Consider the following 60,330-nt stretch of genomic DNA (forward strand, 5'->3'; position numbering starts at 1 on the left):
AGCGACGGCGGGAGAAATGCTTGCTAACATTTTATTATTTTATCCCAATATTGGAATGATGACGTCACACAAAGTATATTTGTGAGACATGTTCACCGATTAGTGGCAATTGATAATTTGGAATTTTGATTTCGTCACAAGGTTATTTCGTACTGGTAGCGGTCCCAGTTTTGGCTTTTAGATGTCTTGAGATTGTTATTATAGTAAAAATCGCCCCGTCATTGGCTTAATAAAATGAATGTAAAGGCAAGAATAACCGTTTCATCTCATTGAATGAGCTTTTATTGCCATCCCATTCTGCAAAGCGGATTATGCCGCGAATAATGATAAATACACATGGAATTGGTTATATGAAGCGGTATAAGTTGCCAATGAGAGGGTTACCATATTTTGAAAATCTGAAAGGAGGACACATTTTCAAAATTTTCAGAATTACAATACCGGAGGAAAATCCTAAAAAATTGTATTTTTTTTTGCGCTTCGTGGACGGTTGACTAAAACTTTCTGGCTCAGCTCCCAAAACACAGTTTTTCTTTCACGCTATCAGTTGGTTGACTAAAAAAAGGTCAACTTTCTGGCTCAGCCCCGAACAGACGTGGTCAGTAACGAAGTACTTCTACTCTTCCGAAGTACTCAAGTAGTTTTCCTCTACTTCTGGTACTTACGCAAGTATATCTTTTCTCGCTACTTTTACTTCGTATTATTTTGTGAAATACTTACTTACTTGTCGCTATTTTCAGTTTATCAAGTAGAAGTAGTTTAATCCTCCAATAAGAAAGATAGCCTAAGTAATTTCGGGACTGTCATCGTAGTACCAACATTTAAATTTCATAAATGTCATGAAATACCCAGAATTTTCGTCACGCTTCGCGCACAGTAGATATAGAGTGCCAACTGCGTTTTAACAAAACTATCGCTGAATATAATTTAGATACCGGGCTGCGTGGCTCCGTTCACACCGCATTGTCGCCTATATCAAATATTTCATCACAGTAAGTATGGCGCCCATAACGTCTGAAACTACCGTTTCACAATCTAGCAATTACCTATTATACCTAGCAGCCCATGACGTGTCCTAATTTGGAAAAGTGGACATAACTTTTTTTTAACGTTAGACCTGTTTTAGCAGACCACCGTTGAAACTTTCTGGAAAAAAGACATGAAATGTATTTTCCGCTTTTTAGTAGTAGTATTTGTATTTTTCTTTCAATTACGAGTATTATACGTTGAGTTGTAATTATAGTTTTAGTTTTTTTGTCTGGAGAACATACATGTTGAAGTATAAAAGCAAGTGTAGTAATGCCTAATACTTTCCGAACATAAAGCTATACACTATATGGCATTTTTACGATCTGCCATATTTTTAATTAACGTATACTAATCTCGCAACGTGTTAAAACCGTATCCGACACAACTTCTTCGTATTGCTCTTCGACTGAACTAGGGGCCTTATAATATGGGGGAGGGCGCCATGCCATGATATTCTCTAAATCGGTGTGTTCGAGTAAACATAGGATTAGTATCGCATTTCTATATCAATACTATCATTTACACCCCATGATGTGGACGACTGGTTATTCTATCAAAAAATATGACACCTCCTGGGATGCATCAATATGAATCAAACTCTGCACCTTCCGCATAGCTCCATTTGCAGCTTTTGATAGTCCATGCGAACGAATTATGATCGTTTTCACAACTACTTACTTACTTGAGTAGATTTGAAGTCAGGCAATCCTACTTCTACTTCAAGTAGTTTTAGGTTGCTTATGTAAGAAGTACTTCTACTCGTACTTGAGTAGATTTTTTTCGTCGCTACTTCTACTTCTACTTGAGTAGCTTTCTTGACTACTTTGACCACCTCTGAGCCCCCGAAATAACCGCCGGAGCGTTACTGTATATCAGTCGAATTGCGCCATATATTTAACCAAAATTCTCAAAAAAGAGGACAAAATCTAAAAAAAGAGGACATTTGGGCGTCCTCCGAGGACACTTTCAAAAAAGTCAAAAAAGAGGACAAATCCTCTTAAAAGAGGACGTATGGTAACCCTAGCCAATGATAGCATCGCTTACGAAGAAACAATGTACTCACACTACAGCTGTAACGCAGTAACAACATGGATTTTGCTGCGAGTTTTATTTAAGTCGAAGTGAAACATTGCAATACAGCACACCGAAAATAGCTTTTAAAAATAGGACTCATTGAGACTGTTTATGCCAATATATTTGATCCAATATATTCGTATGACAATGATACAAGATTCTTTAACTCATATGGCTCAAATTCTATTCCCACTTCGAACTTTGCAAAGTACTATGCATACATATATCAATCAATGTTCACTTGTCAAAATAGATACTTAGAAAGTTACTACCTGAACAACAATTAGGCATGATCATTAAATCATGCTTTAGGAAACATTCATTTTCTACATCCGAAAGAACTAAAATATACTAATATCGGTACTTCCCCTAAGTAGCGTGAACGGACTTAAATGCGATACCAAGAATATGTCATGTATTGAAGGCCCTTGGCAATAATATACTAAATACATCCTTTACTTTTCCATTGTCACGTTCGTTGGTATTGTTTGCTCACAAGTAGGCATTCAACAATACAGGAACCGCTCAGTCGCGGCATATAAGGATTATCATCATCAAAAGAATAACTCTGTCTTTGGGACGCAGGCCACGTCACTATGAATAATGCCTTTCTCTCGCCTAGGCGTCAAGAAATAAACGTTGCCATAGTGACTGAGAGACGATCACTTGAGATCTCCTGATGAAATGAAAATACCCTTTCATCACAACCAACAGATGACTGATAGCTTAGATTGATAGCACGGGAGTATTTTGAACGGTGAAGATATTTTGGAACAAATTAAGTGCTGTGATCTTTGTGAAAGTAGGCCGCTTAATATACATATCTGTAACAATATGACGTTAGTGATGGTGCATCATATGTGAGGGTTGGGCAGAGACAGTTTGACACAATCGTTATTTTCGTCGATACCCTATCCGTCTTCTCTGTAACAGATGTTCTCAACCAACCGGTGCCGGTCCCTCTTGCTTGCCAGCCCGCCAAATATATTGCGGTTTTATAACTCAATTACAGCATAAAAATGTTGGACGCTTGGCTATTAATTTGAGAGGTGAAACATCAAATTTATATACCTAAGCAGTATGAAATGAAGTTTCCAATAATTTGCATTTTAGTTGCATACATTTGTCGTGATTACATGTTCGGTTAATTTTTATGTTTGAAGGTCCACCGATCCGCAAGGAATTGTTTTGAAATATTACCTGTTCGCAAGCTGTAAATAATCTGAAAATCAGTTTGATATATCTCAGGGGTATACGCCGTTCCCTGGTCGGTCGCTCCTAGCGGAGAGCCATTACTTACTTAATATGAAAGTTTGCCAATCAGCACTTTGGAGACACATATATATGTACTCAACGGGCGATGGGCTGGGCTATATGATTTCCAAACTTTCGCGGAATATTTTGTTAACGGATCTATTAAGATTTTAAAACATCATTTGTCGTCCTTTTCCGCTATTCCAGAGAAGGAATCTGTCATCCGGTGTCATTGTGAAAGTTTATTGAAACCTCTGACCTTCACAAACCGTCTTCAAAGTATATGGCCAGTGCCCTGACAGCAACGCAAACACGGATAATTGAAGGCATTCCGTACTGTTATAATACTGTTATCGTGATATATAAAATATGTATTCTAATCCCATTGTGTTTTGATAAAGTCAGCAATGTGTTCAACACATTCTATTTTGAGGAGATGGACTGATGTACATTGTGTATAGACCGGAAACTAAACAAACTGATCCAAGCTGGTGCCAAACTCTAGAAATCACAGAGGTGGGGACTCTTTGATGGATTATGTATTAATATCAAAATACATACACAGTTTTGCCCCATCATTCTTCAAGTAGCAAATAAATGGCGCATGAAACAGGACAATTAGTTGTTTGGACAATGGACAATAGTATTGTATAGATTTCGCGATACGTATCAAATGTGATCAAGGAAATTACCTCTCTATCGCTATCTGATGGCAGAACATAATCGAGACAAACTATGCATCTTCCTTCACGAAATTCCATAAAGGGGTCGCCAGACAGGACGCCTACACGTCAATAAATCAAAAAGTTTGTTGAAGTAGCCGATACCTTCAACTGCATTGACTTGCACAGAGACATTTAAAGTCCGAAATTATTGACAGTTCACTAGGGATGGTGTGAACGCGAGGTTCACGTTCGCGTTCTGTATGTGAACCTCAGAAATTTAGAGGTTCACGTTCACAAACGAACCGTGGTAGGTTTTGCACTGTGAACCTTTCCTATATTACAATTTTCATGTCATTATAACATCTTAGGTTGAAATTTACTGCATTTCAACTGCGGGTCACTCTATACATATTGGTGACAGCATAAAAAATCAACACTTAACGAGAATGTAGGGTTGCATTTAAAACAAATAATTGTTTAAAATACTTGGTTTAAAACAAAAACATGTTTTGAACAGTGTTTTAAACACAGGCCTATTCATATGTTTATTATATCATAAAAACCAAATCCGCGCGGCGTGCGATCGGGGTGTTGGCTATTGTATAACTTGTTTATTGGTTAATATCGGTAACAAGTACAGAAACCCGTTTACGCTCTGCTCAGTGTCAACCCAGCAACACTCAGGCGCCGAATACATTGTCTGGTCTGGCCTAGACCGTTAAGGCGTAAGCTTATATTCCCTTGCAAGTCCTCGTCGAAATCGTTGGAAAAGCGAGGAAATATATTGAGTTTGTGGGATTATTATATCAGCCGATTGACCCAGTTAATACATTTGACGACGTTGAAAAAGTCAGTATGTACTGTAGCCTACTTCAGCATTGTGGCATTATGTGGCCCGAGTAGTCGCTAGGTATCGTAATATATCACTTCACTGAAATGTAGGGTTGGAATTGGCAATATGACGTCACGTGACGTCACAAGGTTCGCGTTCACACAGAACCTTTCGTAAAGGTTCGAGTTCACACGAACCTGAACCTTTCAGAGGTTCACACCATCCCTACAGTTCACTCTTCGTATTTAGTCGCGATCATTCATTGGCGTCATGGAGAGGTGGTAACTGGTAAGTAACCACGAAGTATAGCCTACGTCTACTTTTTCGAACTACTCGAGTAGAGAGAGAGAGAGATATGGTATTCTTTTTCGCCTGCACCATCGAGGTGCTTTGACGACGGAGATGCGATACGGCCTTTATAATAATATAAGGCAATCTAGTAGGTTTGGTGAACTCCCCCTCTTTGAGAACACGTTGCTTCCCCTACTGATACGAGAGTCAAGAGGTTTCTCTCTAGTCTACTATAACTTCCACTACAAGTTGTTGATGACAAGCTAACCTACATATTTCCTCGGTTGTAGATTCATTAGATGTCAAATAGCAAGCGCAATATGGATATGGGCGCGCCTTACATTATGGTTAAAATTGTCATAGCAGCTGGGCGATGCGGACGTTGTTTGACGGTAACAAGATGACTTGACTAGAATCAACTTTTTGGCATGACTTTACTTGACTCGAGTCATCTACAAAAATCGAGTGACTTTGACTCGCCGAGTCACCTCTAAAAATCGATTGACTTGACTTTAGTCGAGTCAAAATGTGTAGCCTAATTACTCGAGATGACTTTTTGTGACTCGAAAGTATAGTGACTTGTTCCCAACATTGGTTATGGTTACAGTCTAGGGTTACCATTGGAAATCAGAAGAGGACAGTTTTCAAAATTTTTCGACTGCTACTGGAGTAAAATCCGGCAAAAATGATATATTTTTCCCGACTTTGTGGTTAGTTGACTTAAAAAAAAGTCACCTCTTCGTCTTGACTTCCCAAAAACACGCTTTTCTAACATGCTGCTCTTCCGTTGGTTGACTAAAAAAGGTCAACTTTCCGGCTCAGCTCCCGAAATAGCCGCCGGAGCGTTACTTTAGTGCTGATTTACTGTAGCTCACTCGAATTTTACCCTGTATTTTAGCAAAATTCTCAAAAAAGAGGATAAAATCTCAATAAAGAGGACATTTGGGCATCCTCCGAGGACACTTTCAAAAAGTCAAAAAAGAGGACAAATCCTCGAGAGGACGTATGGTATGGTATTATAGTCAATTATTACACTGGTCAACACACATTTTAGTGCCAAGAAAGTTTCAACGGTCTTATGGTATTTTAGGTCTCTGAATCCAAAAATTACATTGTTTTTTTTTTTAATTGGCTCGATTTTTTTAAATATTCCATAGTTTTGATTCGAAAAGTACTAAAAATACGCATATTGTGACGTAGGTAAAAATGCTCTTTTGTATACTACGGATCTTTGTATACTACGATTTTAGAGCATTCTAATGTCGCTGAATCCAAAAATGACAATAATTTTTCCGAATAGACCCTATTCTTTGAGATATTCCACATTTTTGTTTGGAAAAGTGCTCAAAATACGCATATTTCGGCATAGGTAAATTTCACTTTATATACTACAACTTCGATGAGTTCACATCTGTATCTTCAAGTGTGTGCATACAGTATTATTCTATTTCTGAAGCGATATCGTTGAAGACGCAATCGTTAACGCAGAGAGACTTCTTTACTCGAGTCCTGTTTCATGTGAAAATCAAGCAAAAATTATAAAAATTAGGCGATGTTAGCGATAAACAACATATTTTGGTAAATCAAAAACAGGTGCCGACAAAGCCCAAATAGTACGTTCAGTAACGCTCAAAGTTCAGTTTGTAAGCTGTCAAAGCACGTTAATCAATCATATACCTCCATTTTCAGTAAAAGCCCTTCGATGTCTTTGCAGTAAAAAAGTTCATCTTGTTGGCTAAAATACGGAAGTAATTCTTTCTCTCTTGTACGGTAAAATGCTATTCAAGCTCCAGTTTGAAAGCAGTTTTTGTCTTTGAGTCGGGTACTTCCTCAGAATGAGGCACAGATCGCCGAGAAGATTCTTAATCTGCGTAATTCCAAGTATTCTACTTACGACAATTAAATAAAATAAATAAATAAAATCGATATTCCGAAAAGTAGAGCCAATTCAGAGAAGCGGATGTCATTTTCGGACTCAGCAGCCCAAACATACCTAGAAACCATTAAAATATCTTTAGCACTCAAAAAAAAAAATTTGTGTTGGCCAGTGTTATCATTTGCAGCGAAGATCATTCTTGCAATTATGAAACCCGTCACGTTCTATTAATTATTATCTAACAATGTATGTCTGTGACTCATTTTCCTAATCTTTTTTGAAAGTTCTTTACGGGCTCTTCGGGGCGTCATTGAAATTGAATAATATAACTTAACAGGTCGAGGGTACCGAGGGGTTGAACGAAGCAACTAGTAATTATATGTCGAGTTGCTGACATGCTTTGAACGTCGCTGATTCTACTCGAGTGATAGCAATGAATACTTTCATTCCCTCCCCTTTGCCAAATAAGAGTCCTGCTATTTACCCAATATCATTCCTCAGCTCGGCTTATTTCAAAACAATTCCAACCGTCCAAGTCCGCGAACCTGCAAGACAAAATTTATTCCCTACTCTGCGATAATAATAAGAACCCAATCCCCACGAAGCTCTATACCGGCCGGCAACCAATGTGTCCGCTAGGGTTGTTCAGAATTGATCGACTTTCAAAATGTCGTGGTTTTCAGTCCGATTCCCATGCCTTATACCATAAAAACATATTCTAGGTACTTTTTTTCGTAATTCATCCCTTGCATCCGTGTGCACATTGAGCTGGAAGAATATCGGCTAAAAATAGGGGATTCCCCTAAAATTTGAGTGTCGCTATTCAGACTAGGCTAGTAAAACGTCATATATAAGCTGGTTTTATGTAGCTATTGCGGTTGGAGTGCTACATAACCTCACTATAGAAAGTATTGTCAGTTCAGGACACCATTTTCATGCCCCACACTGCCGTAGAACTCCTCAAAACTGCCTAAGACTGATAGTCATTTTGTTGGATCACCTATCCTACACTCCTCAACCCTACCCGAGATTGTTCATCAATTGCCGGGAACACCACGTGCAAGAATACAACTGTAAATGTATCATTCACTCACAGCCACAATATAAACATCACATTGTTCAAAGGAAACGAAACAAAAAGGCAAAGAAACAGATCAACTTGGCACATTGCATTGCACTGGGATGCAACGCTCACTTGAAGTCGTTTCGGAGGGAAATTTGAGGCCTTGGCAGTGCTGGCATAGTCTGCGTATTCCAACACATTTGAGAAAGGCAAACTTCTTGGCAATCGAACTCTGGAGAGTGCTACAGAAAAAGCACAGGCTGATCTGTCATTTGAACTGCTGGAACTTTATAATTTAACAAATAATGTCAGAGCTCTTGTGTTTGACACAACACCCTCAAACAATGGAAAAATTAAAGGTGCGGTTCTGTTACTTAAAGAATTGATAAACAGGAAAGTTTTCTACTTTCTACTTCTGCTTGTCGCCATCATATTTATGAACTAGTCATCCGGGGAGGTCTGGAAGTGAAGTGTGTTTGGATCTGCGACCACAGGCCCTGAAAACACAGATTTTAATACCTTCCAAGAAGTGGAAAGATATTGATCAATTAGGAAGCTCTAAAACACTTCAGTTTGATGAATGCAGCTGGTTGGCGATCAAAGCTGATGAAGCTAAGCAAGAAATAATTCCACTGATGAAGCCATATAATGGAAAGCAGAAAGAAGTCTTGATAATAAATGACTACAGAGAATGTGCAACAGGCACCTTGGCGATTGTAGCTGCCCAATAAATTGATAATCGTTTTCGCAAGCCTGGTGCTACTAATAGCACTGGATGGATGAGTCAAGTGCTGTACTGTCAAAAATGTCCATGTGGAGAGAGCAAATGAGCTATTCTGAAGAGTTCATTAGAAAGTTGCCCTGTTTTATTGCCCAGCTTGGTTGAAAACTGGTAATGCATGTGACGCACAGTATATTGATCTCAAATTCCTTCATGGCATGACAGACTTTTCATTGTGCGATTTCACAGTTGCTGATGTGTCATATAAAAAGATGCGAGAACATCATTGGCATCTCACCGAGGAAACGGTGGTATCAACAATGTTCTCGGCTAAACCAAAGATTCCTGACAAAGTGAAGGAAGCGATGGCTGCTAAATTGCTGCAAATGCCAATCCTTGAACAATTTCGCAGAGGTAGGCTATACCTCTGAGTCTAATCTCTGACTCTGTCACTGAGTCAATGAGTATGGTTGCTTTAATTGAACCGGAATCATGGTTTCTATCCAATGCTATACATGTCGAACATGATTGGTTTAGTCTTCCAGTTTCGGAATGGCATACTGATTCGCATTTCGTGACTGCTCAAGAATTTGTGAGTAGCGTTGAAATAGTTAACGGCGCAGCAGAGCGTTTGGTGAAATTGAATACCGACTTTGATGCTTTCAAAACAGATGACAAAGAACAGCGAGCGAGCCTCTTACAAGCCGTGGAAGATAACGGGAACAGATATGCCGATTTCTCTAAAGCAACCATTTCATCCGGACCTGATTTAAGTAGTATTTGCCAAGTGGATCTGTTTCTTTGCCTTTTTGTTTCGTTTCCTTTGAACAATGTGATGTTTATAATGTGGCTGTGAGTGAATGATACATTTACAGTTGTATTCTTGCACGTGGTGATCCCGGCAATTGATGAACAATCTCGGGTAGGGTTGAGGAGTGTAGGATAGGTGATCCAACAAAATGACTATCAGTCTTAGGCAGTTTTGAGGAGTTCTAAGGCAGTGTGGGACATGAATATGGTGTCCTGAACTGACAATACTTCCTATAGTGAGGTTATGTAGCACTCCAACCGCAATAGCTACATAAAACCAGCTTATATATGACGTTTTACTAGCCTAGTCCGAATAGCGTCACTCAAATTTTAGGGGAATCCCCTATTTTTAGCCGATATTCTTCCAGCTCAATGTGCACACGGATGCAAGGGATGAATTACGAAAAAAAGTACCTAGAATATGTTTTTATGGTATAAGGCATGGGAATCGGACTGAAAACCACGACATTTTGAAAGTCGATCAATTCTGAACAACCCTAGTGTCCGCAGATACCAACGTTTCGGTTCCTAAAAGTCACGCTTAGGCGGCCCTGTCTATCGGTACAGCCTCCAGTCTCAACTCAACACAGAACACGCTCCAGAAGTGATTTTCATCATCATTGATTGCAGATGGCATTACGGACAAGATAAAATAAGCAAACGGCATTATTATCAAACAAAATCACATCGAGCGCGCGGCTCGTGAAACACGTACATAACATAATACTGCAACAATTCGAAAAATCATTTTTCAGACGAAATAGCATTGCGACATCAGAAACAGAGATGGTCGAAGTAGTCATCGTTGGTACTCAAGCAGAAGCAGAAAAGCAACGTTGCACATCTCTACTCAAGTATAAGTAACTATTTCCAAGTAAGTAAAAAAGTAAGAATGCCACGTCCAATATTTCCTAAAAATCTGAAAATGTTAAGTGGAAGTGTGGTCTAAAATCACCATTTGAGTAAGTAAACAGTAGACAGAACGCGAGTAGACGAATCCGACTTTATAACTCGAGTGCTCTGAAAGAGTAGAAGTACAACCCATTTGGGGTACAGAACTTCGGAATAACGCGAAACAATAGCCGACCACCTCCGCCTAATACTCATACCGCTTCAAGACGTCTTGCGCTTCGGCGAACAATTCCTTAAAAGCGACATCGTGAAACAACTCCTGAATAAACCTCCTGGCCGTCAACCGAAAGCTATAATTCGACAGTATCTCGGACACGTCGTAGTACAGCGCCAGCGACTTGAACGACGCCGGGAACTTCTCTTTCAATATCAGCAGGCCCGTTTCGTCCGACCTGTTACCAAACGAATTCCCCAAGCTCGTGATCAACCTCAGTATCTCTCTGCTCAAAGCGTCATCGCGTACCGACCCAGACTCGGGTATATCTTCAAGAAAATCTGCGGCTGTCGCATGAGCCGCGTTGGGCGAACGCGCCTCCTCGGACTCGGCAAAACATTTTCCGGACTTGGAATAAAATCGCTTGTGCGGCCTTTCCGAGAGATGAAGCAACGGCGCGTCGGACGGTTGATTACCCGGCTTGGGCTGTAGTATTCTCTTAATGTCGGAGGGCACTGCGATGCCGACGAAAGCCATACTGTTCTCGATGATTCTTTGTACCGACTCTGAAACCTCGGAAGGTCTATTATCGCGGTTTGAGTTCATCGGCAGGTTGTCGCTTACAGACTTGCGACCAGGACGTACTCCAGTAATGTTCTTAAACGCGGCAATGTCTTCAAGTCGATTAAAACGCCACGATTCCTTTATATCTTGCATGGCAATATCCGTGCATTTATTTTGATATACTGAGTAGCTAGTCAGACCAGCAACAGGGGCTGATTCGTTCTCAATCAAAATCAAAGCCGGGCAGGATAATGATAGTTTTTTACACAAAATATCGGATTCGTCACGTGTAGATCCACACTGCCTGCAAAACAGAATGTCCCAACTTCGACTTATTTTCACATCGGTTGATTCACATTCTGAGCAATCGTCCTGGAGAGATTTCTGTGGGTTGGTATCCACACTGTTTGCTTCAGGACCCCCCACAGCGAACCTGGCTCCACTCTTGGACTGCGTCCTCGATATCGAGTCAGATGGGGTATGCTGAGAAAAACTGCTCATGGCGGACAAGCTAGATTCTTCGGACGACTGCCGACTCTCGTTCGGAGTCTCCGCGGGTTCCGATGAAACCGCCGTGTCGGCGGTGCCCGCACCGTCGTCCCATACTTTACGAAGAGTGCTTTGCCAGCCGAGAGTTTTCAAGCGTTCAGCCCCGGGCACAGTCTGCGATATAATGGAAAGGCAGTAGAAGCAAGTGCCTCTCACAGAATACACAGGGGATCGCTCGGCCAGGTCGATGACAGTCTGCAGGGCGTCGGAATCGATTAGTCTCAACCCGATCACACTAGACCCAACGTGACACAATGCCCACAGGCAGCCCTTAATTTTCAGCAGCTGCGCGCAAATCCGCTCGTAAGACAGCACGCTGAAACTACTCCCGTCGATACCTTTCGCGATTCCTTCGTCTGCAGCCAAAGCACTCTGTAAGTTTCTTAGCAATCTCGGCACCACATCGTTTTCACGTAATAAATCGCATCCTTTTTGATGCTGGCACAGCTCCCCGTACAAGTGAGAAGGTAAATGCACCGGCTGGACTATCTTCTTAATGCCGGAACGGCGGACAAAGCCACCTTGCTGGTTTGGCTTCTCGAAACATGTCAGAGAACGATTCAGCATTTCTTCAACAAGTGTCACGTACCTGTCATTGGCCGACTCCCACCAACGCGCCATCTCTTTATGAAGATAACCGGCCCCGTTTAACAAATACTCGAAACCTACTGGGTGAGACGCGAGGCGGCATACGAGCAATGCGCCTTTTTCGCCGAGATGCAATACACTAGGTCTGGCCTCCACGATTTTATCCAGGTAGTCCCTACGCGAGCAAGCTTCTGCTAGAATCTCCAACGCCTCACCCGCGACACTGTGGTACGGGTCGTAGAGCTGGGTCACCAGCAGGTTTACGCCCCACGAGATAAACCCACGCATGTCAGCTCGGAGTAGGACTCGCATGTAGCTAGTCGCGTAAAGCCTTGCGGCGTCGTTACCATGGATTAGCGTGTTTTCTAAAAATCGACATGACGGGCTGTCGCTTGCATACGACAGACTCGATATGATGAGTTTTAGAAGGCTCTCGTGCACTTTATCGTTTGCCTGCGCGTTAAAGAACTCATAAACTTTGCACCGTTCCAAAATCTTGTTTCCCCGATCCCACATCGAAATCGAACCGAGAAGTAGATAATATTCTCTCGCGCAACTCGACATATAATTACTAGTGGCTTTGTTCAACCCGTCGGTGTCCTTGACCAGTTTTGTTAAATACTCTATGACGGTTTCCAACAGTCCGTAGAGAACTTTCAGCCCTTCGCCCGCGGTGTGGGACAAGAACCGCACGAGGTGACACCCGCATTGCACGTGCGGGTCTTTGTCGTTGTCACCGTTTTTCGCTCTGTCCAGTTCGGAGAACTCTCCTCCAGGCGTGAAAAATTGGACCAGCCTCCTTACGAACTGGAATTCGGTGTCGTCTGATCCGATAAATCTCGCTTCTTTCAGTACTGTTGCCTTTTTCGTCCAGCCTTCGACTAGATACGACGCGATTGCCTCCCAGTTCCAGATTTTGAAGTCTTTTTCCGATAAGACCTTAGTTTCTTTTATACGAGACACAGTCTGCTCGGAAGAAAAGCTGCGTACAATCGGCAATGAACGATTACGACGCAGCAACAAGGGTGGTCCATCTTCCCAATCGGAGCTGCTACCGTTCCGGCTAATTGATGAGTGCAGAAAAGACTGATCCAAATTGTTAGACACCGCTTTAGAAGCCTTGATGCGTAGCATCAATTCGTCGAAATACACGCTGTGCGAAGTAGGTGGGTTCTTCAAAAATTCATGCACCTTCTGCAAACGGTTGATAGCGATTCCAGCCTGTAATTTTTCTGCACGAGTCGTGCTTTGACTGATTGCTTTGTGCATCAGGTCAGGCAATGATTCCTTAGAAAATCCCACGTGCCCGGGAAGATTGTTTGTGTTATGCGAAACGGTTTGTAGTTTACAACACAAGTTCAGTAACCCGCCGAGGAATATCGATGCTGAAATCGCCATTTCTTCATCCGAAGACATCATTATATCGACCATACGTTCGGTGATTTGCGACTCGACGAAAATAGCCAGAAGCACGGCCATGTAGCAATTCGTCAGATTCAAACGCTCGTTACACAAGCTGTGCAAAAACCACTTGCCCTCGCCAACAACAAAGTCATTGTTAAGTTGCCACCCTTCGTGGTAAACTTTAGGCCCAATACTGGCCAGTGACTCGGAAAAATCATTGCTGCTGGCGGGTTCATTCATGCAGAATAATTCAAACAGAACAGACATTGTAGCTTTTTTAATACCCACGTCGGGAGTTAGTAATGTGTCTACAAATGATTTCAGCGCTGAAGTTTGGCACAAATGTAGCAGACCAGACCATGAACGCAATACTGATATGATTGCCATTTTTGACGCCGAAAATCTCATGTCTTTCTCTTCTTTTATCTGAGATTCTTCAATATCCGCGTGGAGTCGATACATGATATCTGTATAGGGGGCGAAAATCCCGCTGAAATTGAATTCCAAAGATAGCAAACCCCTGGATGCAGGGTGGTTCAACAGGAGGCCCAAACTTATACACAGCGCTTCATTTATTCTCCTGTACATGTGACATTCTAAAATTCCTCTCAATAGAATGAGAATTCCGCCATTTTCAATCACCAATAGAGGCTCCAAGACTACGAGTTCACACAGAATTGCAAGACATGTACGATAAACCCTATCCCTTTCAGTAGCACCATCCGCCGATATTGACATTACGCACAAGGCAAAAGATTTTGGAATAATGAGCTCGTCAGTTGCACTTCCGGAGTGCCGTTCGTTCCTAGCGACTTGTAAAATTTTGCGAATCAGTCTTAAACATTGTATACGCTCCACTTCGTTAAAGTGGCTTATATCCAGACATTTAACGATGAAACTATCCAAATGATGCTTTTTCAATAATTTTATCGATTGCGCGTCATTAACAAGATAGCGCAACGCTCTGATGCATCCGGCTTTCACTTCTTTAACATCTGACACCAAAGCAGGCTTTAAACATATCATTATATCTTCTATGGAGAATTGTCCGAAATAATCTTCGCAGTTGCATAAAATCAATATTAAATTGTTCAGGTGACCAAGATTCTGGTTATTTCCCTTTGTTTCGCTTGCTATGTTCTTGAATATTGTCAACAGTAAATCGTGGGTGTTAACTGTGAGATCCAACTGTACTGCTTCCGGCACAGTACCTGCTCGTAGTCTTCGCCCAGTTTTTCTGAAGCTGAGTTGTCCATACCTCGAACTCATGATGATAATATATGTAACGCTTAATTATCAGCGGCAAGGAGTTTTCGTTGATGTTCCCTCACGCTCACACTCGTCAGTAAGAGTACGTTTGCTTACCATAGGAAACCATCTGACTAAAACCACTACGTTTCAGCATTTGTTTTTTTCAACGCGAGCTCACAAACAACCCACCCCTGCCCCGCCCTCCGGATTTGTAAACCGTCCGATGACATTACCGGGTTCCACGGAGGCACATAAACGTCGGGGTTACAATATCGTGATGAAGATTGCAAATTCATTCCGCAATACGACTCAAATACCTGATATTTTTCAAGGGCCAGACCAGATGCACATAAATAATCTGGTACAGGAGGACGGAGTGCTGCCGCAGAGCTCGTGTCAGGGCTGTGGAGTCGGTAAATTTTACCAACGACTCCGGCTCCGACTCCGACTCCGACTCCACACATTTTCAATATACCGACTCCGACTCCGACTCCGACTCCTGAGTCTTTAAACGTACCGACTCCGACTCCGACTCCGACTCCTGGGTCTTTAAACGTACCGACTCCGACTCCCGACTCCGACTCCGACTCCAGCATTATTACCAATTTACCTTGAAAATTATATGCCACATTGTCGGTTGAATGACTATCATACAACCATTAAACATATGCAAACATATGATTAACTGTGGCATGCTGAATTGTTTCATTGTTGCACAGCTCGAATTATCCACCATGCAATTAACATGAAATAAAGATTTGCTAAATATCCTTCCTTATTCAAGTTTTTATAACATGGACTCTCTAATATCCTGAAATGTATGAATCATTCAAATATGGCAGATATCCAATCCTGTATAATAAAAATGTAGATAAAAAATCCAAGTGAAGCTCTGGTGTATGACTCAGCAACTAATAAAGAAATTGAACTTACTAATTTTGTCATTACACACTATCCTGATTACAAGCACAAACTCTCTTACTACTAGTAATAGACATTGGTCATAAATGGAATTTAGTTAAGTAGTCAAAGACCATAGCCTATGTCTAGTCTACATGTACTTAATCAAGTATTCAAGGATTGGGACTTGCAGTCTTTCTTAATCATTTGTTCGACCCAAACAGCTAAGCTACACTACAAATATTTTTAATTTTGTCAAATGGGAAGCATCGTTTGGTCATATTTACATATTTTTACAATTTTACAAAAACAGCCGATGCATTTTCTCTGTCACAGTATCATGGTATAATTCCAAAAATTGCATCAATTTTGACTGCATCGCGAAAACGCATCTTGCGATTTTCTTCCCCTCCGCAACTGAGTTGTAATTTGCAAGTAATATCTTTTATCTATATCAGGGGTGGGCAACTTTTTCGGCGAAAGGGACACCTGAGATTTACGAACCATTGCGCGGGCAACGGGAATGTTGATAACCTTTTTTTAGTCGTCGATAGGAGCGAATCGAATTATGAAACATTGCAAACAAGACTTATATTACTACGCTCTAAAATTGATAACATTATGTCATCCAACTGTGCAGTGCGCAATCAGGCCCTGGTCGCGCGACGCGCGAAATTTTTTTGCAAGATAACGACTGAATTAGGCTATAGCTATATCAATAAATATGTCGCTAACATACATTGGGGGTCGCATCTGTATACCACTGGGCTCATTTGGCAAGGACAGGATTATTCGACGTTCGAACATAGCAAAATCGACGGTATCAGTGAACATGCCTCTATCATTTTGTGCAAATGTTTTGTCGACGATCTCGCTGCGAGTGCACAAGCGAAGCCGTATCTCCTAATTGCGAATATAGTTATACACAATTCTGTGAAGAATATGTATTAATAATTTTCAAAAGGGGGCTCAAATACTGAATGCAAGAAATCTAGTGACAATGAATCTTGCGAAGTATCGAGAAAAATTTCAAGTCAAATAAATCTGCTATGAAATATTCTACTTCATGGTCATATACAAAGATCTGGGATAAATGTGGCTGACCCCTGGATACGTCAATGCCTCAGAACTGTTGTTTTAGTCATCATCAAATTTCTCGGTCATGCTAATCAAATTTTGATTGGCCTTGCAATTGTACCTGATGTCATAAATAATTTCGGGAATTACCTCGCAGGCCACACGCTAACCTTCTCGTGTGCCGAATTTGGCCTGCGTGCCACGGGCTGGCCGCAGCTGATCTGTATGGTTATTAATAACAGTGATTGGTGGTACATAAAAATTATATTGAAAATTCTTTGAAAGCAAATGTTTTCATGATAGAGAAGTTGGAGTCGGAGTCGGAGTCGAAATCATAGTCATTCTCACAAACTCCGACTCCGACTCCAGTCAGTATTTTCCCACCGACTCCGACTCCGACTCCAGCTATTACAGTTTTCACGACTCCGACTCCGACTCCGACTCCATCAAGCGAAAATTACCCCGACTCCGACTCCACAGCCCTGGCTCGTGTTCTGTAGGGTCTCCACTGTTTAGGTCTGGTGATGTAGTTGGCATTTTTCAGCATTCATGGCGATTTGACTACAATGTCATTTTATGCCAGTAGGCCTACACGCTCTGCAACCTGTCTTACGAAGAGCCAATAATAGGCTTACCATACGTCCTCTTTTTTGACTTTTTTGAAAGTGTCCTCGGAGGACGCCCTTTTGTCCTCTTTTTTGAGATTTTGTCCTCTTTTTTTAAAATTTAGGTTAGATTTAGAGCAAATTGCGAGTGATATGCCGAAAATTAGCACAGAAGTGAAGCCCAGCGGGTATTACGGAGAGAAAACGGTGAATTTAGCTCTGAGCGAAATCATGACCTTTTTTTTCTTCTTTTTAGTCATCCACCCGGCAATGTGGAGAAAAAAACGGTATTTTGAGCTCTGAGCGGAATAAATTACCTTTTTTTTAGTCAACCGATCACAAATTCACCGGTTTTTGAGAATTCTTCTCCGGTTTTGCAAGTCTGGAATTTCTGAAAAAGTGTCCTCTTTTTAGATTTCCAAAATATGGTAAGCCTACCAATAATAAGTGACCAATTCAACACATCGGAAGTGAAGGAATGGGAAAAAATATACCTTCCATAAAGCAGGCAGGCACCGTATTTTCTCCGAGCCCACATAAACCTTCGACTAAGGTCGCCAGCGATAGTGGCGTCGAAGCTCACCACTGGGATGCTGCGATTTACCGATCACCACGGGGATCCTGCATTCACCGATCATGTATTTGAGCGCATACCGGAGGGGGGAGGAAAATCCCCAGTGATCGAGTGTGATTTCCGTAAGAATCCTACTATCTTTGTCAGTTCCAGGGCTTTGGAGCAGCCGTAAATTTAAACTGTTCCAGCTCCGGCTCCGGAGCTTTCTTCTATCATACATTAGCTCCGGCTCCGGAGCCGCATTATTACTACTGCTACGGCTCTGAAATTATCGAATGGGTCTGCCTATATCAGGGGTAGCCAACCCGCGGGGCTAAGGTGGCCCGCGAGAGGGTTTTGCGTGGCCCGCGAGGTAATTTCCTATTATATTATCGAAAATGAATTGCTCAGATTGTGAACTTGCAATGCCAACCAGAAATTACAATTCTGGCTGCGACACTTGGGATGTTGATGACTAAAATATCAGTTCCGAAGCATTGGCAGATCCAGGGTCCAGTCACATTTTCAGTAACTCGTCGTACATTACAATAAACTAAAATAGTAGCGAAATTTTTCTTCACGCGTCGCGTGTTCAATCGTCACACGATTTCTTGCTTGGTAGCCTACCCCTACTGAGAAGGAAAACAACGCCTAATTTACCCGATTGAGTCTGACTGTTTCCGCAATTATGGAAGAAAGTCTTTTCGCGTTTGCGCTCGCATAAAGATCGTCGACGGTGAAATGTAGCCACAAAATGATTGTCGCATATTATCGGAGACCTTCGATATCGATGTGGCCAGACGCCGAATAGTCGTGTCATAGCAAACTGAGCCTAGCGGGCGGTATACAATAGACCCGCAATATACTCAAGTAAAGGGCAAGTTTTTGCAACTTTTTTTCAGCTTCCGGTAGCTTCCTAGATACTCCTAAGATATGTAGAATGCAGTTTTAAGCTGTTTGAAGGAATCTTATAGTGCAGCTTTTTGCAACTTTTCCGATTTTTCATGAAAATTATTTTCGGTTTTGGTGAAATACACGGCAAAATTCGACTGAAACACCGTAAATCAGCACCGAAGTACAGGTATTTCGGGAGCTGAGCCGGTAAATTGACCCTTTTTTAAATCAACCGGCAAAATGTGGTCTTTTAGTGCAACTTTCGTACTTTTGTCAAAAATAAATGAATAAATGCAACTTTCCGCGGATTTAACTGCAACAAAAACTTGCCCTATAATATTATCGACCTAGTTTATTTATAAACTTTGAAAATTTTACCCGCTTGGCGCGGCTAGTGGACCACGCACTCGTTCGTCAATTGCATGTGCCCCTTTAGCCGAAAAAGTTGGCCACCCCTGGTCTATATAGATTACTAATCTACCCCGGCCATTGGGTAGTTATCTATAGTAATCTAGAGTCTGTCAGCCGTCAGTACCACCCGATGTAGCAACGCAGACATATAGGTGCCGCCTTGTGACGTCATACTTAATACTTGTCAATTGTCGACAACATCATAGTTGCATTAGAAAGCACTTTATACTCTATGCCAGGGGTTCTCAACACGCGGCCCGCGGGCCGCATGCGGCCCGCAGACGCTTTTTCTGTGGCCCGCGAGATCTTTCAATATGATCGCAATTACTACCGGCACAGTATTGTTGCATACGGTATCAATTTAGCTACTTAAGCTCTCTTATCGCTCCGTCTCTGTTTCGTTTGATTTATTCTCATTCTTCAATGTTTTCTGGTTTCTTGATATATGGTCGAGTTTAGATTCTTATTGTTCTGAATAGGTCTTCGGACAGCTCCATCTTGAGTTACACATATCACCTGATCTTAGAAAAAAGCGTTGCTAGCTAGGTCTCAGGCTAAGCAATCCATATTTTGAGGCATTGTTGAGATTGCCGACGACGTTAAAAACGCATGGTTCAAAATTGCTTGGTATATCGCTAAACCCATGAAATCTGTTAGAGAAGGTGTTTCTCCAACAAAACGTTACTATACTGTGCGAATCTCCGCTGTTTCCGGAATTTAGCAGCAAGTACAACTTCACCTAACAAATTTCGAAGCTGCAGTTGTCTGATTCAACCGTGACAAGAATAGTAACAGCAATGTCAGTTAATCATTTGTCGCATGTTTTGAAACACGTTGCCCCGCAGACTACTTTAACCTAGCATTGGACAAAGTCTACGGACATTGCAACGCTAATTGTATTGGGGTATTCTATCAGAGTGGATATATTTGTAGACGTAATGCTGGCTGGGCAAACGTGGGGAGAGGGGACTAGCAAACAACATCAACCATAACAAAGCTGACTTCTGTAATTATTGGTGCAGGGCATCAGCCATCATGGAAGGAAAGGAGAATGGTTAATTGGTTTGCTCAGAAATTACCCCGGACATGAGACTTCTCATATCACTGAGAGCCCAAAGTGACAATGGCCCCTGTAAAGAAAAAGTTGCCGTACTTTTATACATGCTCGCTCACGCATTGAAACAGAGAGTTCAGTTCTCTGGTGCAAGGGTTTGAAAGTGCACATACCGACTTGGGAACGAATGCAATGCACGCTTCATGAAGGGATTTACTTGTTCCGTCGGAAGATGACACAATATCGCTAGAAACAGCAACTGAAAGCTTACGAACGCTGTCCATTATGCTGTAGAATGCATACAAACTAAATGCTAGGCTATATTAGCCTAAATATAGTAGTATAGTCCACAAATATACGGTAATAATGTTCTGCGGCCCGCAGCGCTTTTTGCTGTTAAAATGCGGCCCGTTACGCAAGGAAAGTTGAGAACCCCTGCTCTATGCCATTGTTGTGCACAGCATTAAAATTCAGGCCTGCTGTTCAATTATGATTAATCAGCAGATGTGGTTGTTGCATGTATAATAGCATCTTATGAAATAGGTCGGAGCCGGAGCTACTCCTCAAATAACGGGCTCCAGCTCCGGCCAAATTTTATGTAGAGCTCCGGCTCCAGCGAAAATGCACGGCTCCGGCTCCAAAGCCCTGGTCAGTTCCCTCAGAGACCTTCACATCCATCGATGAAAAATCGTCTCATTCCCACACACCCCCACAAAGAATCACACATATGATTTGTCCATACTATTAGCTGGTTGCAGTAAATTCGTTCTGACAGCTTTGCACCATGTAAGGCACACAAGGGCACAAAAGCAAGTTTGGCTGATTTACAGACGTTGAATTTTTTTCTAGAATATGATTATCTTACATTCCTATCACTTACATCAGAAATTAAGAGCTTTCGGCACTATAACAAGATGGTGCAGTGAAATTGACCACTGAGTCACAAGTGCTAATAAAAAAGTTTGGACTGCGATAACTCTACAAGCATGATAAGAAAATTGTCTAACTATAAAGGATTTCCAAATCACCGACTCAACACTGTATTCCGGAATGAGTATGAACTGATTCGTCCAGACGTTTCCTGGATATACGATAAGCAAAATTCACGCTATGCGATATACATTTTAAGGAATTAATCCTATCGTAATTTCCAATATACAAATTGAATGCTGAATAATGAAATAGAGTATAAACGGTGCCAGTAGATTTAAAATCGCGTGCGTTGCTCAATCACATGAAAAGCCGGGACTTTGTTCCCACAAACATGCAGCACTCATTATTCCGCAAGTTCTGTAGGCTCCGTTACAAATGTCTTGCCGTTCCAGACGGATCGAAACTGCTCTACGATAGCAAACTCGCCCTGAAACAAAAAGTATAGATAGTAATACCGCATCCAGTAGGTGCCTCAGAAATCGTACAAAGTCGCCGTCTTCCTGAGGAACGGAGATGTTCATTTCCGATGATTTTGCGGAGATGATCTGGCAGTTCATAGACTCTTTGCTGAGATAGAGCTGGCAACCGTCGGTTTTTTCAATAGAAGCGGTCGGCAGCTTGCCAGTAACCTGTGTATATACGTGGGGAATAACACATATTATACAAAAATATACAGAGCATAAAGCTAGAATGAGAATATTCGGCAATCATGCCAGATCGAAAGTCACTTATTCTGAGGTTTGGCACATCTGAATTGCAGAAGTGGTCAAAAACAAAGTAACATTCAGTAGCTTTTGTCACTTGCACCACCTACTACTAGACTACTTCAGTTTTGGTCCAAACTAAACCTAGAATACTTTTTTACTTGTAAATCATTACTCCTACTTGTATTCAAGAAAAAGTTTATGACAATAATTCTACTTCAGTAACGACTTTGATCACTTTAGCTGAATTGGTGAATTGGGTTCTCACAGCAAAATCTCCCAGTAGTCCATCACAATTACCGATTACAATTATTGCAGTGGAATTTGTTGCGCTGGATTCAAATGAAAACCGATTTGGCAAAGTGTGACGTAACAATGTAATTTAAAAATAACGCCAGACAAGTTGGCGAAAATCAAATTACACGAAGAAACCCGTGGACATACACACAGCAGTATGTATTAATGAAATATTTCAATATCGCAAAGCAACTCTATATGCATAAACCTGAATTTTTCCATTAATAATCATTAATGACTGCAATATTCAAGTTCTGTATTACCTACCAGGCACCTATTAAAGGATTACAATTATGTGGAATATTAATAGATTTTCCACCGTTACGTTTATTTCGCTTCCTCTAACTCAGCCTGAAACACGGGTACAAAGACAATATAACACAGACTGCATCACGAAAGAACAATATTTTAAATCACAAGTCCTTGTTATGTCACAATATTGATTTATCGAGCGACTTCATCAGCGACGATTTTTGGACCCGTCAATTTTTCGTTTCAGCTACGACCCACGCTGATATGTAATACGAGTGAATAACGTCAAAACAACGGATAGCGCCCGCTCGAAGCAGGGTCATAGGTAAACAAGATGAAAAAATGCACGGACCTGTCCTTGGACACTCTGACAGTTGACGAACTCCAATCCAGACACGACGTTATCAAAGACAACAGCCGTTTTCTTGCAGTTGTCTAAATGAGGCAGAGAATCAGTAACGGTTCTTACGGCATTGCAGCGTTCGCGACCGTACCCAAAGTGATGGAATTGACTTTTCCCTTTACGGTCAGCGTGCAGTTGTCGCATTTGTAAACGTAGACGGTGTGCTTCATCAACGCCTCGTCGATCACAAGATCTTGTCGGCCGGAATGATATTCCTGAAAAGATAAGAACAATCGACTACTACGGTCGAGAAAAGGAACAATATCGGAGTGTGACATATCAAAGGTCATCATAAATTAGGAACTAGTTCTGCGATAAAAATTGATGCATGCGAAATATTCAGATTCGTGTCCACTTAATAAACACAAGATTTAAGGAATATCGGAAAATATAAGAATTGATATTTGTTTCAAGACTACAAATTGTTGTATTGTCATAACGCCGCACTTCCAAATACCAAAAAGAAAGTTATTTGACAAAGGGTATTGTGGTGCGGTTTTCGTGTGATCTCAAGCAGAAGTCCCTACTCTATCAGAACTACAGAAATAAGTCTCACCACTATCCATTTCTTCCCCACGAGTGCCAGTGCGGGCGTCCTGACCGGGCCGGCCGGTTTAGGCTTGGCCACGGGCGTTGGCTTGGAGGCGACAGGTTTCTTGTACGGAGCAGCAGACTGACGCAGTTTGGGATTCTTGTGCGTCTTCATGTCGTCGGTCACTTTCTTAAGACCTGGAATATTTCGTTAAACTTTTTCTGCTCACAAGAGTTGCAGATTTCAAAAACATGCCCGTTCGCAAACCATGCAAGTGAATGACCCATGATACCTGTACACACACTTCAAACTTCCAACCCGGGCAGTTATGCACCGATTGCTTCTACAAACGCATTACCAAAACGTAGGGTTGTGATATTTGTGAATAAAAATGACCCTATCAGATACATTTCATCTCGGACGTACCTTACACAGAGTCTGACCAAGGAAAAAACTCGCGACTCATCGGCAGGTTCGAAATAGCAGCACGTCTTTTCGTTGGTTGCCCGACATATGAGCATGCGACACAATGGAAAACGACAGTTCAGCATGGAACACATCAGCATGCGTCACTTCAGCATGTGACTGTGTAACCCAAAAACTTACCCTAAACCGAAACATAGCCTAACCTAACCTAGCCTAACCTAACCTAAAGCCTAACCATAACCCAACCATAAATCCAACCTTAACCTAACCCTAACTCGTAATTTAACCCACATGTTCATGTGTCGCATGCCAAATTGTCGCATGCCGAAGTCTCGCATGCTGTAATGTCACATGCTCATATGTCCATGGACCCTTTTCGTTAGCTGCATCACTACGTCTTACCATAACAGCCGGTAATTCAAGTACAGTCCCAGGGTCGCCTCAATTCCAGTTATCATACCTGACGTGACAGCCGCTCCCTTATTGAGGTCTTGCAACAGGGCGGATACGTCGGCCTGAGCCTGCTGGGGCGCGGGAGGTGCTGCTGAAGCCGCCGGCGGTGGTGGCGGAGGAGGTGGGGCACCTGGGGCTGCAGCTGCACTGGCTGTCGCCGGAGGGCCCTGATCAAAAATCGAATATTCGAAGTTTGAAATTTCAAATTGTTGAAGCTTCAAGGTACGATAGTACTGTTGTTAGGTTAATGCGATTCACGGATTACTTTGAGAAGTTCGAGAAGCACGTTGAGTGCGAAAGGTCCAATACTGGACAACACAACAGTGTCATCAGCATCGAAAAAGGAGAGGCATTTTTGGAAAAGCCACAAAGTTTTATCACAAAACAAAGGTTTTGCTAACATATACGGTATTCAAGAGCATTGTATGAACGAATTGACTTAGCGCTGGTTAGCAATGTTCCACAACATCGCTATATGTCACAACAGAATCGCAAAATTGTAACGTGAGTTAGTAATTGAGCGCACATAATATCCGGCACCAAAATTTGTCGGGCGTCAGATATACCCCCGACAGAGGTACAATATATTTTCCAGCATAAGGCATTTGACACTTGTCTTTGTCTCGGATGCAAATCAGATACCAAAGTCTCCCAGCACGACTTCACTTCAAACGAGCGGTATATTCGGGAAGTTTTGAAAGCTATCAGCTGCATCCTGAAAGGTTATCGGGTAGATGAAGCTTGCATCCATATTGACCGTTTCGTGGGTTACGCCACTTCTTTATCGCAGGCAAGACCACTTCACATGAAGTGACGAGGGTAGCTGATGTGAAATGTGAGCTCCATAGATTATGGCACACATGCAGAGATTGTATAGCATGCACGGCAACTCGTATTTCACATGCCAAGGCCAACGAGTGTAACGGCCCCATACCAAGTCCCAATGATCCATCAACCCAAGTCAAAACAAGCGAAAACACGACAAGAATGTCCGACAATCGAGTATGTGACCCAGTGTATATTGCGGAACTTCATCACATTCTAACTGGTGCACTTCCAAGTTACAACGGCAAAGTCTATGGTACGAAAGATTTTGACTTATAACACAGATTTCGGCCTCACGATGACATGAAACTATGAGATAAATCAATTTGAAAGCCTTTAAAAAATACTGAATTTATGACGTGTACCTATTTTTTTGGTCACATGATTTTCAATTTTGTACCAGGGATATTATACAGTGGCGTATAGCAGCTGTGAAGATAAGGAGTAGTGCTATGTACAATTATCAAGTGATATCAAGGTTGTTCTCAACATACCTAGAAGCGAATTCCCCAATTATTCGGACATTCCTACGCATTCTCACACTCGTCTTACCCTTAGTAATATTCAAACCCTTGGAATTGATTTCGGAAAACAACGCCTTCGAAGCCCCGTGTTTAGAGATATCGCTGGTCCCGGCGCTGGTGGGCATCGATGGCACCGGAGGGGCAGGTGGGGGAGGCGGCGGGACACCGACAGAGGCCGGAGTTAGTGGATTCGAAGCGCTAACCTGACACGGACGATCTGGATTTTGTGGAGCCGGACGGTGGTCAAATTTCACACCCCTCAAGCGGTCCGGCTTGTTCGGCAAAGCCGGTTTGGGGGGACCGGGTACAAACACTGACGCCTTGAAATAAGAATGCACTGCAAATAATACTCTAATAAAACAACATAAAACGCCCCGTGATCAGCTGATATAAAATAGCATCAACGTAAATACCAATAGATCACAGCGAATGCGTATAGGTTACCATGTTATGGTATCCTCGTTATACAGTACAGTATAAGTAGTAACCTTACATTTTTATTCCAAGAGACTCCCGTCGTATGGTACTTCTTCACGTAGTCAAAGAGAGCGGTGAAAATAGGCAGATACGACTTTACCCAATCTTTGTCTTGTCTTTCTCTAAAGGAAGGTTCAAGCTTAAGTGTGATGTAATGGCCAACCGGCGAGGCGCCGAGAAGCTATAAAATCTAGATTGAATGGTGTAGTCTCAGTCTAGTTCTAAAATGTGGTAATATAATGGAACAGAACCATAGGAGTTTGAGTAACACAACTAAGCCGTGAATATTGTACCAACCTAAATAAGCCGATTGAACGTTGTCACTCATCAATTATCGAGTAGCTGAGACACTCACACTTCCATTTGTTTTCCAAGCAAAAGGCTAGTGTTGGTAAGATAAGGTTATGTAACAGTAACAGGGCTCAAAACACGTATACTCCTACCGGAGTTTCGTTCTCGGCAACATATATTACATTTGTGGGATGCATTACGACGATGGCCCGTATAGTGTCATCATGGTGACGTTGTATTTTGCCGAGTTCTCTGGTGTGATGTGACTGCGCATTTGCGCAAGCTACTTAATCTCAAATTTACAATTCCAACTCTATACATGCTTTTTTGGGTTCAAGGATACGAGCAAACTTGGCATGGAAAGCAGGTACTACAGCTCCAAACGTATATGTAGATATACCATGACATTGCTACGACGATAATATGGATGTATGCCAGAAAACGTTTCATTTGATATTAGTCAGTTTAACTTCAACGACCCCGGATTTGCAAATGAATGCAAGCACAGAGCATATACATTACACACACATTTTCATGAAAAGCTCAGGACCGAGACCACTGATCAATAGGGCGATTATTTTTCGACCTAAATAACAGAAGATTTTGCACTAAAAAATGAAAATTTTGACTTAGTTTGACATTAAACAACTTGATTTTGACAAATTTTGCACTCAATTATTCAAAGTAGGCATTGCTGCACACAATGCTGAAATTGCAGTACTTTTCTACATTTGTGGTTGGAACTGAATGCCCTTACGAAGTAGCTTGGCAAGAATGAAGAAAAACGTTCAATGGAAGCAGCTGTTCTCTGGCAGCATTGAAGTTCGGTGTATACTGCTAGAGTGTCAGTGACACATCTGTTGCTTCATACCGACAATTCGACCTTTTTAGACCGCAACCCAATTCTGAGTTTAGTCAACATATCGTGATCCGCCCAAATGTTGAGGACCACTGTGATATAAGAACCAATGTCCACCACGCTGTCAAGTTTCATACACAGTGAGATATCGGCATGAACTTGGAATTCAAACTTGAAACTTTGCACCTACTAAAAATTTTACGCGTTTTTAGGTGTGCTGTTCATCACATCATGTCAACTTAGTTGTTTTATTCGATGATTTATGATTCACAACGAGTAGACAATTGGCCATCTACAACAGTAAGCCTAGCTATAAACAAGGTGTAAATGTCAAACGAAAAGTTCACCGGGGGTGCAACTCTACGACACCAAGAAATGCATTTTGCAAAAAAATTTTGATTACGTAATTAATCGTAAAAAATTTTGACAATTTTTGACCTAACGCTAAGATTTTGACGAAATTTCGACTGTTTTTGTAATGTCAAAAAATAATTGCCCTACTGATCACATATAATAGGCCTACCATTTAACTGCAACTTACTATCGAAAATTACTAAATATAGTAAACCTGTCGTGCCATTCCAGATACATACATTAATGACAGCCAGATGACTCACTTGAGAATTCTGTTGGTGTAGAACTGAGCCCCCTCTCCGGTGGCCTTCACGTAAGGAGCAGGCGCCGGAGATACCGCGACCCAACCAAAAGCCCCAACACCCTCGTTGACAGCTCCGGTGTAGTTACTGTAATCTCGGTCTTTGAAGTTTTTGTCCTTGATCTGCCCCACTTCCGCGATGAGTTCGGTCAAAGGTTTGAATAATTTCGCCAACTCGTCCTGATTAAATATTAATGCGTGTCTCAGACAACAGCGCCGCAACTTGAACAGAAATCGAACTCAAACCTGTTTTGGTTGCGAATGCTTCGATGCAATAACGAGAAACCTTTTTTGCTCCACAGTTACTTTTTTCAAAGCGGCCGCCTAAATAACCAAAAGAAACAATTTCATATTTTCCAGTACACCACACAGTAATCACACACCCAATAATCCAATATATTCCTGTAGTCATATACATGTCAACAGGCATGCAAGATAATAAGATATCACATATATCTGTCTACGAATACCAGCCCCATTTAAAAAAAATCGCACTTGTGAATGGGGGTAATCACTTGTGATTTGACTAAACATTTTGAGATTGGTCACTGTACTTCCACTCAAGTTTTCAGTCGTAAAATCGAATCAAAAAATTTCACAAGTCTCACACAATGCACCAATCCTGTACATCGCGATATCGCGTGTCATGGTATTCACAGGAAGAAAAACCACAGAATATGGAAACAACACTCAGAGTCAAGGCAATGGAAATTTATCACAACTTCTATCGGAAAAAGTTCAATTCTACAGTCCACATTGTTCGTGTAATTAAAATGGAAGCTTGCCAATGGCAGTTGAATATTACAATACTTTGCTAAAACGCTGCCACCATCCAAAGACAATGCTGTCACCAATTTCCAGATGCTTCACAACAAATCAAGGTTTCATTGTAAGCAAGGTGTTAAGAAAGCATGAAACTGAAATAATTCGAATTCAGGAATCTAATACTTAATTTTAGAATTTCGAATCCTAATTATCATCAGGCTACGGTTACGTCTTGGCTTGGAGGTACTCCAAAATTTGTCAAAATCTGGGCAAATGAACAAAATGTCTACAACGAAATATATTGCAGTTATTCCACGAGATATTGGAGATCCTCTCGGACATATAGTAGTGCACTAATTTTATCCATCTTGTATGAGCACATGCCCAGGCTAGATCCTCTACATTTTCATGAGACTTTTATAACATACAATGAACTTGCAATGGTGCCTGATATCATTTGCCGTTGTATTAAATTGACTTCTCCAAGTAATTCTGACACATTCTTCTACCTCATGGCTATTTGATATGACTCAGTTACTAGGAAGATAGCAGATAGCTGAATCAGGGTTCCTCACAATGCAAGCTCCTGCTAGATGAATATTGAACGGTTATAAAAGACAGCATTGGCCATAATTTACATGAAATTTTACTGATATTTCTATCTTTTCAATACAGTCACACAATTTCAAGTGTGGTCAACATTCGCTATTTCATCAACTGCTATCCATCATTAGCCGGATCAAGAGATGGTGACCTCACTTAAGATCGCACAAATTGCAGTTTATTTTGTGGTAATTGTGGTAATAAGTCGGCTCTGTCATGCGAGAAAATCTCCCATCGTGCAGGATTTATTTCAAAAAATGCACAGAGATTCCATCCAGGTAGTAACAGTATCTCTGGTAATTGGTAATTGAGAGATTGTGATATGCTAAAAACAACGGAGCAGAGAAACCGAGAGCCGCAACACACAGCATGTACTCACAGCTTCTTTAACTAAAGCAGATTCAACCTTTGCAGAGGCAGCAACGAAAGGATCCACATATTGCGCAACAAATTCGTCGTATGCACTCAAAAACTCTGGTACTTCACCATCTCCATCACCTGAAGAGCAGGATCATTGACAGTGCAACAGCTCTTTAGTAATAAAAGATAAAATCAGCTGTAATGTGGCAGTTTGGATTGTAAGCCTAAATCAGAATGGTGGATAAAATGACGACTAAAAAACATGCAATGATCTGGATATATCAATAAATAATATATACCATACTGGCATACACATGACTGATGAACGTAAGACAATGACATTATAATTTTGTTTTGTTACCGTACTAATTTTGCAGATAATTTTATCAAAATTAGAGCTATCAATTTTCTTGCTTACCGGCACCAGACCCAGATTTTGAGGCAACACTCTCCAGCCGAGTTGTAACTGCTTCCAATCTTGATACGAGTCCAGCTAAGTCAGCAGACATGATGATGTACAATACTTTAGTATGATAAAAACTAGACAGTAGTTACTGAAAGGTGGCAGTACTAGATAATTAGGTAGATATATATGCGAAGCGTGTGAATTGAGTCACTTATGCAAGAAAACAGCAACAAGAATAAGAAAAGTCATAACCAAAACTCTGCTCTGAACTAAAGATCATTTCAAGACACGCCTAGCCATCAGCTGTTCGCAAGCTACACAAAAGGAAATAGCAAACTCCATCAAGCGTGAAATCCAGCATACCACTGACCTATGTAAACACAGATGAGCGACGAGCGTAGCTCCATCAATCCAGATTGCATCGCTGAGTGCAATGATGAAACGATGAAATTAATAGTGAACGAAACTGAAATGAAGTTAAGAAAATTAGACAATAGCATTAGCATGATGAATGATTGAAGCAGTTTCCTCGCCAGTGGCCACTCAGCATTACCATTTGTTGAGTTCAAAAGTGGTGAGTAACGAAGTAGCCTACTCAAGTATGTGTGCCTACTTACACTACTTACACAAGTGTTTATGTGATATGACTAATTACACTTCTACTTGAATAGTTTCCAGGAGAAAATACACACTTTGGATTTTTAAATTAGTTTTGGGATAAGTTTACATCACTACGCCCGGGTTCCTCTTCCCCCGCGACGCTTTTCTTACGACGACAAAAAATCCCAGAAAAAGTCACGATAAAAGAACTCACTCACAAAGAATGAAAAGAGCAAGAAAGAGCCTACAAAGAACTTGACATCGGGCACTAGGTGGATGCCAGTTCACGAGATCATTACTGCTGGTCGTTCAGCATCCTCCTATCTGTTCATTACATCCCATTGTGTATTATCGCATTGTTCATTGTGTGTCTTGTTCAGATGAAAATATAATCTGATGACTATTATTACTATTATTATTATTATTATGAAATAAAGATGTGGTCAAAGTAGTCAAGAAAGCTACTCAAGCGCAAGTAGAAGCAGTAATGAAATAATCTACTCAAGTACGAGTAGAAGTACTTCTACTCGTTCGCATGCACTGTCAAAAGCTGCAAATGGCCCTATGTGGAAGGTGTAGAGAGCAGTGTTGAGATGACTCGAGTCATGACTTGACTCGAGTCACTTTTTTCGTATGACAAATTGACTTGACTCGAGTCACTTTGTTAAAATGACTTGACTTGATTTGACTCGGCGTATCAGAAATGTTGATTGACTCGTGACTCGAAGCAAAATTCACGAGTCAATTTCAAGTCATCAAGCAATCGATGTCGATAAAATCACAGTATCTTGCAATCGGATTGTTCGCGAAACGCTGGTGTGACCCGTGGGAGCGACCAATTATTCAATGATCGTGCGTTTTACTGAGCCTCCATTGTTCTCTCACAAATAAATTGACCGCTTACGAAGTTATCTAAGCTTACAGCTTTCGCTGTCGTAAAATAGTATAGTAAAGTAATTTATTAGAAAAATGTATATTACTGTTTTCTGTACCTGAACCAAAACTTTTGTTTTATTGAAATTGAATTCGAATATAGTTTATGTAGTCCTCGACCATTGGCGCAGGCTCGAATTGAATCATCAATTTGTAAATGGGTAATGTATTGCATCTTATCAATTCATTTCTCTATTCTCTATTTTGGCCGGTAACTATAAACTGAGGCTATGCAATTACTTAACGCAGTTTGGCATTTGTACGTACATGTAAGCGATACAGCGTCTTTTTGCGTGTATAATAGGGTTGTCCAAAATTTCAAAATTTTCAAAAATGCCGCGTGATTGTGTCTCATTCTATAGATTATTGATTATTGATACACTGTATAACCTTCATATTCGTTCATCGGTGCAGAATCAATGACCAGGCAATCTGTATTTCAGAGAGCTAGCAAAATGAAATGGCGTAGGCATGCCTCATACTTCGAAAAGGCAACTTGACTTGAAATTTGACTTGACTCGTGACTTGACTTGACTTGACTCGACTTGACTCCAGTCACCTCCAAAAATCGAGTGACTTGACTTGACTCGAGTCACCTTCGAAAATCGATTGACTTGACTTGACTCGAGTCAAAATGTGCAATGACTCGAAATGACTCGTGACTCGAAGGTAGTGACTTGATCCCAACACTGGTAGTGAGCTTGATTCATATTGATGCGGTGTCCGGACAATACCGAGAAAACCATTACCGAGAATGCCATTACCGAGAATGGACACCACCGAGAATGGACATTACCGAGAATGGACACCACAGAGAATGGACATTACCGAGTATGAACACCACCGAGAATGGACATTACCGAGAATGCAATATATGCAATGCAGGCATGTTATGCATATGCACAGGCCGTGTGAGTGCATCACGGCGTTGCCACATCCGGTATCGATGCTCAGGTATCAATTTCTCGACAATGTCAGTCCCAGTAAGCTATATTCTTGACATTGGCCATTCTCGGTAATGTCCATTCTCGGTGGTGTCCATTCTCGGTAATGACCATTCTCGGTAATGTCCGTTCTCGGTAATGTCCATTCTCGGTAATGGCATTCTCGGTAATGTCCATTCTCGGTAATGGTTTTCTCGGTATTGGTATAGAACCTATTGATGCATCCCAGGAGGTGTCAATTTTTGACACAACAAGCATTCGTCCACATCATAGGATGTAAATGATAGTATTGATATGGAAATGTGATATTAATCCTTTGTTTACTCGAACACCCCATCTAGAGATTATCATGGCATGGCACCCTGCCCCATATTATAAGCCCGCTAGTTCAATTGACGAGCAATACGGAGAAGTTGTGTCGGATACGGCTTTGACACTCTGCGCGATTAGTAAACGTTAATTAAAAATATGGCAGATCGTAAAAATGCCATATAGTGTATAGCTTTATTTTCGGAAAATATAAGGCATTACCACACTTCCTTTTATACTTTAACATGCGTACTATCCAAACAAAAGAACCGAAACTATAATTAGAACTCAACGTATACCACTCACAATTGAAAGAAAAATACAAATACTGTTTCTAAAAATCGGAAAATATATTACATGTCTTTTGACTAGAAAGTTTCAACAGTGGTCTGCTAAAACAGGTGTAACGTTAAAAAAAAAGGTCAAAGTTCACTTAATTGCTAAATTGTGAAACGATAGTTTCCAACGTTATGGGGGACATACTTAATGTGATGAAATATTTGATATAGGCGACAATCCGGTGTGAACAGAACCACGGAATCCGGTATCCAAATTATATTCAGCGATACTTTCGTTAAAACATAATTGTCACTGCATATCTACTGTGCGCGAAGCGCAACGAAAATCTTGGGTATTACATGACTTTTATGAAAATTAAATGTTGGTACTACGTGGAAACAGCCTCGAAATTCTTTAGGCTGTATTCCTTATCGGGGGATTAAACTACTTCTACTTGACAAACTGAAAATAGCGAAAAAGTAAGTAAGTACGTCACAAACTATTACGAAGTAGAAGTAGCGACAAAAAGATCTACTTGAGTAAGTACCAGGAGTAGAGGAATACTACTTGATTACTTCGAAAAAGTAGAAGTACTTCGTTACTGCGACCACCTCTGATGAGATATAGCTATCATGCAGTAAGTACTATTTCTTCGAAGATTTTTAACTTGTATCATGGTAATTGAATATTTTATTTCGAAAATTGGACATATTTTAGGGTTACCTACCATAATTCCTCTTTTAAGAGGATTTGTCCACTTTTTTGACTTTTTTGAAAGTGTCCTCGGAGGACGCCCAAATATCCTATTTCTTGAGATTTTGTCCTCTTTATTGAGAATGATGGCTATATATAGGGCAAAATTCGACTGATATACAGTAAATCAGCACTGACGTAACGCTCTCCGGCGGCTATGTCGGGAGTTGGGCCGGAAAGTTGATTCTTTTTTAGTCAACCAACTGATAACGTTAAAGAAAAAGTGTATTTGGGGAGCTGAGCCAGAAAGTTGACCTTTTTTGACCTTTTATTTATTTATTTATTTTTAGTCAATTGACCGCGCAGTGCAAAAAAAATGCCATTTTGACAAAATTTTCCTCTGGTATTGCAAGTCTGGAAATTTGGAAAAAGTGTCCTGTTTTCAGATTTCCAAAATGTGGTAACCCTAACATATTTGCATTATCAGTCATTTTGTCTATACCCACGATGATGCATATTCCAATTTTGGAAGTATAGCCAGTAGCCACCTCCGATTGCTGACTACTATGTGACGCCTCGACCAAATCTACTCTACAAAGAGCTTCTTAGAGGTACAGAATTTCAGTATAGGCCTACAATTGAATGGCATATTGATATTGAAATTCATATACTATTAAAATCTACCATTCCAAACTACTTAATGAATTACTTAATCGAACACCTCTCAGTTCATGCTTCTACTTAAGTAGTTTTGGTAGGACTACATCTTGGAAATTTGTAATTCTGCTTGTAATTGAGAACAGATTCTTGGTAATATGTCTAATTCTAGTTGATTAGCAATGTTAACTACTTTACTCACCCCTGCATAGATGTTAGGACTATCATTATTGTTAGTAACGCAAGACTGTCGCAATGCTATAGGGTATTATCCATATATTAGGTCATCATCATAAATGCAGATCTCCAATATTTTGTGAAGGCACTGTACTGTATCCTAATACGGCAAGAAGAATATAACCTTTTGTTATATCCAAACAAAAGACTTGAGCGATTGCCTTATTTGATGATATATCATTCATGACTTATACCACGAGGAAAGAATTAAAGGGCTTTGTTTTGCTTGTGTGTGCTGGGTATATAGGTGTGAGCCAAACCTTATGGATACAGCATTTACAGGAAAGCGTTCGTGTTATTGACGCTCGTCTGCGTATAAACTTTACGGCTTCAAAATGAGTAAGCAACCAAGGCTTCAATTGGAAAAATCTCTTGAGGGGGAAAAGTGGTTTGTGGTAAGTTCTTTTTCGTAGCATCATTACAAAAGCATTGGCTCGGGATAGCCGAAGGAGATGTTTCAAAGCGATTTCAACGATAGGATAAATCGTGACAAATACATGATCGTGGTGATGAAACAAATAAAACATGGAGTCGTGGTGTGGTATCCAAAAACAGAGGGCCAGGGGAGACTATTTTCACCGGCGAGGAACTGGAACAAAGACGCCACATTATTACTGTCTGAAATTGACATCTCATTCTATCATTCTCAATATACAGGAGCATTTCGCTGGAAAGCATGACATATTGGTTGACGCACCTGAAATGAGGCAACCAATATATATTCACAACTGCACCGACTGTACCATCAATATTACGGCCAAAGTCAAGAGAATTGTCGTCGGTATGTAGCATCAATATCATCACATCAAACATCTAGAAGCCATGCCTGGTGGTGGTAAGGGACATGGTACAAATAATTAATCAGAGGTGTTCAGTAACGAAGTACTTCTACTTTTTTGAAGTGCTCAAGTGGTTTACGCTCCTTGGGTACTTACTCACGTAGATTTAATTTCCCGCTACTGCTACTTTGTAATATTTTGTGATCTACTTACTTACTTTTCTCTATTTTCAGTTTGTCAAGTAGAAGTAGTTTAATCATCCAATCAGAAAGATGGCCGGAGGAATTTCGGGGCTGTTTTCACGGAGTATAAACATTTAATTGTCATAAAAGTTGAGTAAAGCCCAGAATTTTCGTCGCGCTTCGCGCACAGTAGACTAATATGATTTCACGAACGTATCGGTGAATATAATTTCGGTAGTGGGTTGCGTGGTTGCGTGGTTCCGTTCACACCGCATTGCCATCCATATGAAATATTTCATCACAACAAATACATGGCCCATCATAACGTATGACACTAGCATTTTGCAATCTAGCATTTACCTATCATATAGTAATATAGCAGCCCATGGCGTGTCCTAATCTGGAAAAGTGGACTCTACACGCAGAACGCTGTTGGAACATTCTGGACAAAAGACATGAAATATATTTTCCGCTTTTTAGAAGTAGTATTTATATTTCTCTTTCAATTCCCAGTGTCATACTTTGAGTTCTAATTAGTTCAGTTCTTTTGTCTGGAGAACATACATATGCAGAAGCATAAAAGCAAGTGTAGTAATGCCTCTATTTTCCGATCAGGCAAATAGTTTATTAACGCTTACTAGTCGCGCAAAGTGTTAACACCATATCTGACATCACTTCTCCGTGTTGCTCTTCGACCGAACTACGGGCCTTATAATATGGTGGAGGGCATCGTACTATATGATATTTTCTAAATCGGGGTGTTCGAGTAAACAAAGTATTGTAGTACCGCATTCCCATATCAATGATAGACTTACTACTTTCATCCCATGATGCGGACGAATTCTTATGCTGTCGAAAATTTATGCCTCTTGGGATGCATCAATACGAATCAAGCTCTGCAGCTACACCTTTCGCGTAGCTCAATTTGCACCTTTTGACAGTCTATTTTGCGAACGAATTACGATCGTTTTCACAACTACTTAATTACTTGAGTGGATTTAAAGTCAGTCAATTCTTCTTCTACTTCAATCAGTTGTAGGCTGCTTTTAAAAGTAGTACTTCTACTCGTACTTGAGTAGATTGTTGCGTCTCTACTTCTGTACAATTATGCATTTATTAGTGAGTTTTTACTCAAATAAGTCTTTCGTTGCTTTATTTACAGCTTAATCATTTATTAGTGAGTTTATACTCAAATAAATGATTAAGCTGTAAATAAAGCAACGAAAGACTTAACCGAAACTTGCACTTGTCACTACCTTCAACTCCAGTGAGTTGACACAAAAGTCTTTGACAGCATGAACACAAGTCATGCGTGACGGTATGAGCCATAACCATACAACTTCTACTTCTAGTTTAGTAGCTTTCCTGAATACTTTGGCCACCTCTGCAAATAATATGGTCCGTAATTCGCTATGTTACGAACCATGATGTTTCGTTCTTAAGATAATTCTCTTTTGTATTTTATATATATTGGAGCCGATCAAATATCTTACACTAGTGTTGATTGTTTTCGTCTCTCTATTACAAAAATGTATGGCAGAGCGTATTTGCCTAATGGTGAGAAACAGTAGGCCTAGATTTTACCAATGAAACAAGACAAATCAAATACAAAATATAGGAAACGTATCCAATGCATGACTCGATTCTCGGCTCATCTGGAGTATAGTTATTAGTTATACACGCGGCATTTATAAAATTTTGGAATTATCTTACGTATTGCAATATATGGTTATAATTTCATTGTATATACACCGGATATATCTTTTCAGATAGCTGCCAAAAATTGACTCTGATTACCGAAGGTACTATATCTGGGCTGGAGGTTTTCGGGTGCAAGCAGTTGGTCGCGACGGTGAGAAAGGCCCTACTTAGGCGTTGCATTTGTGATTTGACGCCATCCGATGTCCTGAAGTAGGCTATATGATTCCTCATACGCCGATTTCGAGCACGGTCCGTCAACTTCGCAGCATCTCTAATATGAACGGATATTATTTGGTTTCAGTCTAACGGGCCGGTGCCATCCGCTACGATATTGAGAAGTGATCGATGTCTCATAAATTTGCAACGGGAATTCGCTCATTGTGAAGTAATCACTGCTTTTTCATCAAATGTTGCTATCTCGCACACCAAACAAGATGGAGAATCGGTAAGATATATAATATGCATGCAATATATCTTCTTGTATTTCAAAGCCCTTAATATTTCCTTAGCCATTATCACTTCCAACCAGACATGGGGTGATTACTTCATTAATGTAATCGATTGCGATTACGATTACTTCTGAATCACGCGATTACGATCACGATTACGATTACAGCAAAATCAGGAAGTAATCGATTACGATTACGATTACATTGGAAAAGTAATCACGATTACTCACGATTACATTCATTTTGCATGTTAGAAGTTATATTGGAAGACAAGATATGGATCTGTGCTGAAAAGGCCTAACGAGATAACAGACTTCTTTTAAAAAAGATGCGTCATTTGCTTGTTACGTCATAATGTACCCATTGCCCATTCTTATAGAGGACGATTTATCGCACCCAACGATTTGCATTGTTGCCAGGTCCATGACTGCCGCACCCCAAAATTTCCCGAAAGGGTTGGGAGCGAGCTCGAAGGGGACTCAAAAGTATTTCGTAAACCAACATAAATTATAGAGTATCATCGAGAGATTCAATTAAATTAAAAATTCTCTCTAGATAAGCTTGATCTCGAAATGCATACGTCTCCCCCTCAAAAATAAAATCATACTTAAATTATAGTAGGGTTGCATTTAAAACAAATAGTTGTTTAAAGCACTTCATTTAAAACATGTTTTAAACAGTGTTTTAAACAATGGCTTTAAAAAAAAACTAAATTGTGTTTTTTCAAGTTGTAAAATTATGCCATAATTGTGTAAATGCTTTCCAAAAGAAAACATGTTGTATGAACCGACCGCCCGATTTAGCCGACGTTGATCGATATGCGATGGTTGGAACCCCTCAAAATAGTCGGTTCAACAGTTACAGTACAGATATTTCGTCAAAGGAGCTATATTTACCCTATGTTTTCAATTGCCAATGTCAATCCACATTCCTGACGTCATGGCTTGAAAAAACAAAAACAATAAAAAAACAATAGGGGGCTTGTTTTAAACATATTTGCTTTGAATTGATTTTTGTTTTGAATGCAACCCCAATTTATAGGGTACTTACTTTACTTAGGGTATGTGTTCATTGTCAATACCCCCGCGGGGTGGGCGTGACTAAAAGCCCGGTCCTTCCAATCTGAGCCCACAATGCAAATGCCACCCGGGCACCCATACAGCATTAAAGACCAGACAATTTGTGCGTGCGTCTCACGGAAGTTTTTCTTCTAATCTGCTACGTTTGGGATACAACAATATCTTTTTATTATATAACAGACCGGAGGTCACGAATTAACAACATACACTAAAGTAATTATAACAAGATAACAGACGTTATAATTATGAATTACGTGCCCCCTTCACAGGTATATCTGACCATCGGGGACCGAGAGGGGATTAAAAATTATTAATAATATAATGCAATTACCAATATTATTGACGAAATTCAGTCTTCAACTTAAAAATATCATCCTTTTGGGGCTAAATACCAACGTTTGGACTGGGGGACGAATTGCTGTTTTGGTCCTGATTCGAGCTACAATCCACGCTAACATGATATATGAACCCATGGCTATGGCGGCAGGTCCCAATGTTGAGTAAATAATTGTGAAATAACAATTGGCGCCCGTTTCAAGTAGAGTCATATGAGAAAAAAATGAAGTGAACATAAAATTCTGCTTTCAACTTAATACAGATAATGTACTGCAAGCTGCCGTTACGAGATACGGCAAAATGGCTCGGTTATGATATATATCAGCAGCTGCTGATTTTTTATGCTTTGTTGTGGAAACCGTAATGTTTTATTTGACGAGTATAAAATTACAAATCTTTGTCTGGTGTACGTACGTACTACATATTTCTACTGCTGCTCGCCAAGCAGCAACGGTCAAACTGCGTTTAATTAGGCATAACCAAATATCAATACACAAGTTACTATTTTAAACAAGGCAGAGTGGTGATTAATTATCCAGCTGCGTGGTACTGGCATGTGGAACGTGTTGATCACCTGCTATACAGCACGGCGGGTGTTCTTACAATCACACTAATCTATACGTACATCGAATATATATTTACTGTGGATACTTCTTACGCAATGACTAGCACAGCTATTAAGCTACTTCTGACGTAATAATCAGCAATGGCACTTGAAAATCAGACGTTTGTGCTATCACGAACCGAGTATAATATCTCTTCCTTGTTCAATGTTCACGAATGTTCAGTGTCATAGTCTTTGTACAAATAAAAAGTAATCGTTCTTTCACAAAGAAATCGATTAGATATGGGAACTAGTCGATTACGATTATGATTACTTCGGAATTTTTTCGAATGTAATCGATTGCGATTACGATTACTTGAAAATGCTGTAATCGTCGTAATCGATTACGATTACTAATCGCGATTACCCCATGTCTGCTTCCAACTTCGCCACAGAGTTCGGTGTAATTTCTCCAGATTGAGTTCTCCGCACACCCAACTTTCTCAGTACACGACGATTGAACTGAGCTAAAGTTTTATTATTATGAATGAATATAGGCCTATATTGAAAGCGAAATTTTCGACTCCATCTCGGATTCCGTATCTCCCAAGCTACGCCAGTACGTCATGCCGGTGACAAAGCCTATATAGTAGGGTTGATATATTTTGGAATCCGGAGAGGAAGACACTTTATAAAATCCTAAAAGTTAAATTTAGGAACTTGAAAATAGCTGATTTTGTAATATTTACTGGTAATCTTAACCGACCGAGATAGTGTAATGGTTATGCGACCGGCTTCTCGAGCGGTAGGTCGCGGGTTCGATCCGCGGCCAGTCATACCGAAGACTCGAAAATGGGTATCCGCAGCTATCCTGCTAGGAATCACGGATAGCATGGAGGAGAAAAAACGGGGGCGCAGACTAGATGACCTCATGGGGCCGTATCGCAACTCCGTCGTCACACCATCTCGATGGTACAGGCGAAAAAGAATATCATCTCCCTCTCTCTTATTGTGTTCACTAAAATAGGACATCAATTTGACTCGACTCCCGCATTACCAATTAATTCTTTGCGATATTTCTGTGGTGTTGTCTAAAAAAGGTCATCACTATATGATCCGACTCCCGAATTACCAGGTCCAATGTCCGCATTACCTATTTCGCGTCCTTTATGCCGATTTTCAGTTGACCCTGTCCATTAGCCTAGCTGTAAAATCTGTAAAGGAGGACGAATTGCCAAAAACGAGAACATTTAGGCGTCCTTGGAGGACATTTTCAATTCCCTGAGAAAGGATAACAAGTCCTCCAAAATGAGGACGTATGGTAACCCTATATAGATCCCGCGACACCGTATTTTGTTGACATGGTAAATGCCAGTCAAATCGACAAAGCTTCATGAGACCCGCAAGTCCCGCAAAATAATCGAAAGCGTGTAACTCCATATGTCAAAAACCGCAAGTAGCCTCTTTAGCAGGGTGGCCAACCTGCGGCCGTCGAAGGGAATTTGTGCGGCCGTCGCCATGCAAATTGAATTTATGAATTGACTACCGAATCTCTGAAAGATTTCAATTAATCTTGAAATTTTCTTCACACTTCGCGCGATGCAATACTACTTCATTTTTCGATTTTAATATAGTAGCGCCCTTTGAAATCTGAGCCCCACAGTACTATGTGAACAGAGGAGGAACATGATACGGTACATATATAACTTTCAACTTGGAATCGTGTGCCCCTCACGAAAGAAATTTGTTTCTGGTACGATTGGGCGATTCGAATATATTTCCACTATACCAGTGGCGGCCAACCTGCAACCGTAGAAGGGAATTTGTGCGGCCATCGTCACGTAATTCAATTATAGTATATGTGTTGGCGGCCGTCGCCATGCAAATTGAATTTATGAATTGACTACCGAATCTTCGAGAGATTTTAATTAATCTTGAAATTTTCTTCGCGCTTCGCACGATGCAATACTACTTCATTTTTCGATTTTAATATAGTAACACCCTTTGCAATCTGAGCCCCACAATACTATGTGAACAGAGGAGGAACATGATACAGTCTATATATAACTTTTAATTTGGAATCGTGTGCTCCTCACGAAAGAAATTTGTTTCTGGTACGATTGGGCGATTCGAATATATTTTCCACTATACCGACATTCCGACAATCCGGATGGGATCATGGGAAGTCAACAAATAACAGCATGCAACAAATTGAATAATAACAATTGGCCAACCAGAAGGTCCAACATTATTGACAACTTTCCATAAATTTCCAAAAGCACCCCTTCCATCATCAACTCTATCAATGAATCTGGCAACATGGGCTGCGAAAGGTTGAATGTGTGATAATAATATGTGAAACTAGACGAAATTCATTCGTGAATCTGAAATAATTTTCGCGCGACGGATCCCAGATGTTTTTTCTTTGACAACTATAGTTATTTCGGCGCGTGTAGTAAGCCAGTATGAATAAATAGATTCATCCGGAGATGGCTGGAAATGGACATAGACAGTTTAACATGGTTATTTGGCGTCCGGTTAGTTCGTTACAACTATCGCTTGGAGTGCGGCCGTAGGCTACATGAGAAATCGAAATGCGGCCGTCGCTGGCAAAAAGGTTGGCCACCCCAGCTCTAGGCCTATAGCAGAGGTCTCAAACACGCGGCCCGCGGGCCGCATGCGGCCCGCGAGAGCATTTTGTGCGGCCCGCGACAGCATTTTGGAATTTAAAGTATTCTACAATATATTCCAGGGCCACATATCTTTTTTAGATATAAGAACTTGATGTTAAACCTAAAACTGCTATAAAAACACTGAAATCTCAACAAACTACACTATCACAATGCTTTTAAAAGCTACCATGCGGTAGAAGATCAGCTATCACGTCACATTTCTAGTTCATGATGATAAAACATGGCCCGTTGATGATTCGTGACTGAAAATAGTGTGATTTGGTTTTGTGCGATCTTTCGTAAAATTACTCGATTTTGGATTGACTGGGTGATTAAATAAAAATGACTCGAGTTGAGTCGAGTCAAACGTTAAAATCGGTGAAGGACTTGCAACGCGGAACGGTGACTTGGCAATCCTACGGACGTAACAATCTATGAAATTGTCATGAGGAATAGCAATATATCAAAAGGTGGTAGCTTGCGTTGCGTGGGGTATATATAGCTATCTAATCAGGTCAGTGTGGCATCCATTGGCATTATGTGACCCCCGTGACGTATAGTTGGTTACATGCTAGGTGTTGTCCGATCTCTTTATCCATGTAATTGTCGGTGGCGAGTAAGGTAGCGGTACGCTCCACAGCTGTAACACCAATGAATTCATCGGCGATTGGACATTTCTATTATTAACAACCAGGGTCCGTAGACCCCTTCTGGGTACAGGGCACCACATCATGGGGTACGAGATGCATAGGGGAATTAGGCCTATATGCTGGGGAATATTTTCTTGGCCAATTTACTCAACTGGAAAATGTTCTTCGCACTACGCGCGATTTTACGTGTAGTGGCATTCTAATTTTAATGTACAATCAGAAATTGTGTTGAAAATGAACAGGGGCTACGAGAAATCTTAGTGGAAGCACGAGGGGTACGATCGCTAAGGTTAGGAAATAATGCTATTACTAGGGCTCAATAATGATTATATTCAAGTTGTTATTGATATGTTCCAAAAATAATCGAAGGCAAAATCTGACGCTGATTTAATTTGACTTTTGCAATGAAATAGTAACAATAGCCTACTTATCACGACTATATCAAAACCCGGACTAGGCTACACCGCTCAAATACTCTGGTATCAGGTATCAAACTTCAGTAGATTTTAAAATATTATACATAAAATTGTGGCACGTCAAAGGTCCACTAGCTGCAATATTATAACTCGACAGTTTGACGATGTCATGATCAACGCTCCCTCTACTTTTTGACACACCTGCCCAGACTCACCAACTCACTGCGCAGACCCTTGGACTACAGAGCGTCACGACTAAAGAAAAAGGTCATCACTTCAGATTTTTTGTGCGCAACTTAGATTTTCTGTGCGCAGAGACCTCGTCAGCACTGCGCATTTGCGCACGTGCGCAGCTTAGAGGGAACATTGGTCATGATGCATCCTCTTGCATGATGTCTATTACTCATTATTTGAACAGATTATGCCCGCCATAAAACCAATTTTATTCAAATATTTGAAAATATGATTTTTTTCCGTGTCAAGCGTGAATAGTACAATAGTAAATTACATATTCATGATGTTTCTGGAATGGCTGTCTTCAAGCTCCCGTCAAATAAGGCCTACTTGGAAATTCTGCGTTGAATACCCCTATTATTGGTGGTGCGGCCCGCGGCGTCATCAAAACTAAGAAATTGGCCCGCGAGCCCGTTTGAGTTTGAGACCTCTGGCCTATAGCCTATTGTGCGAAATGGTCAGTCCGTTACACACGGTATAGATCGGTAAATCCACTTGGAAATGAAAGATCGCCGTGAAAGCGTATAACGTTTAGATTAAGCCGATCATGGAAATATCTATATTGCTAGGGCGTATGTCAAGTTTTGAGGGTTAATTGATTTTACATCCCACATTTACCGTCTGACTCCAGAATACAAATGACAAACTGAATTTCATCTGTCCCGGAACACAGCGACACAGCCACGTTATGGCTGGCATATTTAGGTGTCGCATGAGCACAACGAAATACACGCATTTCGTGGTTGCCGACTTGGACATCCAGAAAATTTTCAACTATTCCAAATTAGATTAGAATCGGAATTAGAGCTACATATTTTTTCAAATTGATTAGAATTAGAATTAGAGCTACACAGCTTTTCTAAATTAGATTAAAATTGGAATTAGAGTTCAGTGGCGGCTCGTGACAATATCGGGTGGTGGGGCAAGGGCTGCAAGCGACTTTTTACAAACATGACGTCACAATGGCGTTTTCAAACGTAAACAAGAAACTTAATGATGGTACGGTAACATGAATTTCCCGACAACAGTGATTTTAACGTATGTGCCACGAGAGATCTGCCGGTGAGCTGTGACTTGAAGTGTGGTAACTGCGTAAACGGCGTACGGAACAAATATTCAACACGGTTCATGTTCGCACTAGACCTGACTAAATTATCTGCTGAAATGGAAATGACTATAACTCGAGGGATTGCGTAAGCCTAATTGGAAAGGCCAACGAGTTCGGACACATACGCAATTGTTATCTCATAGATTGGGCCTGTCATATTGAATCCAAAACATCATTCTGAAGAACTAAGAATAGCAGCCTCGGAACTTCGGTCTCGGTACAGCATAGGAGATTTTGGCCTTGAAACTGGAGACTGTAACAAAACACATACGGCTTTATTACTGTCTATAGGTCTGCTGCGAAATCGCCTTTGGAAAATATATTACCGAATAAATACGTGGATGAAAGCCGTAAACTTAGTACACTGTTACATGAAATCACCAAGAAGTAGCTTCATGGCCCTTTTCGGTATGGTACACTGTCAAAATTATTGCGAACAGACCAACACCGAATTTTGCGTAAAATTTACTGAGGAATAGGCTGATCAAGTGATCAGCTGTTAGCCGCCATCGAAAACGAAATAACTATCGCGCTTGACAGGGGGTTGTTAGCAAATGGATTGAAAGCCACAATTTCACGGTGAAATTGACATTGGAGAATATAATATAAAAGTAAATATTTGAATGCAAACTGAGAATGATATCATCATCTCATCACCTATCTCAGATGGAACACAGTTAATGTTACCACAGATACACCGACTTTTGCGTGAAATCCGCAATGCGTTGTAGGCTAAAGTGTCAGATCAGAGCACATCTCTGCCATACTCGACCTTGATAACGAAAATACTGCCCTAATCATTGAGTGTCAACCTTGAGACTTGGCACAGCGTTCGATACTAAAATCAAGACATACCGTGCAAAAGCTTATGACGGATCTAGGTAAGGAGCATCGTTAAAATCAATAGAGACCAATACCGGCTTTGCGTAAAATCTGTTAGTGATAAATGACGAATCAGCTCTCACTCGACTTAGGAAACGAAATTACCACTAACATAGTTCGGTGACAAACTTAAAACTTGGTACAGCGTTCGATACTAACATTAAGACTTACCGTGCCAAATGTCATAACCGATCTCAGTATGGAACATCGTCAAAATCAATGGATACCAATACCGGCTTTTGAGTAAAATCTGTTCGCGATACATGACGGATCAGCACACACTCAACTTCGGAAACGGAATTACTACCCTAAACTTCAAGTAGAAACCCTTAAACTTGGGGCAGTGTTAAATACCACCATCACGACACGACATACCAAGTTTCAAGAGTTTTCATGACACCATCAAAATCGACCTATACCAGCAAAGGTCGACTACACGCATATGACGGTAACCGAGTTCAGATATAGATACGATTGTTACATCACACCTTAGGGGCACAGACCTATTGTGCCCCACTTGCTCGGTAATTTTATGAATAGGAGAGAGTAAATCACCGTTTCTTTATTGTGCGCGGCTTTGAGAGAATAGACAGTGAAAGCTTGTTATGAGCGCTACCGGGGCATGCCCCGGTTAGGCATTCGCAAAGCGAAAACACAGAAGAGAATTCGATTTTCGCAGAGACTCCGCTATATATGGGCATTTACAAGCAAAAGGACAAGAAGAATACGATTTTCGCTGATTTCGGTATATATAGATTGCTGTGCGTCTATAAATGGTAAAGAATAGTTATTGAACAGAATTTTTGGTGGGGCAATGCCCCAGTTGCCCTATAGGACGAGCCGCCACTGTTAGAGTTACAGTTTTTTCCAAATTAGATTAGAATTAGAACTATACTGAGTTCACAAAAACTTGGAAATTGAATGAAATTGTTAATGAGACAGAAATACAACAAAAATCAAATCACAGTGCATTCCGGTGAGTATGGGAATGGTTAACGTCTGTACACCAAGCTTGGCTCGCTTTGCACTATACCAGGGGTTACCAACACACGGCCAGTTTATGATCATGATCTTTCTTGTTGTATTTGTACTTATTTAATAAAATATTACTTCTTTTGTGGAACCATGCCCATCGCTTATGTTAGTGAGCACGGCGTTATACTAACGCGAAGTTTTAAAAACGTGGTTGCTCAACTCCGTGGCCTATTTTGTATCGATATTGTATTCTTTTGGCCTCTACGAAATTTGAAAATTGACCCGCGACGGGTTTCGAGTTGGCGACCCCTGCGTTACTATACAGTATATACTCTTGCATTGCTGACAGCCTTGAGATGAGGAAAACGATTTTCTCTATTCAAGTCACTCAAAACATGCTTTCGTGCTCTGCAGCGTGATATCTTTCCAAGTCATCGTCCGATATGTTTTCTTTGGTTAGATATGAAGCAATCATCCCCCTTTTTATTGGTGCAGTTGAGGGCATGGAAGTGAACAAGCCTGTTTAAACTAGGGTTACCATATTTTAGAAACCGGAAAAGAGGACACTTTTTCAAACTTACAAAACCGGTGGAAAATCCTGAAAATGGTTAAGTTTTTTCCACTTAGTGGTCGGTTGACTAAAATAAGGTCAACTTTCTAGCTCGGTGCCCAAAATACAGTTTTTCTTTCACATTATCTGGTGGTTGACTGAAAAAAAAGTCATCCTACCGGCTCAGCTCTCGAAACACCCGCCGGGACGTTGCTTCGATGCTGATTTACGGCATCTCCGTCGAATTTGCCTGTACATTTGACCAAAATTCTCAAGAGGACAAAAGTGCGTCCTCCGAGGACACTTAAAAAAGAGGACGTGTGGTAACCCTAGTGTTAACTATATGTTATTCTTTGCTGCTATTCTGTTAGTGATCGCAATTAAAAGGTTGTGGGCAGACTACGTGCTACTATGCCATCATGGCTATTATTGGTCACAATAAATTCTATGACTGTACGTACCGTACAAGTAATGTGACGGATGCTTAGCACAAGAAAAGATTTCCCTGCGCCAGAGGGATAACCTTGCTAACTCGCTGCAAAATGCCGCGGACGAAGAGGCATTTTCCGGAACAAAAAATTATATCCGTACCAACAGTTTGTTCTAATTTAGTGAAATTAGACAACTAGAATTATCTAGTTGTCCAAGTCTGCGCGGTTGGTCAAAAGTTCAAGAAATGACGGGTGTGCCTATGTGACGTCATAGCCCGAGACATCTACGACCGGCAACCTGAACGCTCAAATTGATGTTGCATTTTTCATAGGTTTTCTACAATATCCCCGAACAGTTCAAGACAGAATGGAGAGGACACGAGTTTGTAACCAGCGTTGGCGTGCAAGAATAATTTCTCTACTTTGTATATCTATATAAGGGCAATTGAATCAACTACATCCTCACATTTGATTCAATAAAATGACGTTTCTCTTCTACCAATTTGACTTGAGTCTATCTATACTATACAAAATAAAGCATATGACCGACCATCCACATAAGAGGATCGTTTCAGCGGTGGCTTTTTCAGCATAAAATGGGCTTGATATGTTGCTGACTAATATTAGGGGTAGTCCACACCAACCAGGTAAAACCAGAAGTGAATGATTGAAAAAGGTTAACAAATACTGCCCTAGCCTCAAGAGATCAATAACAAACATTACATAGCATAACAGTGATTCTTGTTGGTTCAAGGAAACTCGAGGCAGTGTAATAAATCAATCAATTACTGACAGGACTGCAATGTACCAATGCTGACTGAGGCAAGATGGAGGAATGAAGTGAATACGAATTGCATAACCAGAAATTACGCAACAACATCTTGAGCTTCCCTCAGTTCGGCGTCAGCTACCTTGAGCTTGAGCCAGTTTAGGTAGAGCTGCACGCGCAAGCGACACCATATCAGCACGTCGTGCTGAGCCAAAATCTGAGACGCCGCCAGTCCCGCCATCTCAGGATCCAAAATGGTCGAACAGCCAAGACCTGATACAAATAATTAAAATCAACAAAAACCAATACCACACACAAGAAATTTCATACCAGATGGCAGTCTCAGAGATGACCAAACGTCAGAAGTGGCCCACTGTGACGACATGGGAGGACAGTTGATGACTGGTATGCAACTGTTCCCAGCAGAGACCGGCCCCAGTCCGTTGCTGCGGCCTGCAACAGCGACAATCACAGTGGGAATGTGGACAGCCTCGCCCTCTATTTTTGCCAGTATTTTCATAGTTTCTCCTGTCCCCTTGTGGGCAGAAGTGACTCGCAGAATACACTGTATACCAAACTTTGTGCAAGAGTTCTTTATTTTCTCACAGTGGGCTTTGTCAGATGCAGACCCCATGAGGACCACAACTCTGCCTGAAACAGGAAATCAATTGAGATCCTATCAACTATGACATTGAGTATTTGAAGTTACCTTTGGAAACACCACTGTTAACATCATCGGCTATTTCCCCGGCAGTCTCAGCAACCCATTTGAAGTTTTTTTTCAAGTTCTCCATATGCGAAGCAGTAATTTGCGAACCTCTCAAATTTCTGAAAACCTGAATACATTGGCTATTAGCTCAAGTACCACTTCAAGACAAACTCTATGACACCAACCTGTTTGTCCATCATGAGTCTTTTGTCACCGCTGGGCCAGATTCTCCAAGAGTCATTGTCGATGACATCGGCGAGGATGATCTCCTTCGTTGCGTCACACACACCAAATTCAATTTTCATGTCGACGAGACTAACGTTCTGTGAGATATCACTAGGTCATTCCTCAGACACCGAAGTAAATGGATGTTGAAATGGCACATACATACCTTAGTCTGCCAGCACTTTTCTATGATCTCGAAAATTGCCACGGTCATTTTTTCCATCTTGTCAATTTCGTCAGGCGAGATTAGAAGACCACCGCACACCATCTTCTTAGCCTCGAGCATCTGAAACAAAGCACTCTGTACTAGTCTGTAGGATGTGCCGACGTAACACTACGATCAGCAAGACCTCAATACGAGTTGAGGATTTGATGATAAACAGTTGCACAGCTTCCTATGGACTACACGATGTAAGCGATGTACACGTACAAAAACTGTTTGATAATAAACAGTTGCAAAGCTAACAACGGACTACATGATGTAAGCGATGTACACTTGGGCTCTTCAAAAATGAATTTTTTTCTCAAATCGTACTGGCTACTTGATAAAATTGTTAGGTCACCTAATTTAAGCCTACACACAAAATTTGGTTCAATTCCAGCCAGTAACCGCTTTGCTACAGGCGAAGAAAGTTTCTATTTATTATATAAAAATAAACAATAAAAAATTTGAAAATTTTCCGTTCATCCCATGAAAGTGTTAAGGCCTCTGCACACTGACCTCGCGACGCAACATCGCGAGTTGCGCGTTGCGAGTTGCGAGTCGTAAGTCGCGAAGCAATGCACACTGGTCCCGGCAGTGCCCACAAGCGGCAACTACAGCTCTTGCGCGTTCTGTCCGATGTCTCGCAGTGGATACACATTGCACAGCTCCCGATAGATCGCAAAATGAATATTTCGATGGGTATACATGGGTTTGTCAATGAATAAGACGACGTCTTATATGCACACACTTTTCCATTAACGAACCAATATCATATTTCAATGCTGAAAACGCATAATCTGGGTGACCCAGTTAAAGGCGCTATTTCCGGTTGCCGATCCAAATTTCTGGAGTTCTAGCTGTAGCCTATTATGCTACAAACACCAAGACTTTCTGTATTCCACTGCCTCAGTGACTGCTTCAACTGTCAAGCACTCATACATTAATTTCTCGATATGATAGAGAACAACATTCAAATGCATTATAATTTTATTGTAAATGAATTAAGTCTTAACAATATTCAAATATAACTCTGGGATTCTTTCCTTTTCAATCTTCGATTCGCCCTCAGGTATCAAGCATGGAAACTGATCCGTAGGCCTGGTTGATTCATTCTCCATAATGATGCATAGTCCATTTCTGACTTATAATATTAGCCACTACAATTCGTACCGAAGTCTGATAAAGAGGAGAATAGACGAAATCTAACATCAAGAGTTACACTGCTGCTACCTATTCAACAAAAAGATTTTCAGACGTCGTGTTCTGAGATGTACCGGTATCTGAAATATACATCAGTGAACCCATGACATACCACGATTATATATGTACCTGCTTAACCCAGTTTCGAACAATTGTACACTGTACAGGTTAAAATGAAGCAGACAAGGTATATATATAATGAATCCACCTCTAGACATACAATGACTGAGAGTTTCGCGGTATCGGTACTGCCGGAGCTGGTTGGCCTTTGGTAATTACCAAGTACCGGTACTGCTTACAGTAGAATGCGCTCTTGCAGTTAAGCTTCAAGTTTTAAAATGGCCTCAAATCAGTCTAAATTCAATGAGAAAACAATTATAGATGCCAAAACACTTAATACCCGGACAAACTATTGCGGTGATACAGAGCTAACGATCAGTAACTGCTGACCAGTCGCTCGCAACTCGCGACAAAGTTGAAAATTTTCAACTTTGTCGCGGAGTTGCGCAACCCTGTCGCAGACGGCATGTTGCGAGTTGCCGGCGACTCCGGTCTGCATGGTCCAGTCGCAGACAGGCGCGATTCTCTCGTTTTATCGGGTCGCGAGCTCAGTGTGCAGAGGCCTTTAGGCTGTCTATAGAAACGACCCTCACCAAATTTGGTTCGATTCCAACCAGTGAAAGCGTAGTTATTGCCGTCGAAAAATTTGGATTTGAATAAAATAGTGACGGATTCTTTGTTCATTTATTATAGTTGTGCTCACCGTAAATACTATTTTATTCAAATCCAAATTTTTCGACGGCAATAACTCCGCTTCCACTGGTTGGAATTGAACCAAATTTGGTGAGGATAGTTTCTATAGACAGCCTAACACAGGGCTGGCCAACCTTTTCAGCCAACGGGCCACATTCGATTGGCGAATTATTGCGCGGGCCACTAGCCGCACGAAGCGCGAAAATTTTTTGAAGTTCATATGTCAATAATATCGTCATTTGACTATATTGCGGGTCTGTTGTATATCGCTGGGCTAATTTTGCGAGGACTGGGCTATTTGGCGCTTGGACATATCGATATCGAATGGTGCGATCAACATGCGTCAACCATTTCGTGCCTAGGTTTCATAGTCGACGGTCTTACTGCCAGTGCAAACGCATTGTCGCATATGTTGAACGACACTTTGTCTCGTAATCGCGAATATAGTTCGACTCAATCTGATACATTAGGTGTTCTTCCATTTTCACAAAAGGGCAACAATAATAAAAACAAGAAGTCGAGTGACAACATGTTGCGCCAAGCTTGTAGAAAATTTTTACCTTTGATAAATCTACCGCAAATTATTCTGCTTTATTGAGTGTGCGAAGATATAACAATATGTGAATGGCTGATGGATTTGTCAATGCGTCGGAACTGATATTTTAGTCGTCACATCTCAAGTGTTGCGGCCAGACTAATAAAATTTTTGGTTGGCCTTGCAAGTTCACAATCTGTGCAATCCATTTTTGATGATATTAGAAATTTCGAAAATGACCTCGCGGGCCACTCAAAACCTTCTCGCGGGCCACATGTGGCCCGCGGGCCACGGGTTGGCCGGCCCTGGCCTAACACTTACATGGGGTGAACAGAAAATTTTCAAATTTTTCATTATTTATTTTTATATAATAAATAGAAACTTTCTTCTCCTGTAGCAAAGCGGTTACTGGCTGGAATTGAACCAAATTTTGTGTGTAGGCTTAAATTAGGTAACCTAACAATTTTATCAAGTAGCCAGTACGATTTGAGAAAAAAAGTCATTTTTGAAGAGCCTAAATGTACACGTACAAAAGCTGTTTAGGACATCTAGCAATCAAAATTCCCACCACTGATACGAGATTTAGGGTGGGCCTGCAATGGGTAGTGTCCGCACTTGCTACATTTGATGTCAACAACTGTTTGTGCAGTCGAGGACAATATAAAATGGAATTCTAGCGAAATAATAATAGCCTTTGTGGTATCAATGAATTTAGAGCCTAAATAATCTATAGCCAGTAGGGCTGTCGAAAAAAAAATTTGTCCTGATATTGCTGGTTAGGTTACCCTAAAAAACGATGCACACTAAATTTGAATTCATTCTGATCAGAGTTACAAAACTCCAATAACTTCGCTTCCACGGGTCGGAATTGAGTGAAATTTGTTTTGCATCGTTTTTGAAGACAGCGTAACAATTTCATGGGGTTTGACAGAAATTTGAAGAAGCAATTTTGCATTTTTCAGAATTTTCACGAGAATAAGAAATCCGCGATTACCAGCTGGAATGAATTCAAATTTGGTGCACGTCGTTTTTCAAGGCAACCCAACGATTTCATCCCCTAGCCAGCAAGATTCAGGAAAAAGCTTTTTTTAACAGCCCCAATAGCTAGCCAATGCTACATCACTGTGTAAAATATAGGGCCGAGGCCAATTCCTCTCCTTAACGAAGCAGTACTTGAGTGCGATTCTCTACTCAACTAAGTGCAGATCGATACTCAAACTTAAGTGCGCGTCAATTCTTGTCACTTAGTTGAGTATCGATTTGCAGACGTCATTTTCCGAAATACCGTTGCCAGATTTTTTTCGCCTACAACCGGAGACGCGTGAACAATTTTGTCATGACAACACGACGCTGTTGGCATTATTTCGTCACTGACCTACAAAGTAGACGCAACTCTCACTGATTTATCTCCATACAATGAATAGCCTCAGGCCCTCAGCTGATTCACACTCTCTGAAGGTGACCCAATCGAAATATATAAATCCTTGTAGATACCCGGAACGTTTCTATGCCCCACAGAAGCAAGACGCTACAAACCCATTCGAATTTATAAAGATAAGTTCCACAGCAGGCGAACACGCAAGTGCAGGCCCAAAAGAACAAAAGAATCCATCAATATCGTGAAAACAAATTGAAAAATTAATGCATTTCCAGGATTTCTTTCCAATTGAAGCTCCTTTGAACTTTCCCATATACCCAGACCGGCCAGACCCAACCGACATTTTCTCCCTTGAATAATGATTTCTTGTTTCCAATAGCTTATTGCCGGTATCGTCTAAATTGCCTTGCATGTATTGCGACTCCATCCAACACTGATATTACCAGGAACTCTATCAGCTGAGGTTAATGGGGATCTGTTCAAGATGCTTCATCTATTTTATTGTGAGAAGAGCATGCGTGAAGTACCAGCAGCGTTAAATTCGAGAGCTAGCAGCAGCACAAAACTTGTCGGTTTTGCTCGACGATCGCAATATCGTATGTCGTCATTTCTGTGTCTATAAATTTCAAAACGCAGTTGACGGGAAAATTGTATAATAAAATTATATTGAACAAAATCCACTCAAGTGCGATCTCACTCCTTCACCCAACATTCCGGTATACCGAGATGCCGTACGATAAGAAGTCGAAAGGGTACAGAAGATAATTACAAATACAATTATCAACACAACATGCGTCCAAGCGCCACTGATTTCATTCGCTCAGCAGAACCTCGCATCACAAAATAGCGTTTTACCTATATACGACAGTACCGGTACTCCTGTATTCGGCGGGTGTTGCCTGCAGTTGGCTGTTCGGCCGTGAAAATTGACACTTAAGTCTGGTGGTGCGGTGACTTAGATTTGAGTGCCGATTCTGACGTATTTAAGTGTGAGTATACTTTTTGACGCGAGTTGAGTATCGAATTCGTTGCTGAGTAGAGAATCGTTACTGAGTAGAAGAATTGGCCTCGGCCCTTAGTCAACAAAGTCACCATACCACGAACAGCGATTTGCACAGGTTCACGAGTATTATAGCCTCTTTCTGCATTAACCTACATAACTGTATGATGCACCAAATATACACCGGCTTGACAAAGTAATGAAGTAAAAAATTCCGTATTATAGTAGTCATACCTCTCTTGACCACTGCGGGTCATCATTTGCATCATCTTTGTAGAATATTTCAAGCTTGGGAGGGTAAAACCTAGTCCCCTCTTCCACTCCCTCATTGCGACGCAAGAATGACCCGGTGGCTACCCTTCTTGTTACCCACTCAATGGGAATCATGTGGCATCGGTGGGCCAGAACAGATGACTTATCAACCTACAAAAAAAAACTGTTGAGCACATTGTTTGCAACAAATCGAGGGAAGAAAAGAACCTTTTGAATCAAAGAAGTCTTTATGCCAGCGTCCTCTAGAATGGCAAACATGGAAAATGTGGTGGCAGTGGACATTTCGGCTTTTCCCTCGAGGGTGTTCTTCATCTCTCCATTATAAGCAGTAATAGAATCCTTAAGAAGTAAGTTTTTTTTCGGTTTATTATGCCTAAATCAACAATACAGTGAATTGTAGAAGCAAGACTATACTTGATTCAAATTGATGAAAATCGCTAGGTTTCGATTATGCAGGTAGACGCAAATTTACCTTCGACTTTATCAGACATTTCCCTGGGTGCTTTGGGAGTTCGTAGACGATCTTCGTCTTCCCTTCAATTATAACATCACCCTTTTCTTCATGCAGACGAGCTAGGTTTTCAACTTTCATATTGCAGCCGTAGAAATATACGCACAGCGAAACAGACCAGCAAACAAAGCGGCAATGAGAATGAATACTAGATTGCCGACAATGCGCAGCTTTTGTTGTCGTGCAAGACACGTGGGTTTGCTGTTGGCGCGTTGCTGAAGAAAGGAGTGAAATCAGGTCAGATTATCCCGTAAGTGACCACTAGCGATACCTTATAAGGATTCGACACAGGATAGAGTGAATAGGAGGTAACGAGTTAATAAATTTTAGATTACCAATTCGGCGTGAATGACGAGAGCTTGTCACTTTAATTTTGGTCTTCCGGCATACACTTGCGTTATGCGTGACGAGTACGTGGTGTTGGAGCTGTTTAGAGATTCGTAGAAGTCTGTTCGTTTCCGCACTATAACACACGCGGCTTCATAGGAAATGCCGTACTCATATAAACGAGTAATTTATTTGTCGTTTTTGCAAATTGCAGCGTTTCGTAACATCGGCGCAAAAAGCATTTTCCTTTGATCTAGTGTGTTCACTGTTCACGTCTCACGTCACCGCTTGCAACCAGACATGGGGTGATTACTTTGTGAATGTAATCGATTACGATTGTAGCAAAATCTCGAAGTAGTCGATCACGATTACAATAGAATAGTAATCAGGATTACTCACGATTAAGTTCATTTTGCTACTTGAAAACCTGACTCTTTAGCAGATACTGGAATACAATATAATAAGGTTACCATATTTTCGAATCGGGAAAGGAAGACACTTTAGCAAATCAGAAAAGTTTATTTGATCAGAACTGAAAACAGCCAATTTCGCTGTAAAAGTTGGTTGATTGACTAAAAAAGGGTCATTTCTTCCGTTCGACTCCCGATTGACACACTTTTTACTTAAAATTAGTGGTGTTGACTAAAAAACAGTCGTCACTTGCGATCGAACCACGAATTTCCAATTTAGCGTCATCTATGGCCAATTGCCCATTTTCACTAATATCTATATCTTCATCATCATCATCATTGGTTTATTAGCAATTTTATCAGTTCAATACACCATAAAAATGCGGTACAATGAAAAGACAGGAAGATATCGAAGCGACTAGGAGTTGTCTATGGAATCAGACACCCACCTTGGCCTAGGGCCTAGGCGATGTAAAGAGGAGGCATGCACACTGAATGAAAGTAAAGAAGATAGTATAGAAAAAGGAAGCGACAAGAAATAGGGCGGCATGTCATGGGAAGCGAGATCGATAGGTCAGTCGTGGTCCGGTAATCTTGAGGATGGACTGTATTTATTTAGTAGTAATTGCTTGTATTTCGACTTGAATGTGGACACTGGACATGCTCGTCGACTGCTGGATGGCCGGCGGGATACTGTTCCACACATCAGGTCCGGCATATTTGATAGAGCGATGATCTTTTCGGTCGATCATATGATATTTGGACGACGTGGCCGCGCGTGTGTTGTACTTGTGCGCTTTTGATTCAGAGGTAAAGAAGTCATTGAAATATTCGGGGCAACGACCGCAGTGAAACTGATACATAAACTTGGCAATTTCTAGTTTCCGCATATCTTCTATGTTTAGGACGCCGAATCTCTTCAGCAGCGACTTAATGGATGGGCAGCCAGGCCCCTAGCTATGATTCGGAGTAGCCTACTTTATGCTGTAGAAGGGTGTAAAAGCTGCAAAGGAGGACGAATTGCCAAAAATAAGGACATTTAGGCGTCCTCGGAAGTCATTTTCAAAAACCCGAAAAAGGAGAACAAATCGTCCTAAAGGAGGAGTGGGGGACGTATGGTTGGTATTTGGTAACCCTGCAATATAACCATAGCCTTATAAAGGCTATGATATAACGATTGCGACGTGAAGGTATCGTTATAGAGACTGTAGGAGTACAGTCTCTATATTCTCCTGGTCACGAGAACAACTTTCTTTGAAATGTGACGTCACAGTGTACGCAAAACATGCCAGGCGGGATCGAAAGGGGCCATATGGCCAGGCCCCCAAATTTTTCGTACATTAAAATAAGATGTGCTATTTTTGAGTAGATGTATTCCATTCCACATTAAAATTTTCTTCGCGGTTGTGGGACTACTAGGAACCAGCTTTTCGGCGTCAAAAAAGACACACCAAGGCAGATAAGCTTTAGCCAACACTAACTGTGACCCTAGAAAGATCGCCGGCGTTAGAAACTTGGCCGAAGATCGCGCGGAATGGCCCTGATGTCCTTGCAATCTGAGTCCCGCGGCACAAATGCAACGAGCAGACGAAATAAATATTGCTCCCGTGACTAAATACAAATTGGCAATCGTGCGCGTTACCCCAAAGACCTAGTTTCTCTTTTAATTGGTTGTGGTACGTGTAAGCGATCTTTTAAGTGGCGACAAATTTCTTCGGAGGGCACGAAATATTATAGTAGCGTGCTTCAACTGAAGTAAGTAGGGGAAGTTGCATGGGCGCAATGGTACATCGTGAATATTTTATTGCTAACTGATGAGGTGTTTAATGTTTAGTACTGGTCCATTGTGCCCCCCCCCCCTTCTAGTAATTACAAGTAGCCCGCCGACGCCCACCCTCCGGAAACTTATGAATATAGTCTTATTACCGGGTGGTATGAACATAGCTCAAGATGAATTAAGTGTGTGCCTTCGAAGTCTTGTGGTAAAATCAATAAATTTGAAATTGTATGTCGCGCTACGTGCATGTCTTGATTTTATTATGAGTAGGCCTACCCCATCACCCACAAAGATTAATTTAGTTTAGGCTAATATATACAAAAAGGCATTTCGAAGACGTTGATATAAATATATGTCCAATTGTCAGCTGTTCATATACGTGTCTAAATAAGTCTTGCCAAATTTTAATCTGTTTACATTTTATTACCTTCTTGCCCAGTCCAATTCCGAACTACAATCTGACACCCGATGCAAGGGGAGGGCGTCAGTGACACTGCATCATCAGCACTGCAGCTTCCACATTACAATATCGGATTATTTCAGTTATTACCAAGGATGAGAGTGTGCGATCACCAACAAATCGATTGGAAGAAAAGCGGTGTCATATATTTGAATGTAGAACCGGAAGGAGCATAGAGATTGCTAGCTTCATGCGTCATCTCAAATACGGTATCATCCCTCTTGAATTTGATAGCTTATTCATTGGGGCTGTTCAAAAATTACTTTTTTTCTCAAATCGTACTGGCTACAGGGGTTCTCAACTTCCCTTGTATAACGGGCCGCATTTGAACAGAAAAATTCGCTGCGGGACGCAGAACATTATTACCATGTATTTATGGGCTACTAACAAATTTAGGCTACTGTAGCCTATTTACCAGTCGTATACGGGCATTCAGTATATTTTTATGCAGTCTAAGGCATTAATGGACAGCGTTCGTAAATTTGCGGTTGCTGTTTTTTTGTGAGAATATGTCTCTTCCAGCGGCGCAAGTAATGGAGCGTGCAATACAATCGTTGCCAATTCGGTATATGCACCGACCAACCCTTCCATCATATAACCGAACTGCGTGTTTCAATGCGTGAGCGAGAAGATTTAATCACGGTAACTTTTTCGTGAGAGGCCACTTTGAGCTCTCAGTGATATGAGAAGAAGTCAGGCGTTCGTGGTCATTTCTGAGCACACCAATCAACCCTTCTCCTTTCCTTCCATGGCTGGAGACCTGCACCACAGTTACAGAAGTAAGCTTGGTCAAGTTGATGATTTACGCTGGTCCCATCTCCACGTTTGCGCTGCAAACATTTCCTCTACAAATATGTCCACTCTGATAAAATGCACCTGGATAATTAACTTGCAATGTATGTGGAGTAGGTGGATTTGTCCAATGCTAGGTGGCTAAAGTGAGTCTATAATACGCGGCAACGTGTTTCAGAACATGCGATAAAAGATCGACTGAAATTGCTGTTACTCTTCTGGTCATACGGTTGCATCAGATAACTGTAGCTTCGAAATTTATCAGGTGATGTTGTCCTTGCTGCTAAGATTCGTAAACAGCGGATATTCGCACAGTATGTTAACGTTTTATTGAAATAACACCTTCTCTAGCATATTGCCTGGATTAGCGATATACCAAGCAATTTTGAACGATGCATTTGTAACGTAGTTGGCAATTTTAACAACTCCTCTAAATATGGATTTCCGGCTTGACACCTAGCTGGTAACGTTTTCTAAGATCAGGCGACATATATATAACTAATAACAACTATACAGAAGAAACTGTCGCGGTATCATTTTAAGCTTCTACGCTTCGTTACGACACCCGTTCTTCGACAAATATAACACATCGGTTTTCCATTTATATTTGAAAAAGCAAATTCAATTTTCCACGCAGAGTTACAAACCCAGTTTTTGCCGTTTAATTTCCCGTTCCTTGTTCTTGTTTCTGTTCAAACCATTCGCGGTGAGTTAAACACTCTTTGAATGTGTACTACAATACAGCGGGATTCTCTTGAACAAAACTCTAGCCGATTACCGATTCAAAACATAAAACAATCAACTCGAGCATATATCAAGAAACTAGAACACAACAAAGAATGAGTAGTAAATTACAATTACAAATACAATAAATATGTAACAATAGTAATGTAGTAATTGCGTTCATAATGAAAGACGTCGGGGGCCGCAAAACAACCGTCTGCGGGCCGCGGGTTGAGAACCCCTGGGCTACTTGATAAAATTGTTAGGCTACCTAATTTAAGCATACACACAAAATTTGGTTCAAATTTGAAAATTTTCTGTTCACCCCATGAAAGTGTTAGGCTGTC

General features: G+C 41.0%; 5 protein-coding genes across 7 annotated transcripts; 2 read left to right on the plus strand and 3 right to left on the minus strand.

Moving 5' to 3' along the window:
- The first annotated feature begins 8,134 nt into the window (after window positions 1-8,134).
- On the plus strand, window positions 8,135-9,832 carry LOC145444833 (uncharacterized). The gene is made up of 2 exons (XM_080322854.1): window positions 8,135-9,219; window positions 9,477-9,832. The coding sequence occupies exons 1-2, from the start codon at window positions 9,024-9,026 to the stop codon at window positions 9,659-9,661; spliced, it is 381 nt and encodes a 126-aa protein (XP_080178980.1). The 5' UTR covers window positions 8,135-9,023; the 3' UTR covers window positions 9,662-9,832.
- A 388-nt stretch (window positions 9,833-10,220) lies between these two features.
- LOC145444832 (rapamycin-insensitive companion of mTOR-like) lies at window positions 10,221-15,220 on the minus strand. The gene has a single exon (XM_080322853.1). It carries the CDS (start codon window positions 15,053-15,055, stop codon window positions 10,712-10,714), a length of 4,344 nt encoding a protein of 1,447 aa, XP_080178979.1. The 5' UTR covers window positions 15,056-15,220; the 3' UTR covers window positions 10,221-10,711.
- Window positions 15,221-21,259: 6,039 nt separating this feature from the next.
- On the minus strand, window positions 21,260-30,470 carry LOC145444719 (adenylyl cyclase-associated protein 2-like). Of its 2 annotated transcripts, XM_080322727.1 has the most exons (12): window positions 30,309-30,470; window positions 29,910-30,028; window positions 28,409-28,486; window positions 28,125-28,342; window positions 26,374-26,479; window positions 26,084-26,200; window positions 24,539-24,698; window positions 23,677-23,849; window positions 23,212-23,335; window positions 23,070-23,152; window positions 21,950-22,093; window positions 21,260-21,891 (listed from the first exon to the last, which is right to left on the minus strand). In XM_080322727.1, exons 1-12 carry the CDS (start codon window positions 30,397-30,399, stop codon window positions 21,808-21,810), a joined length of 1,497 nt encoding a protein of 498 aa, XP_080178853.1. In that variant the 5' UTR covers window positions 30,400-30,470; the 3' UTR covers window positions 21,260-21,807. The 2 variants fall into 2 exon arrangements, with proteins under 2 accessions (XP_080178853.1, XP_080178854.1); XM_080322728.1 differs by lacking the exon at window positions 26,084-26,200 and having other exon boundaries at window positions 30,309-30,469.
- A 4,707-nt stretch (window positions 30,471-35,177) lies between these two features.
- Window positions 35,178-48,438, plus strand: LOC145445530 (adenylyl cyclase-associated protein 2-like). 2 transcript variants are annotated; one of them, XM_080323711.1, is made up of 5 exons: window positions 35,178-35,343; window positions 35,606-35,729; window positions 37,679-37,761; window positions 37,912-38,146; window positions 40,474-40,772. In XM_080323711.1, the coding sequence occupies exons 1-5, from the start codon at window positions 35,284-35,286 to the stop codon at window positions 40,497-40,499; spliced, it is 528 nt and encodes a 175-aa protein (XP_080179837.1). In that variant the 5' UTR covers window positions 35,178-35,283; the 3' UTR covers window positions 40,500-40,772. The 2 variants fall into 2 exon arrangements, with proteins under 2 accessions (XP_080179837.1, XP_080179838.1); XM_080323712.1 differs by lacking the exon at window positions 40,474-40,772 and adding an exon at window positions 48,269-48,438 and having other exon boundaries at window positions 35,185-35,343; window positions 37,912-38,055.
- Window positions 48,439-48,660: 222 nt separating this feature from the next.
- LOC145445528 (multifunctional protein ADE2-like) lies at window positions 48,661-55,686 on the minus strand. The gene is made up of 8 exons (XM_080323709.1): window positions 55,456-55,686; window positions 55,191-55,322; window positions 54,945-55,133; window positions 49,806-49,925; window positions 49,600-49,737; window positions 49,415-49,541; window positions 49,036-49,356; window positions 48,661-48,978 (listed from the first exon to the last, which is right to left on the minus strand). Exons 1-8 carry the CDS (start codon window positions 55,573-55,575, stop codon window positions 48,803-48,805), a joined length of 1,323 nt encoding a protein of 440 aa, XP_080179835.1. The 5' UTR covers window positions 55,576-55,686; the 3' UTR covers window positions 48,661-48,802.
- Between the last annotated feature and the right edge of the window lie 4,644 nt (window positions 55,687-60,330).

Source organism: Botryllus schlosseri, chromosome 8 (assembly GCF_051294905.1).
Source record: "Botryllus schlosseri isolate E-star chromosome 8, Bs_hap1, whole genome shotgun sequence".
Lineage (NCBI taxonomy): Eukaryota > Metazoa > Chordata > Ascidiacea > Stolidobranchia > Styelidae > Botryllus > Botryllus schlosseri.

Bases quoted from the DNA above. Each gene is read 5' to 3' on its own strand.
- LOC145445530 (XM_080323711.1), top strand. From the start codon at position 35,284: ATGAGTAAGCAACCAAGGCTTCAATTGGAAAAATCTCTTGAGGGGGAA. The intron at 35,730-37,678 runs GTATGTAGCATC...ATATCTTTTCAG, and splicing joins AGTCAAGAGAATTGTCGTCG to ATAGCTGCCAAAAATTGACT. The intron at 38,147-40,473 runs GTGATTACTTCA...ACTTCGCCACAG, and splicing joins CACTTCCAACCAGACATGGG to AGTTCGGTGTAATTTCTCCA.
- LOC145445528 (XM_080323709.1), bottom strand. From the start codon at position 55,575: ATGAAAGTTGAAAACCTAGCTCGTCTGCATGAAGAAAAGGGTGATGTT. The intron at 49,738-49,805 runs GTATGTATGTGC...GATATCTCACAG, and splicing joins AAAAGTGCTGGCAGACTAAG to AACGTTAGTCTCGTCGACAT. The intron at 49,357-49,414 runs GTAACTTCAAAT...TTCCTGTTTCAG, and splicing joins TAACAGTGGTGTTTCCAAAG to GCAGAGTTGTGGTCCTCATG.
- LOC145444833 (XM_080322854.1), top strand. From the start codon at position 9,024: ATGACAGACTTTTCATTGTGCGATTTCACAGTTGCTGATGTGTCATAT. The intron at 9,220-9,476 runs GTAGGCTATACC...CTTTCAAAACAG, and splicing joins CCTTGAACAATTTCGCAGAG to ATGACAAAGAACAGCGAGCG.
- LOC145444719 (XM_080322727.1), bottom strand. From the start codon at position 30,399: ATGTCTGCTGACTTAGCTGGACTCGTATCAAGATTGGAAGCAGTTACA. The intron at 28,487-29,909 runs GTGAGTACATGC...TTGGTTATTTAG, and splicing joins CTGCTTTAGTTAAAGAAGCT to GCGGCCGCTTTGAAAAAAGT. The intron at 28,343-28,408 runs GTTTGAGTTCGA...ATATTTAATCAG, and splicing joins AGCATTCGCAACCAAAACAG to GACGAGTTGGCGAAATTATT.
- LOC145444832 (XM_080322853.1), bottom strand. From the start codon at position 15,055: ATGAGTTCGAGGTATGGACAACTCAGCTTCAGAAAAACTGGGCGAAGA.